Genomic DNA, 72,089 nt, shown 5'->3' on the forward strand with positions numbered 1-72,089 from the left:
TGTCTCAGTGGTTAAGAGCATTTGTGGCTCTTCCGGAGCCCCAGAGTTTTATTCTCGGCACATGACCAAACAACAACAGTCTATGACTCCAGTTCCAAGGGATCGAATTCCATTTTTGCCCTCCATAGGCACTACACTCACACAGTGCACAGACATACAAGTAGGCGAAAAACACCCAAATACATAAGATAGAATAATTACATAAACAAACGAACAAAAACCAAAAGAACAATAGCCATGGCCTGTCAAAGGCTGGAACAGAGGTAGATGCTTTTGCAGTGAAATTTTTTACAAAAGCAATAGTCAGAGAAACAAGCGCAGAGGTAATGAAGCCAGCCATAGAACAGATTGTCAATCCTGACCCTGAGACAGGAAGGCTGCTGGTCTTCAGCCGTTCACTTTGCTGCTCTTTATATAGCACCGCATATGGCTCAGGGCAAACAGGGAACTTGGACAAATCACTTTGGTAAGTCCATTCCATCGTGTGTACAACCAGCTTCACAAGAATTCCTGTCTCGCAGTTGCCAACTATGAAGATCAAATAGAAGAAGTTCTTTGTGAAGGGCTGGGGAAGGTTCTTGTTTATTTTTTCTTTTCATGTGGCTGTAGAAATGCCCCATGTTTCAAGTTCACCTATAATAGGCCATCGATTAAATGCTGCACGTTTTTACTATTACAACTCAGTTAATTCCAGAAACAAACATCTGATCCGGCTTAGCCCCTTAAAGAACTAGTGTTAGGGGGGTGTTGTAACACCAGGTCTCCCCCCCCCTTCTGTCAGAGTGTTTCTCAATATATCAGGACTATTTTAAAGAAAGACATTAAAAGTCACATAGTTGTAACCTAAAATTACATATAAAAACAAGAACTTTTTGTCTAGATAGTAGTTGAGCTCCTTATAAATCAGTGGGACATACTATACTTGGAGCCGTGTTTGGATTGTTTTATTGTTATGTCATTTAGTTCTGAGAGGGTATTCCTCTTTTGTTTCCCTTCCTGGGTGTCTAACATGGCAATGCCCCCATCACAGGTCCTTCCTGAGGGGAAAACTAGGACTCAGAGATCTTTTTTCCCCACACTAGCCTGGATGTACACAGGCCTCCTGTAGGCTTCCACACTCTTCCCTGCTAGGTTGTGTTTTTTCTAACTTGCCACAACTTAATAGCCAGACCTCATATTTAAAATATTATGCCTAAGAAGACAAATCATGTCTAGCATCACCTCACTAAGATGTCATGGCCTTGGCAGCTCGTAATCGCAGACATCAGTTGTGTGAGCTGTCTGCAGTGTAGCTCTGGAGGGGTTTTCCTCAGCAAGGATGGTCTGGAACAGGTCTGTTAAGATTGTGCCATCAAGCCCATTAGGAATTGTGCTAGAAATAGGCCTCCACGGCGCCCTCTTCAGGTGAAGCCTCTGGCGAAGGTGAGGCAGAAGCGCAGGAGCTGTGAGGGTCCTGGGAAGCCCGCTCTATTCACGGGTGTTTACTGATCTTCCCAGAGGGATGCAGAAAAATAGAGTGTTCTCCACCAGAATCAAGCCTTCCAGAAACTTCTGGTAATGCAGCCAGAGTCTCAGTGGTCATATTAGAGGAAAGCAGACATAGGGAGGAGAGCAAAATGGAAATTTTTAAAAGTATACTTTGAGAAAAAACATGTATCAAAACACACACACACACGTGAAGATTGAAAAAAAACAAAAGCAGGTAAATTATGAATAAAATACAAATTCCTTATCTATAGGCTCCTTGCCCTGTTTGATGTATTTTGCTGTGGTGACTGATCTTGCCATTGGTCAGGGATGTCTGTGTATCGTAAGGGTATGTATGAACTGTTCAAGCTGGAAAAAATCATATTCCAAAGTCACGCAGAATGAAACGATTCTTTTTCATCGAGTCACTTTCTTCCCGGCAACCCTCTTGAAACAATTTCCATCTGTGACTTTACCTTTAGAAGTTTTAATTATTTTTAATTTCTCCCCTCGATTTTGGTGAGTGCTGCAGCGATGGGTTCAGCTGGCGAGGGGCCAGGTTTAATCAACTGCATGCGGCTTCCGTAACCTTTGGTTTGAGAAGTAAACAGGAGGAGGGCGGCAACTCAGTGGCACTTTCTCCTCTCTTTCCAACATATGTTCTTGTTTAATACGATCTCGCTCAAATAAAACAAGCCCGCGGTTATTGGTGGTCAGTGTCATGGAATACGAGCTACTATAGTTTTCCCATTAAAAAAAAATAATATAAGGCTGCAGTAAAGCAAACAGTGAGTCACTTTATTGGGTATGAAGTAATAAACCGGTGGTTAGAATGATAGCTTCTATGATGTGCCTCAGAAGAAAACAACCGTGGTTGGTAGGTTTGGTTTGGAGTGAGACTCGGGCTTAGCAGTGCCGAGGGCCAGTGCATGATGGGCGTCTGCTGTTGTGCTCTGGGCTCTTCTAGCAGCGAGAGATGTTAGCGATGCCTTCCTCTGCTGCGAGGGCAAGCACAAGTAACGGATGATAGAATGTGGAAGGTGTTGTGCTCTATCATACCTGTCCATCGTCTGCATCCAGACTCTCCATCCATAGCTGTCTGTCCCCTTCATCCAGATTTTTCAACCCTTAGCTGTCCAACCTCTGCATCCAGACTCTCCGAATGGGCAGGGACTATTCGGTTTGTACAGTTGGATTCTGTTCCGTTGTGTGAACGGCTTCTGGAAGGAAAGGAGGAAGGAAAATTTAAAAGAAACAAAAAGGAAAAGCAGAAAGGAAAAATGAATAAATCAGTAAAGAAAAAAGAAAAGAATATAAAACAGAACCGAAAGGAAGAGAAAAATGTCTGAAAAAAATTGCAGCATTTATTTTTGGGGACCTTACTGTCTCCATCGTATCCGTTATTTACTTTGATACTGTCAAATGCCAGGTGGGTATTTTTAACTTTGCTTATCTTTGTGAGTTAAATATGTGTGCCAGCACTAATAAAGTGCTTCCCAAACACAGCCTCCTCTGCTGAGCCATGCCTCAGCATGAAACACAATATTCTTCCACATCTCCCCGGTACGCAGAGACAGTAAACGAAAGCAAAGGTATTTCAACCGTGAAGGGCTGCTGAGTGCTGGATGTTGAGGAGCCCCCCACCCCCAGACCTTGGCACAATCTCACCACTGCTGGGAAGCCACCGTGGGACACAGCCTGAGTACCAGAGACCCAGAGAGCGAGACTGAACTTCATTACTCCCGGCAGGAGTAATGTTTTACAGATACCAGACGGCTGTTGTTGGATGCGGGTTCTAGTCCCCTGGAAGTGATATTGAACATCCAGGGAATTTTCTCTTAAAGATGTCATAATTCACGGCTGGATATTAACCAGATCTATGACGTGCAGCCTTGCCAAATCATCTTCTCATTCTGCTGGCTTTTACCCACCCACCCTTTCTAATACAGCAGGGGTGTTCAGTGAAATACGACTTTCTGATTGAATGAATGCCTGCAGGTCTCTGTGATAAACAGCAGTTTAAGCTCACTGTGGCTTACAATGAGAGACATGGGCCAAAATCTCCAGATGAGTTCTCTCTCTCTCTCTCTCTCTCTCTCTCTCTCTCTCTCTCTCTCTCTCTCCTTATCATAGCTGACTCTGACAAATCATTTTTATAGGGAAAAGATCAGTTTTCCTTTCGGCGCTATATAAATGTCCTTCCTTTTCTCTTTGCTCTAGATATGCCAGGCTATATTTGACATAAAGCGTTTTAATGGAAGGAAATTTTTAAAGAAAAATTGACAGAGTCATAGAATTGGTATAACCCCATTGGCCCATATTGAAGTCTGTGCGCCTTATTTCTTCCACTGCCCATCTTTGGTCCTTTTTGGGTACCAATGGTTGCCCACCCTTTTGTTACCTATTTGGGGACCTGTGGCTGACATATTTCATTTTCTACCCGTGTATTTTTACAGGCCTAAATCTGTGCTTTTTTTAGGTCTACCTAGAAAATTTTGAGTTACATCATTTGCACAAATATGTTGATGTTAACATTGAAAAACCTCTTTGCTTGAACTTGTATATTTTATTTGGCTAAAAATGGCTCATGTCTAATACATTACATGTCCTCTGGTGATACTATTTAAGCCAGGAATTCCAAAACTCACAAATACCGAATAGCCAAAAGTTCCAAAGTTGTGCACGAACACTAAACACGCAATATATCTCTTTCTTTTCCAAACAGAAATAGATTTCTCTCTGATTCGTTTGATAAATTTGACCCAAGATTTCCATTTGGAGTGACTGGAGTTCCTACTGTTTTTCTGCGTGTTGGTGGGCCAAGGCCTAATCACCTCGAGGCCCCATAGAGGCCATAAATTACCACGATGAGGTGAGCTCTGTACTCCTGTGCCTGCAGAAGAAGGCCATTTCCCTGCAGCCTATTTTGACAGGCATGAATTTAATTCATTGTTTTATGACAGATGGGGAAAGTGTACACGCTCGTAGTCTTGATTTATGGTCATTTGGGTCTGGAGGATTCTATAATTTGCAGCTAATGTGAAAACAGATGGATAGGCAGACACCAAAGGTTAGGGTGACCGCGCGTCCTGAGCTGCTTACAAATGGCGTCCATATGCGATGAGTCGCTGGGTGAGGTCTACGCTGGGTTGCCAGAGGGCCCGCCAGGCGAGCCTAGTCCTTTCTGTCCATAGTAAGTCAGTGCAAATGAGATGACATTTCTAAACCTTTGGTGTTTTGAGAGACATTCTGACCGTGTGGGGTTCTACTTTCCATTTTAGAAAAAAGAGAGAAAGAAAGAGAGAAAGAGAGAAAGAGAGAAGGAGAGGAGGAGAGAAAGAGAGAAAGAGAAAGAGGGAGGAAGGAAGGAAGGAGAGGTAGGAAGGAAAGAGGGAAGGAATAAAGAAGGGAAAGAGAAAAGAAAGAAAAGAAACCAAAACAACTTTATAAAAGGTGTATGCATATTCATTATGAAACAAACGTGATTTCACCTCAGGGCATCGGAGCTGTTTTCATTTCAATTGACAAATTTATTTTAATAAAATGATTGATTGAAAATCAGCAGTTAGGGAATTTCAAAGGAAATTCCTTGACTGGAGATGACTTTTTTTTTTTTTTTTTTTTTTTTTTGGTAGAAATGTGTTTGCGCTTAAATAATCGAGTTTCTACTTTCCAAATCATTTTGGTTTCGGGGCAGAGATAAATGGATTATCAGGTGAAATTACTTAGCTCATGCTAAAGTATTTAATACACCTTTGACTATTAAATGACCTTGCCAGAGTAATCAGCAACAGTTCCAACCCCTTTTTTGAAAAAAAAATTAAGCCTCGAGAGCAAGACAAACGAATCCAGTTCATTTCTTTTGAATTAGTTCGGGGATTAGGCAGACGCGTTAGAGACACCTTGGGCCTTGCTATTGATAATCAGGCACCCATATTGATAATCAACTTGGTTTATGTCATTTAAGTCTTACAAGCAAACTTGTCATTAATCTTAGGGCTGGTAGCAAAAGCTGTGCTCTTGCACTTTGAAAATTAGGAAGTATGAATTGCTCTTCCCTAAATAAAGCAAAATGCAGAGTAGCTAAGAGCTTGGTTTCTCTTGATAAGATCAGTATCTTGACAGTAAGAGTCAGAAAGCAATGTTCTGAAAATCAGAACTACTCTATTAGAGATCGACGGTTCACTTTTACCAGTCAAATGGCTTCTTCCGAAGGCTCAAGGGTTCAGGGTTGTGGGCACTGATTTCATCTGGTACTTCCAATTCTGGGCATTTATCTTGGTAAGGGAAAATTTAGACACTGATAATTAATTGTAATTAGCATCTAGAAAAAAATAAACCACCAAAATGCATGTTTTTCTTGTAGTTGTGGTATCCTTAAGCAGGAAACCCTTTCACTGAAAGAAAAATCACAGAATTCATCTTCCTATACAGCACTTCAAGCTGGAGATGCCAGTGTTTGCTGGTCACGTGGGAATAATCTCATCTCAAGGCACCAACAAAGTTATGTGGAAGCCAGTAAGATGAGACATGTTGGTACCTAACCACAGAGACTTCTCTTAGCTTATGAATTTGTTTATCTATTTATTGATTGATTGATAATCTTCACACCAGTGATTACAGATCACAGTATTACAGTATGTGGGTTAATAAATTGTTTCCAAATGGGGTGCTTGTTCTGTTCTAGCATGTGACCCCAGGATCCTGATCAGGAAGAAAGACTCTGCCGGAAACCAGTACACTCAGACTTCTATGACTGTTAATGAAATAAGATCCTTGTCTTTCTAAATACTTACCTAGTCTCTACTGATTAGCTGTAGAAAAAGGAAACAGAGCAAAGGCACAATGATATTTGGCATAGAAGTAAGTAGCACGGACTTTATAGTTTTTGACCTGGCTATGGTGGATATCAGTAATCTACTCAGATCCATCATAAATGTGGGGTCATAGTTCAATGCCGCGGACATTGAAAATGCAGAGGGAAGCCTCTGGGCCACTTGGCTCAGGCATCCCCTGTTTGGCTCTCAACCATTTTGCACCTTCCATGGCTCTGCCTCACTTCCATTCCTGCCAGAACTCTGTGTCCTCCTCAGACTCTAATAAAGTTTGCCTTGCCCCGTGCTAGAGGTTGGCAGTGAAATGAAGTCCTTGCATCCCCCATTCACTCCTTGGTAAATACCTTTTCCCTCTATAGCATTACCAAATGGTTTGGTTTTGATGTGATTTTTACCCTATTACTAAGAGGCTGGCTTGACTCTATTAATACTTGTTAAATTCCATTATCTACTCAAATGTCTAGGATATAACACCTGATCAATAATAATTAATTAAAAATAGGAGCCTGGAATGAAACTTGGTGATAAAGAGCTGGTCCAGCATGGGCAAGGCCCTGTGTTCAATCCCCATCATCACAAAATATGAAAGAAAATTGACCCTCAAGTCTATATAATGATGAGATTACTCTTGTTGTATTGTGAAGAAATGAAAGGCACATTTCTAACTATATCTAGTAATAAAGTTGCTTCTTAGGGACAATAACTATTAAGGGATCAGTTTCATAAACTTCTATTTTATGTCCTTTTCGCACAAATATTCAGAAAATTCCTCACTGACAGCATTTCTGACAGTTCACATAAAGTCAAAATCAACCTCCCTGGCTTTCTGTCCTGCCAACTTTTTTGTTCTGAAGGTACCCAGTGTTGACAGTTTATGAATAACCTTAAATCCTTTTTTTCTACCTATCAAAACTATGTTGCATGTAAATAAATAAATCTTTCCTAGTTTGTGTTTATGTGTGTGTTGGGTGTGTTTATGTTTAAAGAGTGGTAGCCCTGATTTTCTTGAAGCATTTTTCCCTAAGTTGACTGATTACATGTTTGGCACTCTTGGTACATTAATCTTGGGCATGAGAACACTAGGGCCAAGGACTCACTGTAGGCAGTGAGCTGCACTTGAGGCAGGACCCCAGCCAAATCCAGACCCACACTCAACTGTGCTAGACTTGGAAGGACTAGATACCTAATGGATCAGTTTCAGCAGCATTTATGCTACAACTGAAACAGCTCAGAGAAGATTAGCCTCTGAGCCTGCATGAACTACTGTACCATGTCCCCTGTTACTGAGATAACTCTCTTTGTCTTTTTGTAAATTGCATTTGTTTGTTTGTGTATTTGTCTGTGTGGGCTTGAAGGAGTAGGTGTTTGTGTGGAGGTCAGAGGACAATTTTCAGGGGTTGGTTTTCTTCTCCAACCATGTGGGTCTCCAGGTTCAAAAATAGATCATGAAACATAGATCATAGAAACATGAAAGGGATCATTCTTGATCACTGACCCATCTCTCTGGCCCTCCAGGTCTTTGAGAAATAAACTCATTATTTGTAGTTATTAAGTGATATTCCAAACCATGGACACATCTTAATTTATTTTGTCATTGTCATTTTTAGGTTGATTCCCCACTTTATCATTGTAAACTCACAAATGCCCTGGCATGTCTAAGTGCAATGACCAGTTGCTACAGTAGATTAATCTGTTTTATAATGTTTAGATCATTCTTCTTCCCCATAGGGTTATTTTGTGTGGCTGTTACTTACATAGTCTCTTCCAACCATATAATAAGCATTTTAATTTATTTACTGCTTCAGTAACAACAATGGGATGCTATGGATGATATCAAACTTATAAAATAAACCTAGGCCCGGCTTGTGGTTGGGATGTGCACACATTGTTCCTTGTGTCAACATTTACTTGTGAAAATATGAAATATTTTAAGACTATTATAATATCTAGATCCTTCAATATTGTATGTTGCAGGATATTTGATCACACCGTAAGCCCCAAGATTGTGTTATTTACTGAACAAATGTGTTTCTAGCTGTGGTGTGACTCAGCCTTAGCACACACCTTGAATTCCTCTGACTGGAATACAGATACACTCTTAGTATACACCTTTAATCCCAAACAATGAAGTTAAAGTTAGTTTGTGGAAGGAAGCACTCCTGTTTGAAAGTGATATCTAATTGAGTGGCAGAAAAAGTGATGAATCAGAAAAAGATTTGAAAAAATTGGAGATGCTCAGCTCTCATAAGAACAGAGAAGAAAGAGAGATGACTTAAGAGAGCAGTGCAGAGGAGAGAGGTCAGTTTTACTATGACGGTGGCACAGAGACAGGTCTCAGAGATAGAGAGAAAAAGATAGACACAGGTAAAGACAGAACAAGCCAGAGAATGAGAAGGATCCAGAAGATTAGACCAAATTGCCAAAGTTAGTAATGAGGAGGCTGAGAGAAAGGCCAGATTGAATCAGTCAGCTTGGAGAAGAGTTTAAGTCAGAACAGCTGAGTTGAACCAGCCAGCTGGAGTTCCGAAAGAACTAGGGAGGGGTGAGCATATTCAGCAGCAAGTCTCAGAGGCTGAAAATATTTTAGGTCTAGATAAAATTGTACAGAGGCTAGAAGCTTCCAGGACTAGGCCTACGTTTGCAGACGAGGCAAAAAGCCTAGGCAATGACAATTACATCAGAAGAAAAAGAGATACTCTTAGAATTATAGTTTCTTTTGACAACTATATCCAAAAGCAAAAACCAGAAGCAGAACCAAAGACAGTAAATGGATTTGTTTTATAGTTCTCAAAATAATAGAAAACCAGAATTTCCAAAAACTATGGATAACTGAGTACATTTAAGATCTATTTCTAGATGGAAATATTTTCATTTAGTGCCATGTTGTTTGCTCTGTAGAGCTAGTGATGAAGCCACCTGTGTTCCTTGCTAAGTGTCAATGGCTCCCTGCCTTCTGAGAATCGGGGAGGCTCATTCTTCTTGGCCACCTTGTGCTTAGGTGGCAGTGAGAGACATGCTTTGCAGTGAGTTATGTGCACGAGTGTCATGTTTCATTCTTAGGCCAGGCCATGTAATAGCTAGCAGGGAGATTAATAGCATTTGGAATAATATGGCTCACTGCAAATATAAGCTGAACACTTCTGCTGACCAGAGGTAGAAATTTGGAAGAGAGAGGAACAGTCTCACATCATGTGAAGCCACCACACACAGCCAGTAGCTGTTGATTAATGCAAAAAAAGAGAAAAGACTCACAACATAAAAGCAGGTTGACATGTGTGGAGATGCATGGGGTTATGAAGTCAGGTTTTCATGGGGGAAAATAATATACCAAGTAATATAAAAATACTGGAAGTAAAAGAGAAAGACACTCTGGTTTTGTTTTTATCTCTGGTGTTGGGATTATAAAGATATTTCTTCTTTTTTTCCCCTCAGTTTTCTGAAATAAATAAATCCCGTTACATAACATGTACCTTTAATGTCTTTGTAAACATACTTTACAGTGTCCATCTGATGTTTCAACCTGTGACTCAGAAAAGTTGATCTCCACTGTTATGAGTTTGAGTAGGACATCGTTTTTCACTCGTTTCAAAAAATGGGGAATGCCGTTATGCATAATTGAGGTCCTGGGGAATGAGTTTCATGAATGCCATACAAGTATGCTCTGGGGACCCCTATGCAACCTACTCAGTCATTCAGGATCAGGTAATGGTGCTAACTACACAGTGGCTCTGGGTAGCTTACACCGACCAATTAAGCTGCATTCATTAATGATACTTATCGGTTGCACAATTATGAGTAAGAGTGACTGATTTTCTACAAAAATAATAGTATTAGGTGTATTATTTCTTTTATAATTTGGCAACTTGGCAAGAAAAACATCTTCTATTAGTGTGCCTTTAGCCATGTATAGTAAAGGAGCTGTATTATATTGGTTTCCTTCCTCTTGTGGCCATCTTTATGGGCCTATTCACGTGAAGAACACTTCGGGTCACTTGGCATCAGCCAACAGTGTGATTTCGTCTAAACTCACTACACCTTCCTCAAGACATGCTCAGCCTGGATATCTGATTCCAAGGCAACGATAAATTAGTCTTAAAGTTGTCAGTGTTTAGATTTAGTTTCTGTATTTTTGTGCATTGATGACTGCGTAGTTTGAGAATCATGCCATGATACAGCTCACTCTTGAGAGGAATTGGTTTGTACATTTGATGTTCAGTTAAGTAGTTAGAATACTAACAACTTCGAACACATGGGCACTGGAGAAAATTTCCTGAACAAAGCACCAATGGCTTATGCTCTAAGATCAAGAATCAACAAATGGGATCTCATAAAACTGCAAAGCTTCTGTAAGGCAAAGGACACTGTGGTTAGGACAAAACGGCAACCAACAGATTGGGAAAAGATCTTTACCAATCCTACAACAGATAGAGGCCTTATATCCAAAATATATAAAGAACTCAAGAAGTTAGACCGCAGGGAGACAAATAACCCTATTAAAAATTGGAGTTCAGAGCTAAACAAAGAATTCACAGCTGAGGAATGCCGAATGGCTGAGAAACACCTAAAGAAATGTTCAACATCTTTAGTCATAAGGGAAATGCAAATCAAAACAACCCTGAGATTTCACCTCACACCAGTGCGATTGGCTAAGATCAAAAACTCAGGTGACAGCAGATGCTGGCGAGGATGTGGAGAATGAGGAACACTCCTCCATTGTTGGTGGGATTGCAGACTGGTACAACCATTCTGGAAATCAGTCTGGAGGTTCCTCAGAAAATTGGACATTGAACTACCTGAGGACCCAGCTATACCTCTCTTAGGCATATACCCAAAAGATGCCTCAACATATAAAAGAGACACGTGCTCCACTATGTTCATAGCAGCCTTATTTATAATAGCCAGAAGCTGGAAAGAACCCAGATGCCCTTCAACAGAGGAATGGATACAGAAAATGTGGTACATCTACACAATGGAATACTACTGCGCTATCAAAAACAATGCCTTTATGAAATTCGTAGGCAAATGGATGGAACTGGAAAATATCATCCTGAGTGAGGTAACCCAATCACAGAAGAACACACATGGTATGCACTCATTGATAAGTGGCTATTAGCCCAAATGCTTGAATTGCCCTAGATGCACAGAACACATGAAACTCAAGACGGATGATCAAAATGCGAATGCTTCACTCCTTCTTTAAAAGGGGAACAAGAATACCCTTGGCAGGGAAGAGAGAGGCAAAGATTAAAACAGAGGCAGAAGGAATACCCATTCAGGACCTGTCCCACATGTGGCCCATACATATGCAGCCACCCAATTAGACAAGATGGATGAAGCAAAGAAGTGCAGGCCAACAGAAACCGGATGTAGATCTCTCCTGAGAGACACAGCCAGAATACAGCAAATACAGAGGCGAATGCCAGCAGCAAACCACTGAACTGAGAACAGGACCCCCGTTGAAGGAATCAGAGAAAGGACTGAAAGAGCTTGAAGGGGCATGAGAGCCCATATGTACAACAATGCCAACCAACCAGAGCTTCCAGGGACTAAGCCACTACCCAAAGACTATACATGGACTGACCCTGGACTCTGACCTCATAGGTAGCAATAAATGGCCTAGTAAGAGCACCAATGGAATGGGAAGCCCTTGGTCCTGCCAAGACTGAATCCCCAGTGAACGTGATTGTTGGGGGGAGGATGGTAATGGGGGGGGGAGGATGGGGAGGGGAACACCCATTTAGAGGGGAGGGGAGGGGTTAGGGGGATGTTGGCCTGGAAACCGGGAAAGGGAATAACATTCTAAATGTAAATAAGAAATACTCAAGTTAATAAAAAAAAAGAAAAAGAAAAAAAAGAATACTAGCAACTTTAATTTTTCTTTCTCTCCCTCTCTCTATCTCTCATTCCCTTGATTTTTTGATTTGTAGCTCCTGCTCTCTGTAGGCATCTAAATCACTAAGAGCATCATCTCCTTTTCGACTGTTAGATGACTTAATGCATTTGTGGATTATATTTTTTGTGTGTGTCTCGTCTTAGTATGGGAAGCATCTGAGTGCCAGTGCTGTGATGTTAGCGATAAACTTGTGGGAATTATGTACAGCACAAACAGAAAGCAAGAGACCCACAGTGGAAGTATTGTTATTAGACAATACAGACTTGGAGTGAAGAGTTGCTGTCAGAGGACTGGCTTCAGCAAAACAGAATAAAAAGGCCTGCTTCATCCCTGTCTGCTTCTGCCTGGGAGGGAAAGAGCGGGCTGAGGTTCCCACATTCTCTGTAGCTAGCCTGGTGGGTAAGTGCCTTTCACAGGATACCAGCCCATGAAGCCTGGGGAAAATGCCTGCTTGTCTAATGGACAAATGCATACAGGAAGAAAGAAAAATGAGGATTCAGGGAAAGATTCTCCAATGGAAATAAGATAAATTCCAGAAATGGACTCTTTAAATGTGACTATTTACCTAGTAGAGAATTAAAAATAGTCCCTCAGGTCAAAGAAGAATATATAAGTATAGTGAGAATCTCAACAGAGAAATAAAATATTTTTAAATGCTAAACAAATATTAGGGTTGTTAAATACAGTCACTACATTAAAAATTCTCACAAGAGGGTTCTCTTAACAGGATTAATGGAGTCTATGGACCTAAGGATAAGAAAAGGAAGTAAATCATTTAAAATAGCAAACATAACAACAAGAAGCAATTTTTTATACATTATAAAAGACAACCTATCGTGAAGAAATAATAATCATAGATATATGTGCACCTAACAAAAGATTTCTGAAATACCTGAGGCAAAGCTCGAATATCCAGACATAAGTAGGCCTAGGACACATGGAGGGGTCCATGTGGAGAGTGGCTGAATGCCTCAAGAAAGCCCCAAATCTGAATTTTTCAAGTAATATCCCTGACTTTTAAATAATTACCAATTCGAACTTTTAAATATTTCCCATGGAGTTTACATAAAACATCTTCCTGATGTTTTCATCCTGCTGCTAACAATATATAATTCAACACTTCAATAATGCAGTCATACTTGCAGATAATTGCATCTTCGAGATAATCTCCCAATCTAAACAAACCAATCCACAGACACCCAAGCAGTAAGAAGCACAGTTATCGAGTCAGCTCAGGATGTCTGCTTTCTCCTACACACCATGCTTGGGGCTGAATACGGATGATAGATTATTTCATGCTTCATTAAACTTCCTGTTTCTGCCTTAAGTGGCTTCAAGATGATTTTTCTTCTAGCAGTTCTCTGTTCTGTCCTTGCTGTTCCCTTTTTCAAACTTTGTTTCTCTTAACCCCCCACCCCCTCCACCTCCAACTTTTATCTATTTCCTTAGGTTACAAAACAGAAAACGACTAAATGAAAGCCATTAGCAAAGATTCTTACCCAGCACTGCTGTGACATACACAGTGCCAAAGCCAGGAGGGCACGCGACCCCAACAGTCCCCAAGTGGGAAGTTCTTATCCTGCCTTTAAAGTTTTTAACAGTGCTTTTTTACAGCATGATTTCATATCTTATTTATTCTTTGTAACTAATCACCATCTCCTCAGATCCTCTTGCTACCAAACCTCAGTGAGAATGATACCCACAGAGTTAATATTTAGAAATATGTGCATATTTTGGCCTTAGGTGGGAAGATGGACATAGACGCTTTTTGGTTCACTATGAATGAGAAAATAGTAACAGTCACCACTATTTGTTATGTAACTATAAACCTTTGTGGAATAAAAGCTCAGTGTTATTAATTAGACAACAGTCAGATCCTGGAGACAAATCAAACAGGATTTCTTTGTTCCTAGTACAAGCTGAAAATACCAAATCCAAAATTTCCAAGTTTAAAACTTTTTGATCACTGATGGTATGAAGATGAGAAATTCCACCCCTGACCTCATGTGACAGGTTTAATTCAAACATAAACACACCAGCAGTACTATGTGCAAAAAAATTATCTTCAGGCTCCTCAAATAAGATGCGTGTGACACATAAATGGATTTTGTGCTTAGACTTGGTAAAATTACTAAGATACTTCATCATGCCTCTCCAAATATTCTAAAATCTGAAGCTTTTCAAGTAAGATTGGCTCAACAATACAATTTAATGAATGTTTTCAAAGTAACAGTCCTTACATTTGTATTCATTCAGTAATCTTTGCCTTTTCTTTACTGAGTCCTATCTCTGTTTGGTATAGAGTTGAAGGACTTTTAAAATCAAATGTGGAACAGTGCTGGGTTTATGCATTTTAAACTGACTAGAAGTACAGGTGACTTCATTATGGCTAAACTGTGTGCACATGACTGTGAGTCATGGTTTATTGAAGGGATAGAGGGTTGGATCCAGGGCTTTGAACTCTATTCCTCTGCTCTACCATGGAAAACATCACCACTAAACAATATTTACGAGATTTAGATTTCAGTCAATGGCTGATCCAAGTTATTTTGAGAATAGATATAAAAAATAGATATTAGAAGATATAAACGTTGGTCAATAATTCAGTAATTTTTTCATCGAGCTTTTCTGGGCTCAATATCATTGAGTTTTTATGATATTTCCTGAACAAGGCACATCAGAGGTTGTTATACTTTTCTATTAATTAAGCCATAGTCACTACCTTACAAGTCGGAGATTGTATTACAGCATTTAGGCAATACCATCTCTAATTATATTCAGGGAATTATTGCATATTGGGCAGTAAGAGGTTTGGAGAAAGCAAACTAATCTTGTAAATGTGGAAGGACGTTGTAGAGTTAGCGAAGTATCCAACCTTGAGCCACTGCTGTTGAATGTAAACATTCGCTCTCTTGTTTTCCTGGGTAAGAGGAGCCATTTTCCAACTCTAGTGTGAGATTTCGTCATGTGTTTTGCTGTGTCCACTGGAAGGAGTGGACACATACATAGTAGGCTTAGATTCAAGCCTCAGATGTAGCACGCTGAGCCTCCTGCACCTTTCCCTCACCACTGCAAGAAAAGCCTTCTCAAGGGATGCAGGGCTTCTTCCACATGGACCCCAGAGAAGACAAACACCCATGAGGTGTAAGGATCCCTATGGTTTCCAGGTGAACCAGTGCAGCTGACTGTGACAAATACATGTAGTCACCGTCTTCAGACACTAAGATCTGGGTGGGGCGGGGGCAGTACAGCAGGATTATCATAGTAAAAGCTGATTTATTCATACATGGACACCCTCTCAGCCACAAGGTTTGTAAGGACATTTAATACGCTATTGACCACTGCAAAACCCCAGATTAACTGACTGTAGACTTAGGAATTCTCTGAAACACTTCTAGTAAAAGATGGTGTTAATACTAATTTTCTTTCTTTTTTTAAAGATTTATTTATTTTACTTATATGAGTACACTGCAGCTGTCTTCAGAAACACCAGAAGAGTGCATGGGATCCTGTTACAGATGGTTGTGAGCCACCAGGGGGTTGCTGGGGATTGAACTCAGGACCTCTGGAAGAGCAGTCAGTGCTCTTAGTCACTGAGCCATCTTCATTTAAATCCCATTTTGTCGCTTTAAGCCAGAGAGTGGTAAAGTTACAAATATAAGGGTCTTCACAATCCCTAGTAACGGCTGTGCATTTATTATTATGTATGAATATTAACTGGTGATGGAGCTTGACCAAAAAATTTCTTTGAGGATCTGACAAACCTGAATCTAAATCCTTGTCCACCACCTAAGAGACACGAGGCTCTGGGAAATTCTTGTACATTCTTAGGCACTTAACTTCCTGTTGCTACACCGGCGTCATATTCACAGCATTGTTACAAAATAGTTATGGGGGTGGATTGAGATACAAAACAGACTTAACACAGTGCCTGACCCAAACATGAGCCAGATAATGCAAACAGATGTAGTTAGCTTTGGAAAGGTCATTTCCATAAGCTCATCTTAGTGAAACTGGAAGTTGGACAATAGGGTAAGGAAGAGAGGATACGTTGATTTTTAACCAATGAACAGATTTCAGGAAAGACCGCCTTCCCCTCCCACCACCACCACCCCCATCTTGGGTTGAATGCAGCTGTGCAGTTTCTAAATAACTGTTTTGTATTACTGAATTCAAATTTTCCTAATCCCCACCCTACCCCAAAAAACCTGCCTCAGCCGGGAGCAGAAACGTGGAAAGGCTGACAGCTGGTGCACAGTCTGTGTTTACTTATGCGAGCGGTGCCACCCTGCTTTGGTGACCCCTTGTTTGCCACGGTACCTCTCAACACCTGCTCAGCCTAAACCAGCATCCACAGGACAGAGCTGGGCTTTCATAGTCCATGGGAAGTTTCTGTATTTCAAAGCATGAAGTGAAGCTTCTGAAGCCCTCACTATGACCCTGGGGGAAAAATGGTGTTTAATAGGTGGTATGAGGGAAAAATCTCCTCTAGTCTTTTCTTAGGGTAGAGGCAGGGACAGAGCATTTCCCTAAAGATCCCTGCAAGCTCTGACCTTCCAAGGTTCCGTCACTATGCCAAAGAAGGAAATGGACCCGCAATTGCTCATTGGGGTAAAATTTAAGTCAAGTCTGGATTTCAAGTTCAACTTCAATGCCCCGTTTTAACGTATGTAACAAGAAAAAATTGCCTGTGAAAATACTGCTTTTCTTACAAAGGGAACCATAAACATATTTTTGACAACTTTGAAATGGATTAAATGGTGGGGGAGCTGTTCCTAAGTGTGTGTGCTTTGAGTCAGGGTGAGTAAGCTGGCAGTTCCATTCATCTTCAATATATTTATTTATACTCTCCCTAAAATGCACTGAGAGTTTCTGTAATTTCTAGTGATTCTTTGTTTGTATTTTGGTGTATTTTGCTCCCACATTCCCACCCTCTAAAACAAAAAACAAAAACACAACAACAGCAACAACAAACCAAAAAAGAAAAAGGAAAGAAGGAAAAAAAGGAAGAAAACCAAAGGCAGACTAAAGTGCACAGGCAGAGGCGCAAGGGGGTTATAAATATTTCACACATCACCCAGGGCTTACAAAGCAGACAGTTCTAAAGGCAGATCTATTAACCCACAAAACCGTGACGCATGAAGACCAAACTGGATGATTTCAGCTCTCGTGGAGCTCTCTGCTATTAACGTATTTCTCAGCATCACCCTCCAACGCCTAATATTTTTCTCTCCAGCAGGACATTTGTCATATCAAGTCCCACAGGAAGACAGAGGGACATTTACCAGAAAGTCAGCCAGGCAGGTGGCAGCTGGGATGTGTCAGAAGACAGAACTTATTTTCTTAGTGTGGTCAAATAGACCTAACACAGATTTAAGGGTTTTCCCCGTGTTTGAATGCGCACAGTTGAGTAGGGTTAGGCACAGTCAGAGGTTTGTGCCGCCGTTGCCCACGCTCAGAACATTTTCATCTTCCTAAATAGGCCAGGATGAGTGACAATAGCTCTCCAGTCCTCCATTCATGCTCTCTGGCAAGCACCATTTTGCTTTCTGTTTCTCTGCATTTGGCTGGGCAAGGTACCACACAGGAGTGGAATCATTCGGTATTCTTTTGCGACTGGCTTATTTCACTTGGCATACGTTTGCAGTGTTCAGCCACGCCGTTCCATGTGTCAGAGTTCCCTTCCTTCTTCAGGCCAAACAATACCCCATTGTTTTTATTCTGCTTAATCAGTCATCTGTCAATAGAAACTCGGATTGCTTCCACCTCTGGGGCCATAATGAATAAGCCTGTTGTGAACATGGCTGTAATAGACACATGGTTCAGTCAGCCCATGCTTTGGATTGTCTTAGGCACACACCAAAAGTAGAATTGCTGGCTTAGATGATGATTCTCTGACCTTTTGAGGAATCACTATAATTGACACAGAAGCCTCACGGGTTTACATTCCTACCAATAATGCAAGGAGATTCTACTTCCTCCACATCCTTACTCAACACTTTTTAGTTCTTCTGTGTTCAAAGTTTTAATTTATTTTACATGTATGGGTGTTTTGCCTGTATGCACGTTTGTGAGCCTCGTGTGTGTCTGGTTCCCACAGAGGCCAGAAAGGGGTGGATGATCCCCTGTAACTAGATTTTTAAACATCTAGATTACCAGCGCCCATGTGCATACTGGGAATTGAACCCAGATACTCTGGAATAGCAGACACAGAGCCATCTCTCCAGCACCCCCTTTTCTAAAATAGGACCCATTTTAATGGGAACTCTCACAGTGACATTGATTTGTGTCCTCTCAGCAATTACTGATCCATAATGAGCTTGTGACCATTTAGACACATCTCTGGATATATAACTACTCAAAACCCTGACTGATTTTTAAATTTTATTTTTAAATTTTAACTTGTTACCAAGTTAAACTCAGAGTCGTGGTTTAATTGTGATGTATGCAATTGCCACTTCAAAATGTGTGTGGGGAAGACAGATACATATTTTTAAAAGCCACATTAGAGTTGAAATAGTTACTTAATAAAATATATATTTTTATCCAGTAGAGAGTTTTATTTTATGTAGAACACTTTATATGAACCATATTATTTCATATTTAATGAAATTCATTCCTTTTCGAGATATTTCTTTTGGACTTTCACAATTAGCAGAGAAAGTAAAGAAGAACAGACTTTAAAATGCTACAGAAATTCATTGCACAAGGGTGTGGCTCCACTGTGCCATCTTCTTACAAATATATCATGTTCCTTGACCACGTTCTCTCCTATTACCCTATCCTGTTCCCCCAGGCAGTCTTCTTCCTTTACCCAACAGTCCCTCTATTTCTAGATTTTATATATATCATTGTGTTAAGGAGGTATAAGGTTAAGGAATATATATATATATATATATATATATATATATATATATTCCATATATATATTCCATATGTGTGTGTGTGTATATACATATATGATCCAAGTTCCATCAATTTTCCTGTAGGTGACATAATTTTGTCCTGGATGGCTAAACAAAACTCCAGTGTGTTTATATGCCACATGTCCTTTTTCCATTCTGTTGATGGACACTTAGGCTGAGTCCATAAAGTGAGTGCTGTGAGCAGTGACACAGCAAACACAGATGTGCAGGGATCTAAGGAAAACTGTCCCAAGTGTTTATCTCTTTCCTACATTGTCCATTCATTTCTCCTTGCTGTGGAAAAGTACAGCTAGCGAGGAGGTCTATTTGCAGTATCCACCTGCTAGCCTCGTTTGCTTAAGGCAGCGGGTCATGTAGGTTTCTCTTCCCCCTCTAATTTCTCTACTCTGACTCATCACCATTCCAGTCTCTCGGCATTCAGTGACCTCACCAGAAAGTTTGGGCTGCACTTCCACAGTTCTGATGCTCTATTCTCGGGTTTTATGCACATTAACTCATTTTTACTCTTTCAGTATGTCCTGTGTGACCTGTGGGTGTTTCCATTCTGCAAAGGTGGATATGGAAGCATAGATAAAAGAATCTTTTCCTGGGATCATGCAGTTAGCACAAGTGGAAGCTAGGCAGATCAGCTGCCCCTGCTTCCTGACTATGCTGTGTCTCTGGGACGAGGACCAGGTTTCCTTATGTAGCACTGGTAACCTATAGGTCTTTCTCACTGCTTAGCCTCAACATTTGCCAATTGTGCCTAATTTTAAAACAAGTCACCTGGAAATAATAATAAATATTATTGTCCCCTGGTAAGGAATTTAAGATGTCTTATGTAAGCACGGTATCATCATTCTTCAGAAAATTAGACACAGAATTACCACGTGACCCAGCAACCCCCCTTCTTGGCATACTCCTAAGCGAACTGAAAGAAAAGACTCCAACAGATACTTGCATATTTACTCGGGGCACTGTTATCCCTAGTAATGAGAACAGTACATCTTTTCATTCAAGAATGTACTTCTAGTCTCAAACATAAAGTTTGGTCCTAAGGGTATTGTTAGATCTGTCTCTCAGCTCCACCCAATGAGCTGTCATTTCTGTCTTATAATCTTGATGGACACACTGTCAATAACTGAAGAGAGATCTAAGTCTCTCTGCAGACGGCCGCATAATTCGTTCTTCCATGAAATGAGGGTATTAGTAGAAAACCATGAGGATGCCTGTATATGTCCTCAGACCAAGACCGCAAAGCTCAAATATGTTTTTGCTCATCTTGTTTCCAGAGAGAATTAGTAGGAATGAGGACGAGGAGTCTCTAAATAACAGAGTAGTCTACCATTGGCATTGTCTGGATTCTACAGTCTAGAATATTCAGCTGTGGCCATACTATGAATGCAAAATTTTGCCAACCAATTCATCATAGCTTATACACCAGACTTTTTTAAATCTCCGTGTTCAAATATTTCACCCCAAAAATTTCCTGCACTGAGTACCTTCAAAAAATGACAAAATTCTCGATTCTCTAAACTATAACAGAATCTCAAGTCTTTCTTGAAGTCCTTGATTTTGACCTGAATTCTTCAGAGGGAGTTTCTAGCTCCAATGTGCAGACAGCTACTTAGTCTTCTAGGAGACAGACAAAAGGCAAGCAGTTTCAGCCAGGTGATGAAAACCTGGTCCAAATAAATTATGGACAGAGAAGAAACTCCTGATCCACAGGAGATGTCACATGAATAAAGCAGGAGGGGTGGGAGGTGACTGCTGGTGCAGTGGTGAATTACAGGAAGACCTGCTCAGTGGCTGAGAAACTGAGGCACCAGGCAGAAGATGGAGATTAGTCAGCTTTGTGGCAGAAAGAGAATGTGAAGGAAGGGTTATAACAACACCCACTGTCCAGGGTGGCTTCCGACATTTCTCCTTCCGGTGTATTTCTTTATCATGTAGTCAATGCATAAAGGGCTTCAGTCATTGCCATCTACAGGGGTAGAAGTTAGTGTTTACTGAGGTCACCTGGGAAATCAGTTAAAACTTCAGAATTAACGCTAGTCCTCGACCTTTTCAAGCACATGTAATAATTTATTCAAAAATATGAGAAAAGCCAGAATAAAGAAAAAGAAAAGATAAAAACTCCCTAACCACACAAACCCCTCATATGACAAAAAAAAAATGTACTTTCGAGGATAAAACCAAAATATTTTTAAAAAACTAACATTTCCCAAATGAACACAATAGTCTAACACCTGGGGTCAGAACCCTAATGAAACTTTGTTTATAAGTATCAAAGAGAATGTTCTGGAAAGTTCCTAGTAAAATAGTCAGGGATTTAAAAAGCTCACACTGCGTGTATGTAGCTCTTAGCAGATTGGAAATAGAATGGGATCAGAGGTGGGAACAGGAGTCGGTCTTTGTAACTGATCTACAGTCACCAGTGTCCGGTGACGAGTATCCTGGTTTTCCCTTGAAAATCTTGCATGGGGCCTCCATAAATCTGCCAGCCTCAGGCAGAGCCAGAGAGTGTATCACCTCATCGAACAGTCAGCCAACTCATCACACAGTCAGCCAACTCGAAGACACTGCACTAACCCCAGACCTCATCAGGTTATGCATTGTGCCAAAAGCTACAACAAGTACAACAGTCTTATGTTGGTGTGCGATCAACGCTGGGTGAACGGTCAGGAGTGGGGACCTGCACTGTGTGCCTTGAAGGACCCACTGTTAGCACAATACATAATATTGTTTAAATTTTACTTACTGACTTTTAAAAACCAAAACAAACAAATAAAAACAACGAAACAAAAAAAGAAATGAAAACACAAAACAAAACAAAACAAACAAGAGACTCAAGAGACCACCAAAACAAAACAATCCTTCCTGTGTAAAATTTACTACATTAGATTTTTATCTGGATCTGGCTTGTGTGGTTAAATGAAAAGAGTTAGAACTAACATTTTTTAATCAAAATATCACTGAATTAATTTTTAATTACTCTTTAATCAGACATATCACTGAAATCATTACTGTACCCATGCTGGTGGAAGGCTTTCTCAACATGAAAGGAGTTTCAAGAACAAAAGTCATAGGGAGCTTAGTCAGCCGATTAGAAAGGTGTGCACTTTAACTAAAGCTAGATGTCTTACCTTAATAGCTAACGTGGAAATAAAGTGTGTGTGATCAGCAGAGACAGTGCTTGTATTCTGTGTTAGAAAACTTATCGAGTTGATTCCCTACCTGTCCTTCAAGAATTATTTCAAGGAAAATCCTCAGCAATGAGGTGAGAGAAGGAAACAGAAAAGAAAACCAACTCAACATGGAAAGGGTTTTACAAGCCTCCTGGCTCCTTGATTCACAGGGCCACCGCTAACCGTGTTTCCAAAGAGCTTCTGAGACTGACGCTCCAGAGTGGGTAATCACTGTCAGATTGTGCACCAAACTTTCAGCACAGCTTCTGGGGGCAGTGGGAATCGCGGGACAGACTTTCATGCATTTGATTCCTACAGTGTTTGAGCTCCTCCACCATCAAGATAAATCACATTTATAATCAGAACAGGAAGGATAAAATGAAACCAAAACGACGTTCAAAATGCCCCGCGTAGCCTGAGTCTGTGTACATCTGTCTACATAGATCAAGGGCTACGTATCAAGGGCTACGGTAGGTATTTGAGGGGAGTATTGTCAGTAATGCACCCTATTTCTTTGTTTTAACTACTTTTCATACTTTCCAGACTCTAATGTGTCATTTCAGTTTTCTAATAAAAATGAAAACAAACAGCATGCTAATGTAAATACAGAAGTTTAAAATCGTTCAGCTTCCCGGCTGCCTGCGAGCACATTCTCTGTTTGATTTTGCTGCACTGCTGCACGTGTGGACAGCTTTTCAGAGACTCGCATCTCTGGTTTAAATTATACAGAAGCTGTTTTACTTCCCTTTGTAAGTGTCTCATTTAAATTCCCAGGTGTAGGTAGGTGCGGTGTGAATTGGGAGGAGGGGACCCTTTTCATTTCCTGGTGCCCTTGCCGCGGTGAGAGGTAAGTAGGCTGGCTCTGGACAGCCCAAGCCTGGCCAGTACTGCCAGCTTCTCTTTACTTTCTGGTTTTGAACCTTCCCAGAGGAGTGAGTGAGTGAGTGAGTGTCTGCTTGGGTCTGGATGTTGTGACCTTGATCCAGCATTGATGTTCATTGTCCAAAGTTTATAATGTTTATAAAAAGCAAACAAGTAGGGGAAAAAAGCAGCAAAAAGCTTATAGAAATTTGCATCCATCTCCCACAAGCCAGTGTTTATAAAACTGTCACAGCTAACAGAAATTCTAAACACAGGCTAATTTTTCTCTGAGGAATTCACATTCCGATGCTTTCTTTTTAAGTATGTTATAATAACTTTTTAATGTAACGGTCATTTTCCTGAGAACCTATTTGGTTTGTCAGCAAAGTAAACTATAAAAATTAGTTATAAAGCATGCACAGACCGGTATGCACGACATTGAAAGGTACATTTATTTTGACGTTCCTATTAAAATCAAAGTCTCCTCTGTACTACTCCAGTGCTCACCAAAGGAAAGCCGGTATGGTATGCCATTTGCTTCTTTACAGATACGATAAGGAAAACAAGGAGGCAAAGCTAAGAGAAGCGGTGCTTCCCACAGGGCAGCCTGCCTCTTGGTAATCCCCTCTTCCAATGCTCGAGACAGGTGAAGTTTCTTCCTGCTACTTGGTTTGGGCAGGAAGAAGGGATGTGGGCATAGACACGTTGGAACGCTTTTCTGAAGTTTCTAATGTTGATGTTTGCATTTGAAAAACATCATCTTTCGGCACTTCCTGTGATAGTGTCCTGATCTCAGCTGAAGACCGTCAGAACCAAAAAAAAAGGGGGGGGGGCTTGTGGAGTTCTATGAACAGCAAACGGCAATGAAGATCGAAGGTTGTCTCCTCTCAGTTCCCTAGCACTTGTCTCTCAGCATATTAAAAATCCTTCCCCCCACTTGTTTTACAGGCCATATTTTCTTCTGCCCTTACACTCTGAGCTCTTTTTATGAACGTTTCTTTTCACACCCTGCTAACTCATGCCTTACGTGCCTTTTTTTATCCAGCTGTGTGGCTGAGAAACCTCAGAGTCAGTAGGTGGTCATGGACCTGTGCCCCGAATCCTGTAAGGCAAGTAGATGTGGAGTTGACAGGTCTCAGGACAGGATCTTTCAGCACCAGACACGGGAGCTTCCAGCTCGCAGAACACACGTCATATCTTCCTCGTGGAGTCCTCCTAGGGCAGACAGCACCTGTGAACCATAAGGTAGGCTTGCTCCCTGCCCTGCTGGACTGAGCCATGTCAACCAATGCAGGGCAAAAATATTTCCAAACGTAACCTTCCACTGAACAAATCAGTTATTTTCTGTCTACACGGTGGTAGGATTGGCAGCCTGTCTTCCTAGACCTCACTGATATACCACTGTGGCTGGCAGCCAGGCCTGGTTCAGCTAAATCACAAGTCTGGCTGAAGTTCCCAACATCTGTGTATGCTCACTCGGCCCTTGGTGAGCACCAAGAGGAAGGCACTTCTCATTCGGGGCTGCTCATTAGCTGACAAAGCAAATGTTTTGTTTTCTACTGTGAGCTGGGTGCCAGCTCACAGCTAAAGATTTATATTTTGACACCCACTTGTACACATCTGTATATTCTCTTTACAAGTGTTCTGAAGAGTAGTTAGAAATGTTGTCCATAAGTCAGGCTCCAGGAAGGGAGAGGTCAGGGTTCCAGTTTGGGGTGATAAAAGATAATGCAGTAAATTATTTGAGCAGAATGCCCTCTTCAGTGTAGAAAACATCTAAAGTGCCTAGGTCGATCCTTTCAGTACACCTATAAAAAGCATAGAAAGTAGAAGTCTTTCTTTTTCTCTCCCTCCCATAGAAAATGCAAGAAAAATATCAGTGGAGGTGGGTAAATAGTCATTGGTTTTGGGCACTGCTAAAAAATATGTCTTTCTCCTAAGGTGTGGTCTCAAATCTTCCTGTGTGTTAGGCTAGAGAGAGCTTGCAAATATCCTGATGTTCAGGCTATACCCAAGATCTGGCCATCACTAACATGGTCATTTGAAGCTTCATAGAGAGCACCAGTGGGCATGATCCAGTTTGAGTTGCAGGGTTCTGTTACCCTCTCACGTGTCCCTGATGCCTAAAGCAGAAGCTTGTGTCTGAGCGTAGGGGGCTGCTCTCCTTGTTCCAACAAGTGTTCAATGCTCCCTGTCCATCTTCCTGTGGGAGCCCTCAGAGCTCATCTCTCACTGCCTTCAGCATGAAGCCAAGACTGTTCCGGATGCCCTGGACGGCCATAGTAGTTGGTCATTCTCTTTCTCTTCCATCATTCTCATCTTCTAGAAGGTCCCTTTGGGAACAAAGACTGTGCGTCTTATTTCCATGTTCTGCTATATACTGTATGTTTTTAAGAAGTGAATCCAGGCCAAGTTTTTAGTCTTAAGTGAATGGGTACATGAATTCATAAACCTCCATGAGTGTAAACCCAGTCAGGGCACAGTAGGGTGGCTATAGCTATTAGTAGTGTTCTGTAGTGTTCTGTATAGTCTCAAAGGCTAGGGGAGATTATTCTGAGTGCTTTTTACCACAAAGAAATAAATAATTGAGGGGATGCGTATGCTCTCCCTGATTTGAATGTGTGTGTGTGTGTGTGTGTGTATGACTCAGATGGGACTCCATAACTACAAGCTTTATGTTTTCAAGTATTTGTTCAAATTTACATTTGATTTAAAAATATTTATTTGCTAGCATCAAGTTGTTTCAGTTCAGTGCCTATTTTATTAAGTGCTTGTTTGGGGTCTACCTGTCTGCAGGTATCGGTTCTAAGGACTGAGTTCTGAACCTGCAGATAGATAACTCTGTTTTCCTTGTGGGTGCCTTCATGGCGGGTTCCTCATCTTTCTTAGAACAAACCTACTTCTTGATTTCCCCTTTTTCTGTCTTTCTAACACAGTGCCTTCGCCTTCCACTCCCCTGACAGAGAGTGTGTATGAGACTGAACCTGGTCCAGCGAATTTGGGGCTGGAAGGGACTGCTTGGTTTTAGCACGCACCTTGTGTACCTTCAGGGGTCTCCCTCCAACTGGGCTGGCTTCTGAGCAGAGAGCACAGAGTTAATCAGAAGGGGCTCAAACTTAATACAAACATTCCTTGATCCACAGAAAAAAAATTAACTGACACGAGGGCAAAAGCCTGGTCTCTAACTAAATGTAAAGCTGGCTGTTGCAATTTCTGAACTCAGAATTCTCTCCCTCTTCTCAACCTATGATTAATTTAGAGCTAGGGTTTAAAACATGTTCAAACTTCTGCTCTAAATCAGTCAACAGGCAAGTATTTCTTTACCTAGCACCACGAATTCAAATTGTATTTTCGAGGAGGGGGGAAAAAAACTCTATGCATAGAGCTGATTGAGGGTCATAGGAAACACCCAGACTAGTGTTGGGCTCCTTCCTGGTCCTGTCTTCCTCCAGGAGCTCCAGGACTTTGCCCCAATTCTAACAGTACTTTGTTTGACAATACATACTTGTCTGAGCAGAGACATTTAACTAAAATGTTAATTTAGACAAAATATTTTCCAAAGTTCTTCATGTGAAGCTCAAAGTAGAGCAAAGGTTTCCTTTTAGCACAGGTTTGAAAGAAATGCCTGTATTTCAAATTCTAGAATGTTCTTTCTGAGCTGACCTGATGCCAATGGGGATTTCCCAAAAGCAGACAGATATTGGTTCTAAGATGCACGGAGAAGAACTTTGTTAGCAAAGCCTCCTGTTTCTTTTGTTTTATATTATTTATTTGCCATCCATTTGTTCATTTATGCTACTGGGGGTGTGAGTGTGGGTGGGATTGAACCTGGCACATGCCAAGTAAGAGTCCCACCTATACTAATGCCCTAAGCAGCTTCTGTTTAATTGAAACATGAAAGTCACCCAGTGTTGTATTATCCCAGCTCTATGACCCTTTCTAAAATCATTCAGGAAAATTCCACGTCTGGATAGAATACTTTTTGCTCTCACATTATGGTAGAAACATGGGTACTGAGGGCAACAATTCTATCTCGGTTTGGCTCTGGCTTTGAGCATGGTCTGTGGTCCTCCTGAGCTTCACCCTACCTCCTGATGTCCTTGCAGACTTGACTACAGAATGCACTTCATTAAATCTTCCAGGAGAGAAGGTTGTAGAACTGAATCATCTTGAAATAGTAAATAGAACGTGTTTAATATCAAAGAAAATCCATGAATTAAAACTGTAGTTAGGTCACTCAGAAGAAAACCCAAGTTCGCTTCCCAGAGCCCATGTCTGGTGGCTCACAATTGCATTTAACTCCAAATTCAAGGCTTCTGACCTCCAAGGCTACCTGTATTTAGAGGTATGAACCCACACAGAGACACACATACATAATTACAAAAAAACAAAAAAATCTAAAAAATATCATAGCACTTGAAGATTAAATGATTCTCTATGGTCCATGATATATGCAATTTTCACAATTTTTTTTTAGCTGGGGGGATTATCTTTATTGAACAGATGAAGAAGTGATTATCCTCATTGTTGTCACAACAATGTCATATTGAAGGCAAGTCCATTACCACTATATAGCAGATTATAAATAATCTAGAAATGATTTGAAGTATGTAGAAGAATGTATTCATGTAAGTCTATGCTACTTCATACCAGAGTCTTGTACAGCCTCAGAGCTTTGGTATCTTAAGAGAGAAGAGGGATTTTGGAACCAATCTAGCATATATAGCAAAGGAGCTCTGTCTAGCTGCTCCTGACAGTTGACTGTGTCGTGTATGGAAACCTGAGGAAAGAAGCTATGCACGTGGCACCTGAGTTGACCTATGGTAACTCATGGTTTCTGTCAATGAACTTGTATATCATACTAGTATACCTTTTAAATTCTAAGGATGTGAAGCGGGTTTAAATAAATGGTTTATTAAGATTTCCAGATTGTTCCAATATGAAATGTTATCCTGCGTCTTCGGCTTAAGTATTAATAGTTCAGAGTGAGATGGAGCACTATGTCCGTCTATAGCTCAGGTATACGGGACCTAGAAGAAGCGGAATAGGTAGAATCTTAGTGGGAGTATAAAATGATGCAAGCTTCCCAAATTGAAAACCATTTTCTGTCATAGCTTTGGATGCTTATAGCAAGTCACTACAGACCACTATTGGAATCTAGAACACTGGCAGACAAAGTTTTCTTGGAGGAATAAAATTAATAGCACATCAGTGCACGAAGTATTTGCTCCACACAGCAGAGTTAAATGGTTGAAAGCAGTTTAAGAGGCATTTGTATTCTTTCTCGAGTCAGTGGTCTATCAGGCAACACCATTTGCATTTTATACCTTCTGCACTTTTCACGAATTTTACATGGGAAAGATGGTTTTAGAATAAACCTATGAACCATAATGCTCATTCACAATTTCAGTGCTCCAAAGGTGGGGGCGTGGGGAGGCTCGTAATAATTTTGCCTTAATGAACGTCTGATGGTGATAATTAAAAAAGGCAGTAAGACTCAGTTTAGGGAATAGTGCCTTTAAATGCATGTTTGTGTTACTGCTTTTTGTTCCCCTCTATTTTCTTTCTTGGCTGTTTTTCTCTTCCTTTCTTGCTTTTCTCGGCCCTGAATCTAGGGCTTTGAACACAGTGGGGAAATGCTGTACCCCTGAGCTGCATGCCCAGTGCCAAGGCTTTGGCTGCGTTTGTGCCAGTCTCAACAGAACCACCACAACACGACACACTGCACAGAATACTGTTTGGATAGCTGCTGTAATTCTCGGTAATCCTTTTCAGAAGGTGGTGGTCAAAACCATTCCTGTGCCACTTCTGTGGCAGTGCTGAGCCCTGTGTCTCTGTGTAATAAATAGGAAACGCACAATCACATACCCAACAGTGCTGAATTGAAAGTTTCTCCTAAAACACACATATGTGCATATGTGTATGTGCATGTGTGTGCGTGTACATGTCTGTGTATGTGTGTGTATATTTCATGATACATATTACATAGCTTGTAGCTACCCAGGCAATTCATTCTTTAAAAATACTCTTAGATACTTTCTGAATTGAAAGAATATACTTTTACTTTGTGTAATGGAAGAAATATTTAATAATCTTTAAAATCTCTCTAACATTGTGCATTTTGAAAAACAAACTTCTAGATTCTTATATTTATGCAGGTTCCAAAATGCACTGTATCAAAAGACATATACATATACATGTAGACAATGTAGACATATTATGAGACTTAAAGACTTTTATTGTTCTAAGCAATATACGTTTTTGAAAATTTCCACCCACTGTGAAGAAAACACTTTCAAATTTTCATCTGCTTGATAAGTCTTCAACATGCATTGGATCTGGGGTTAATGTAATTTTAGGAGCCAAGCAATATTACAGATTTGGCTCCTAAAGCCATAATTTAGTCTGCATCCTCCAGACCTGGAGTCCCACTTTCTATTCTGCTGCAAATTCACCCTAGGGAAGCAGCCTCCCTGTGCTCAAGAGCAAGGCTGAAAGGTCAGCAACCTCTAAGAAGCTTGAGAATACAGTCCCACCTGAGTTGTGCCCCCTGGGTGAGAGTTCTCTAGGAGGAGAATGCCAGAAAAATGAAAGTGGATTGGAGATTCTGAATCATGAGTGTTTCCGCTGAAATCCAAACTGCTTGCTGCTTGAGGCTTTTCTTTTCCTCTGCTCTCTCAGACATGCTCTTGACAATTAAAAATTTTGTTTTTAAATGATGTTGAAAGGTGGAGTGACAGCTGTTTACAGAGATCCGTACAAAATACATCTGTCTGTTTCCTCCATAAAGAAAAGGCAGGTTGAACATGTAATTTAACATCAACAGCGTTTACAAACAAGAATTTTAAAATAAAATAGACCCTTTTCAGTGTGTGTGTTTGTGTGTGTGTATTCATGTACATGTGTGTATATGCATGTAAGCATGCATGTCTGGGAGGCTGAGAGGTCTCCATTCCCACTGCCAACTTTCAATAAGCTAATATAAAGCAGAAGCCGGGATGGAGGAGGCAAATCTGCCACACAGACAGGAACAGGTCTCCTGTGCCCTACTTACAGACAGATAGCATCGTCTGAAAACACATGGATCAGAAAAATAGACAGGTGGCTGGCTCTCCTGGTCGTAATGCTTGGGTTGTCCTGAAGAAATTCAGAGGCACACCCATCCTTCCGCTTTTGTTATATTTCTTACATTTCTAAGTAAATGAAGACCCAACTTAGAATCTCATTTGTTTTAAGGGAAAGGATTAAAGGTATGGGGAGTGGATGGAAAGAATCCCAGTCCGGCTACCTCCACCTGCCTGGTCTGAGGAAGCCATTGCGGATGGCTGAGCTGTTGTTCTTCACGCCATTGTTCATGGGAAGCGGGGTACCTCCGCGTGTGCGGAGTGACTAACCACTGAGTTATTTTTCTTGTAGTTACTTTAGTGTTTTATGAGTCTCTCCACCTTATGTCTCATGAATTAACCTCACCCCACCATCTGAAATAGCACAGTTTGATCAAAGAAGTAAATTAATAAAGTTGAAATCGCTTCCACCGAGGCCGACACCTTTCTCTATGCTATGCTTTTATTGCTCTTCCCAGCTGATATTTATAATCCCGCCATATGTGGTTATAAAGATTTATTACGAGCCTGTGGAATAAGTCCTGCAAATGTGTACAGTAAATGTCCAAGTTTGACTCTGTAAGCCTTGGAGATTTCTAACACGATGAAGCCATTTTGATCGCGAGCCAAGCAGCGCACAGTTGGAGCGAAGCCTCGTATTGACAAAGGGTTTAGATCTGTGCCTTAGACTATACTAAGCCCGTGTGTGGGTTCCCTGTGAATATTTGCGAAGCTCGGGTAGGTATGTTTCTTCTTCCTCCCTCTCCTCATCTGAGGAGAGCTGAAGTTGGAGAATCTGTTGAACAAGAAGTCCAATAGGAAAATTTAAGAGTACAATAAAGGTCTTTAAAGGCAGGACAGAGCCAGACCAGGGCTACAGTGAGTGCGCCATCTGTATGTCCACCCTAGCCAGGCACAACTAATTGCTGAGCAGTCTTCTGAGCCCATGGCGGGAGAGAAACCTGTAGGCACCAACTAGTATGAGCCCCTCCCGCCTCCATAGCAGTAACCCCAGACAGAACTCTGCTTGTTTCCTTCCACACCGTCCTCCATGTGTGCAGCTTCTCTTCCCTTGATCCACATGTATTATTTTCTCTTTTTAAAAATGTATATGTTACTCAAGTCAAAAGTTGCTATCGGAAAAATAAAGGTCTCTTACTCTAGTCTGAGCGACTGGGACAAAGTACTGTAAATTGGGTAGTTTATAAACAACGGAAGAACATTTTTCCCAAGTCTGAAGGCTAGAAATCCAGATTCAGACATAGCTTCCTGTGCCTGGTGTTGCTCCCAACCTGCTCAATAATGGCGCCTTTGCTGTGGCTTCACACAACGGAAGCAAAACATTAGTTTTCTCAAAGATGTATATCTCAGTCATAAGGGCTCCATGCCCATGATGTAACTGTTGCCCTGAAACCTTACTTCTGTTATTACCTTGGGGGTTTAGATTTCAACATATCGATCTTGGTGGGAAGTGGGTAGCACACATCCAACCACAGTAATTTTCAAATAAAACAACAGAGTGGGCTATCACCCAAATTTTTAAATGAGGTTTCTCAACACCCAAAGAGCTAGAAAACTTCTAAAAATATTAGAAATTTTATGTGTCCTCTCCATCCAGGGGCATGGGACAACTTGGGCATGAATTATCTTTTTAACAGAAGATCTTAAAGGATTTTTATAGGTAGCCTGGGTTACAAACTGGCTAAGCCAGTGAACTTTGCTCCATTCTCCATCTTCTGTGATGGTGAGAAATCAGAGCGACGTCTCCTGCTGCAGCTTTGATATTTTTCTTTGGGTGGTGTTAATAACATGACACTCTGTCTTAAGTCTCTTGGCCATCTGAATAAATGTCTATTTGAGGCAAATTATGAAAATAAACATGTTGGTTGGTGGGAAGAGAAAATTCAGAGCCAAGAGAAGTGCAAAATCTATGTGTTCTCACATGTCCAGAAGTGATGTCATTCACACCACGGTCAGTCACCTATCCTTCATGACTAAGAATCGTGAAAATGGAGACATGGCCCATCGCACTTTCTAAACCCTTACAGATCTTATTACTTGCACGAGACCATCAGCACTTAGAAGCCTATCTCATTTGCAATAAATAACTTGTCACTGATTCATATTTACTAAGACTTAGCTAAGTCAAGATAGTAAGTGTTGATGAACAGGGAACACGGGGTTTAAGGAAGAAGCTGGTTAATGAACCAAAGATATATGAGGCGAGTGGTAGAAGTCCAAACTGGAAAACAGGTTGGATCTGGTTAGAGGATGGCATGGTATATAATGGTGCATAGGCAAAGGGGGCCAAGAGACCAGGGAAAGAGGGACCAGAGAGCAGACAGGAACTAGGCTGAGGGGAAGGAGAAGCTAAGGCTAAGGAAGACAACACAACAGCTTTAGTACTTGCTTGGGTGATGCCTGTGTTTCTCCGACAATACATGCTCCTTTCTACAGGAGTCCAGTTCTGGTGCATTTCTAGTAGAAACTGTACAAATGTTCACTAAAGGATATGCCAGAATGTTTGTGGCGCTCCCAGATCTGCACTTAATTGATGGTTTGCTAGGAATATTGCAAAAACGCACCATGGGCTGGGCACCTTAGTCCGTACACATTTATTTTCTCACAGAATGAGACTGGAAATTTAAGATCAAGGTATCAGCAAAGTTACTTTCTTCTAAGATCCCTCTTCTAGGGTTGGAAATGGTTGTTTCTTCCCTGTCATCACATAAACCCATCCCCTCTGTGTGTGTGTCTCTCTGTCTCTGTCTCTGTCTCTATCTCTGTGTCTCTGTTTCTCTGTGTCTGTGTCTGTCTGTGTCTGTTTGTGTGTCTGTGTATCTGTGGGTCTGTGTGTCTGTCTGTCTGTCTGTCTCTCTCTCTCTCTCTCTCTCTCTCTGTGTGTGTTCCTTAATATACCCTTTTTTAAAATCTAGTTAGTGTGCATCTAAATTTCTTCATTTTACTTTATTAACCTTTCTTTAAAAAACCTATCTCCAAATACTGGTCCATTCTGTGTAGAGGGAGCTAGCTTTTCAACATGAAGAATGACGCTGCACCTTTATAAAATAGGGTACTTGCTTGACAATGAGACTACAATAACAGGAAGCAGTGTGGGCGAACCTCACGAGAGTCAAATTGAACGATATGTCAGACCAAATCAAGTGTGGGCAACTCTTATGAGATAGAAGCACTTCGCTGTGTCCATGGAGGTCTTGAGAACAGAAGTAGTCTACAATGAGGTAAGTAGAAACCAGAATAGTGGTCCTTCTGGAGACAGCTCAGTTCCATCATTTCCGGGCGCTGATAATCCTTAGATGGGCATTCCACTCAGGTGTCATCACTTGGGGCAGAAATCCCAACCTCTGTGCTTAACAAGGCAGGGAATGTTTTCAGTGGGAATATTACTACATTTTATGGAGGCAGAATGAAAATTCTGATTGCTGTGTTTTAAGTGGTAGCTCAAACTATCAGCAGATGATGGAAGATTTGCCGGATTCATATTAGCACCTTCGTAGGTAAATTAAAAGAGCTGCTAGAGGCTTTGAGAAGGAAGTAAAGTGGGAAGACGGAGGGAGCAGGTGTGCATTAAGATGCTGGTGAAATGGCTAATGGCTGAATTGACTAAAAATAAGGATAAAAGTACACCGTAGCTTTCTGGGTTTGTTTCTGTTTACTGGGTGTGTGCAAGGGATTGAATCCAGACCCTTGCTTGCACTGGACAAATGTGCTACACTGAGCTGCACTCCTGACCCTGTAAAGGGATGTTTTCAAAAGGTACAATGGTAAATAAAAGTAAAATAAGTAAACAAAATTAATAGCACCGGAACCAAGCACTGCGAGGACGAAACAATAAAAAGGAACATGTTTCTTCCATGGGAAAGAATCAGTGGAATTCTGTCCAACTCCATTAAATATTCCAGGATGGAGAAGTCAGCTGCTAAATCATGGGAAGCTTGAAGTAAGCCATGATGAGAACGTTCACATCACAGGAAGTGACAGAAATTAACTAAGAAACCACCAACCAACTGAGACAAGAACTAAACCGGCTGGTCACGAGGGTGGCCCCTGGAAGTGTGTTTCTATCTCAAACATCTGTCTCAGCAAGTCTGAAAACTCACTGACTAGAAAATAATCATTTGGAGAAGTAAGAAATGACCGTATCAAATTTGGTTAATAATGTTTTCCTTTCGATGATTCTAGTAATTGATGGTGTTTTGTAAATATCAACAACAAAAAATTAAAAAATAGAAGTTTACATTCATCTGAGATTTTTTTGTCCCCACTCTCTTATCTCTCTACTCTGGTAGCAGCTATTCTTCAAGGTGAGACAAAGTAGATAAGCCGTTGCTGTCCCCTTACCTCTTTGTCCCTGGCTACTGTGTACTGGATGTACTCTTCTGCTTGTGAACCCATCCCAGATATTTTTTGAAACTTTTTATCCCAATCCTAAACTGAGCCGGTCCCAGCAACCCCCTTCTCTCCAGGCTTCTTTGTTTCTGAGTTGCCTGGAGGGTCAGAGAGCTGTCCCCTGCTGTGCTCCTGAAGTTTATATGCTGAATCTGTGAGCTTGTCTGAGAAACTCCCGCCCACATGGAGTCTGTTCCCAGAGAGTCTATTCTAAACCTCAAGTATATTAGTTGTGTGAGACACATTAGAAAAATAAATGATTCTGGGTGCCCTGGCCATGGAATTTCCTTTAAGATATTTGTTTTTGAAAGGCAAAGGGTAGCAGTAAGCAGAGTGGTTAGAAAGACAGGGCCTGGGCTTCATTTTCATCTGCCTTTTGCACTATTTAAAGGGTATGGTTTACCTTCTCAGAGCCTCGGTTTCTCTGTTTGGAGTTGGGGAACCATGTTTCTTCAGCAGGTCAACACTGGACAAGAGGTCAGTCCTGGGAGATGTGTGCTACAGAGCTCTGTGTGGGTCAGTCTCCACCAGTGGCTTCTGCAGTCAGTGCAGGAAGTCAGGAAGCAGAGAGCAGTAGACAAACTTATACTCTCGAAATTGGAAAAGACATTTAAAACTGACCCAGTCTGTCCATTTCCTCATCCTACACATGAAAAACGGTCACTGCTACCTAGGCAGAGGCTTTCATCAGAACAAAAGAAAAAAATGTTGTCTTTCATTTCGTGTGTGTGTGTGTGTGTGTGTGTGTGTGTGTGTGAGAGAGAGAGAGAGAGAGAGAGAGACAGAGACAGAGACAGAGACAGAGACAGTGACAGAGAGACAGACAGAGACAGACAGAGACAGAGACAGAGACAGAGACAGAGGCAGATAGACTGAACCAGAGTTGAAGAAAGACAGAACAGACAGACACAAAGAGAGAGAAGCAGACAGAAGCATAGAGGAAGAAAGAGAGAGATAGAAAGAGACAGAGAGAGGTGGGGGGTTAGAGTGAGGCATGTATCTGCTACTATGTGTATCTGTATGGAGGTCAGAGGACAACTTTTAGATTCTCTTCTTTGTGTCCACGTTTATGCTTGTGCACGAATGAAGCCCAAGGGCTTTACCCAACCAGACCATCTCATCTGCTCAAAGAAAAAGGAATTGGAATGGGGGTGTGGGGGATCATGCTTTTATTTGTTTGGCAAAACCAAATTAAAGCTTGACATGGCAGCTCTGATCTGAGTTGGAGAAAGTTGAGGCAGGAGGACTGCTGCCAGGTCAAGTACAACCTGGTTTACAAAAATCCAAAAGGAAGCAAACCGTCTGAGTTGAACATAGCCCATGATATCCGATGTCAAGTGTTCCTGGTTTAATCTAGAGACTTCTTCAAACAAACATAGCTAGCAAACATAAACAGATTTTGCCCAGGTGGACTTTTTTTCTAAATGTCACAGGCCAAGGAAAAGTCGCTCAATTCCTAAATGGTTCTGAGAAGACCAGTTTGATCCAAGTCAGTTATTTCAAACCTCAAATTTTCTGTCTATTTTAAATTCCAATTTTAATTGTAAAGCTGAGGTGAAGTATAGGTGGGCATTTGAATTTAAAAGGCGAATAGAAAAGACACTAAAGAATTGAAAGATAAACATTTGGGTTCTCAAAGGAAAAGAAGTCTTCATTCTATTTTACAGCCGACCATAACTGGAAGATGAATGACACTTTTTGTTAGTGTCATGCTTTTCAAATGACATAAAAACCTGGTTTTGCATGAGAGGCTCTAGTAAAGCAGCCATTGTCAACATCTGTGCCTGATTTTGCAGCACATTGTGTCCTCAAACTTTCACTGACTTCCTCTAGAACCCAGCCCGGGTGCCCAGCGTACCCAGAGGTCTATACGCAGTCTGACTCTGAACTATTAAGTTGCCATCACCCCAGAAAGTGACACTTCTTACCCCACACTCCCCACACAGACTGCCCCCAGCACAGGCTGAGTCACTGCTATTGCACAGGGTGGAGAACTCATCAGTCCCAAGAGTTCATTTCATTCCAACTTCCATAACTTAAAAAAATTAAACTTAATTGTTTTTGTTTTGTATTATGTGTATGGATGTTTTGTCTGTCTGTATGTCTGTGTACTATATCTGATGCCTGGAGAGACCAGAAGAGGGTGCCAGAATCCCTGGAAATGGTCAACTCCCCAAAATTTTTTCTATCTTTCATAAATTATTGTTGGAAATCTATTTTCTAATTAAATACTAACTTTGTTAGGGTCTTAAATGATATGATCAATTAAATGTTCCCTAAGATAGATAAAATTGATAAAGGGAAAAATAAATGCTTACCCGAGAGAAGTGTGGTGGTGAGCAGTCTACAGGTATCCCCATATGCATTACACACACACACACACACACACACACACACACACACACACACACAATGGTTTTACCGTCTATTAATCTGAGAAGAAAAGCTATCAAATCCTCTCACGCTAGGAAATTTCAGAATTAAAACACCTTTTTCTAGAAGTTGTTATATGGAATTCGTGAAAGCTACCTTTATCATATAAGACCCAGGCAGATTCTAACATGAAAACTACAGATCAGGTCAATGCCCTGTAGGAGATGAGTCTCTGTGACTGCTTGGGCAGCGTAGATGGCAGCATAGTTGCTTCAGGGTCACATGGTCCTAGGGCCTTCAAGGGGACTGCCACCCTTAGAGGGCAGCCTCTGAGGGAGCCTGTATACTTAGGCAGGTTTCCATGTAGCCTTTCCATATAGCTGATGTCTCTTTGTGAGGAACTTCTTTCTGAGATCTTGGTTTTAAGAACGTGAAAAGTATGTAATTTGATCACATTCAAGAGAGAAAATTACTTCCTGGACTCAAGGTTAAAATGGAGTTGTTTTCTTTTAGTTCTAAGGCTAGAATGACAAATCTGATGAGTAAAAAGAAAAACTAAATAAAATAAATAAAAGGCTACAGATGAAGACAATGCAAAGAACGGATGACTGGTCCTGGGAGTGCTATTCTACCCTCACTGTCTGTTCAGTCTACCAAGGGAGGATACTTTGTCCTTGGCATTACCCTTTCTGTGTGCCTAGGAAACATTTGAGCCACACAGCACGAGATATTCACAAGAACCGGGCAGCAAATGGTTTCTCCTGTGCACTTGCTTCTGAAGGCTACAGGTGGAGAACTACCAGCAACCGGCGTCTCCTGTTGACAGCTTCCTTCTTGCTCATAAGACCAGTCAGAAGCAATGACGGACAGGAAGTCATGGATGGTTTTATTTTGTTTTTTTTTTCTTGTGGAGCCTCTGTTCCACTCACAGTTCCACACAGAAACAGAGCTCCCATGGCCCCGCAGTGCTTTGTGGCAGATCCTTTTCACTTTCCTGGTTGTCTGTCAGGATCTCTTTCCAGGGGGGTCAGGGGGTCATGTCCATCTTAACTACTTGAACTTGAATACTAGCTTCCAGGTACATGTCCTGAGGAACACAGTCCAACGTATAGGTATAGTTTTGTATGAGATTCACACATACTTAGGCACATGTATATTTTTGTGCATGCACATGTATGCATATCAATAAAAGTGTGCTCTGTCTGTGTGAATCTCTCTCTCTCTCACACACACACACAAACACACACACATACACACACACACACACACACACACACACGCACACACACACACACACACACACACACACACACACACACACACACACAGTCTTCCTGCTTGCCCATTCCCACAGGTCTTAGAACTTGCCTCAGAAATGGTCTCCAATGCTATTATCCATCTCTCAAGCACATAGGTCTGGGACTGGGCTTCTTTTCTTCCCTCTTTGAAAGCATGGTGCCAGCAATAACGGCAGAAATCAGCTTTTGCAGTTAGAAGATCTAAGTGTTGGTGTCTGTTAGAGTAATCTGTAAGTGGGTCTGGTTTTCCTTCTAGAATATCTGACCTTTTGCTTCCTATATAATGATAACCAGCTTTGAATGTAGAATATTTGCATCTTGCAGACCGTGTCATACAGCAGCCAGGGAGCATCCCTTTCTGCAGGCTGCCGAAAGATGGGTGCTGAGATAAAAGCCTGGGAGAAGGAAGGGAACAAAGGAGAGCCAACAGATTGCACACAATACCATAAGAGTCTCCTCTAGGAGAGTTCTTAGAGGGGAAGAATGGCAGGTGGAAGGACACACCCCCTGACTGGCTCTCCTTTGAACTGGGGCAGCAAAGATGAAGTTGTTAATCAGAAACATGGCCAGGGGTGTTGATTTATACCATCCTGCTGTGCCTGCCTTGTGGCATAATGAACCACATCGGGATTTAAAAGAGCTCATGGCACTCTCCCTGACACACACACACACACACACACACACACACACACACACACACACACACCAATGTTTTAAAGTGCTAGGAATCTGTTGAAGGGTTTCTACATAAAAGGCAGAGTGATAAAATTCACTAAGGACAGATGACTCATGGATTCCTCCCGAGACACATGCAGGGCATCTGCACTGTCCACTCCCTTTCCCCTGCTCACCTTCAAGACCATATGGAATGCATCCACTCTAGTGTCCATCAGAAGAGGGTACAGTGGCCAGCATGTGCAAAGCTGGAGAAGACAAGTCCTGAGTTCCAGAGGAGTCAGAGTCACTTCATAGTTGAAATGTGGCAAATACTCCATGGCTGCCAGTACTCCAACTCAGGTCTTGTGATGTCAAGTTTAGTGTCATCTCCATTCCCCATATCACTAGTGGGAAGCTCATTTTCTATTTCCTACACTCCTGTATCTGCTTTCCCTTCTCAGTCTCTCCCTACCTCACTCCCTGGTGTCATACCCAGAAGCCCACACACATTTGTTATTCTGAAAGATGCTCTATGGAGAGTTCTGAAAAGAATTTCCATCCTATGACACCCAGAAGAAGACCACACCTACCTGTTGTCCTTTTAGACCATTAATTAATTAAGACCCATTGTGTTCTAAGCACTCAACTGGCCATGCAGGTCTTCAGAAACAAATGGGAGGTATATTTCCTGAGACAAGGACCCCATAGCAAAGATAGATATTAAACAAACAAACAAAACTGACATTGGTCAGTGAATAACTTCAATTACAGTGCCATGAGAAGGGACACAAAGGAAAGGACTCCGAATTGATTTGCTCTGGGAGACCTGAAAAGCTACCAAGGGTAACTAAGATGAAACAAGACCCCATTAGTTTGATTGGGAAAAAGATATGCCAATCAAAGAGAGGATGTGTATGTGTGTAACCAGCAATCATCACCTGTGGCCCATCCCCACCAGGAGAGGAAGAGTCTAGGAGCATGTTCCTGCCCAGACTAAGACCTATTTCCATAGGGTTACTGGGGCAGACTTCAACATGCCTATTTTCCATCCTTCCCATGGACTTCTTGTCCATTAGGGCAATCCAGTATCAAGGCAGGCTAAGAACAGCACTGGTGCCAAAGCTAACAAGATATCAACAGTGAAGAAAACCCCAAGACATGACAAAGGTCAAGATCCAGAATGAGTCGGGCAAGGAGGCGATGGGAAGATGGAGTGATCAGAACTAAGCCTGAGGACAAGGCGTGATTTGTGTTGTGTTTGTAAATTTAATTAACATCCTATGTTATAAAAACCAAGTGGGTTCTTGGAAGATGCTCACTGGACGCTATGATAAATAGCCCTCCTCAAGGTGGCCAGCACTGCCAGCCCTGCACCCTGGGAACAGGACTTGACTCTAATTACCGCCAAAGTGGAAAGAAAAAAGAGCTCTCACATCCTGACGCTAAAATTCTCTCTTCACCCTGTGAGTCAGTACATAAACTTTAATTCAGACATTGGCAGGACTGTCAGCAGCTCATATGTCATGAACGGAGAGTCTCTGTGGTTCTGTGTACCCAAGAGTGGGCTGTGGCTGCTGCTGTTGGTGGAAGTCAAGGTTTCCTTTAGTTCTAGAAATCCCAGAGATAAGGTCTTGCTCCAGGCTGGGAGGAAAACTGAGGCCCATTACTCGGCTTCAGTTTCTACTTGGGGATTGAGCAGTCTAAGCCAAATTCTTTATTCTTGTTCTTGCTCTTAGAATCACACAGATGTCTTCACATACTTACTGAGTAATGTAAAACCAGGCCATTCGATGCCCTAGATGGATCTTGCAGAATAGCATCCATGCTGCCAGCCCCAGGTTCAATGGTCAGGCTCGATGAAACTACAGAATATTAGACTGAATTATTGTGAACTCAACAGCTAACGGCAATAACATTACAAACTTGTCTTCCTCTGCTCCTTAGTCTGTTTCTCCATGGGACTCGTGTCTGGATGAATTAGACTGTGATAAAATGGAGGATGCCAGGTAAGATGGGCAACTTGAATGGCAGGAAGTGAAGTGGAGGGTTTGAGCTTAAGGTAACACAGAATGGCAGGAGATGGAACAAAAGCTTGGTAGATATCCCCGTGAAGAACACAGCCTTTTCCATGGAACTCAAACCTCCATCTTTTTTCGTTTCTAAGTGTTGTTCTGTGTAAGAGAGGAACTCAAGTGAAGAATGCTCTGTCTGTTAAAGTAAAGCTCAGCCCACACTGTTAGTGAACTGATTTCAGGCCATACAACACAACACTAAAAACTCAAAACAGACTGTCAAACGCCAGAGATGAAAAACGTGAACCCCAGGTTGTGCGCACCAAGGTATTATAACTTGGTCTCCACATGGCAGTGCTATTTGAGGAAGTTGAGGAAACTTTAGCTGAAGGATGTAGGTCACTAGGGGCAGGGCTTTTAAAAACTATACCTGATCCTCATCCTTATCCCCACATTGTACTTTCTATCTGCCCTCTGCCATATTCTCCAACCACCAAGAGGTTGTGTGTTACCATGAGTCTAGAATCAACAGAGCCAAACACTGTGAATAGAAACTTCTGAAACTGTATATAAATCTTTCCACCCTCAAGTTATTTATATCAGGTATTTGTCATAATGACAAAACCTAGCACACTAGCTGAAGAAATCACTCAAATAAAACCACCCCAAAATATTCTTAAATGTGAAATGGGATTGCTGTTGTAAAATGATACTGAAGAAAAACATAATCATTTTTAAGATTTTGAAACATCCCATTATATCTGAAATGCCTTTAGTTTGGTGCTATATAGTTTATGAGTCTGAAAATAAAATTACAGGACATAAAAATTTTTTAAAAATCCTAGTATCATATAACCAGGAAACTTGGAACATGAAGGGATTTTTCATGTGTTACATTTAAGGCTACAAACACCAGATTATGGTTGTGGGAGGGAAGTCAGTTCATATTTGTTCCTGACACCTTGTCCAAGTGTAACAGCCCCTGTGGCAGTTGATGGCCAGTCCAACTTCTACAATGTGGGTTTCTCCCTGTTCCTTCCTCTTACTCTTCTTGACTGAGGATGAAGGCTGTATAGTGAGTGGTTTCTTTTCTTCTTTGGAATTGTGAGAGTTTCTTGATGGTATTGAAGCACTAGCATAATGCTCCCTGTCATTAAAGACAATGCTTTCTGCTCTCTTCATTGTAAGAAATAAAATGTGAACATCTACCTGTCTATCCCTCCACACCCAACAGGAAATAAAAGCATCTTCATCTTGAGGCTTCAGTGAAAAGTTTAGTAACAAATGCCAGATATTATGATGGCCTGGATATTTGACCTTAGACAAGTACTTCCCTAAACCAGTTTCCTGTGCTAAAAGTGGAAATAGAGTTCTATTCAGATGATAGAAAAGCCCAGAGACCCCTACCCTCACTACTTTATGGCTCCTGTTTCTCGTTTTTCCTTCTCATATGACTCCCTTAATTTCTGTTATCTTAATCATTGACATTATACAGCATGTCAAAGCTAAGCCACAGGAGTTTCTCCTGGAGCAAGGCTTAACAGGTCCAAGAGAGCCAGGCTGTGGACTGGCTAGATGGCTCTATCACTAAGAGTACTCATAGCTCTTGAAGAAGATCCAGGTTCAATTTCCAGAATCCATATGGCAACTAACAACCATCGGGAACTCCAGTTCCAGGGGATCTAATGCTTTCTTCTGGTATTAGTGTGCACTGTATGCATGGAGTGCCCATATATTACATGAATTTAAAACACACACATGGATAAAAATAAATGTTTTTGTTTTAAAGAGGCAGTTTGATGCAAGTTGAGTACCTCACCAAACTGTCTTGGACCAGCAATGTTTCAAGTTTTATAGTTTTTCATATTTTTACAATATTTTCATTAATTTTATTGGCTTGGCACTGCCAGTCTAAATAGCTGAAACCTGAGTGTTCCAGAAACAATTGTTTAGGGAGCAGGAATGAGAGGGTTGAGGGTGGCATCAGAAATGAGAGGAATGAGGAAAGATGAGCCTCGAAGCAGAACCTGACCTATATTGTGGGAGTGAAGGAGCTGTGTAGACACAATGAAGACGGTGTCATGTATTAAGGGTCTGCACTTAAGGGAGGGAGATAAGGAGGGAAGAAGGCAAGAGATGGAGGGAGATGGAGAGAGAGGAAGAAGGAGAGAAGACTTGGGTAGTTGGAGGTAAAATTTTGATGGTTCCATGCACTGGTGCTGTACTGACTGATTTTGTGTGTCAACTTGACACAAGCTTGAGTTATCAAAGAGAAAGGAGCCTCCCTTGAGGAAATGCCTCCATGAGATTCAGATGTAAGGAATTTTCTCAACTAGTGATCATGGCGGGAGGGCCCAGCCCATTGTGGATGGTGCCATCCCTGGGCTGATAGTCCTGGGTTCTGCAAGAAAGCAGGCTGAGGGGCTGAAGAGATGGCTCAGTGGTTAAGAGCACTGACTGCTGTTCCAGAGGTCCTGAGTTCAAATCCCAGCAACCACATGGTGGCTCATAATCATGTGTAATGAGATCTGATGCCCTCCTCTGGTGTGTCTGAAGACAGCTACAGCATACTTATATATAATAAATATGTCTTTAAAAAATTTAAAAGAAAGCAAGCTGAGCAAGCCAGGGGAAGCAAGCCAGTAAGCAGTAGCCCTCCATGGCCTCTGCATCAGCTCCTGCGTCCAAGTTCCTGCTTGTGTGAGTTCCTGTCCTGACTTCCTTTGGTCATGAACAGCTATGTAAAAGTTTAAGCTAAATAAATCCTTTTCTCCCCAACTCGCTTCTTGGTCATGGTGTTTAGTGCAGGAATACAAATACTAACTAAGAGAAACTGGTACTGGTAGTGGGTAATTCCTGTGACAACCTGACTGTGTTTTAGGGAGGACTGCGGAAGGATTTTGGAACTTTAAGCCAGAAGAGCCATTGGGATGTTATGTAGGAGCTTGGAAGATAATGTTGAGAACAGTGCAGAAGATGGAGGCCTGGGTTGTGACATTTCAGAGGGAAGATTAAAGACCCTTATCAGGGCCATTGCTGTTTTGATTATGAAGATTCTGTGATTTTTGTTAGGTGGGGCTGAAGAATCAGCTGTGATTAACAAGATACCAGAACTACTGAAGTGAAACTTTTGCAATACTGGGATGACCGATGCTGGTTATCTGGAGCTAAGAAATTAGCAGTGATTAAGAAGAGACCAGCACCACTAAGGTGAAATCTTCTGGGAAATATTTCCTGAGAGCACAGAGAAGCTGTGTTCCAGAGGAAGTCATGGTTGTACCTCATGTTTGAAGCCAGACTTGGTAATGTGGAAGAGTCACCCAGGTGGTACTGGTTTTGAAACATGAAGGGGTAGCAGCTGATGCTTGGCACTGTGAGAGGTCAGGAGAGCACATTGGTGAAGGTGCAGCCTCAGTGGCAGTTTAAGGCCCAGGACTGAAGGGGTCAGGCAGAGAAGTTGAGGCTTAGCATCGTGAAAAGAGCCTGTGAGAGGCTATTGGTGAAGCCCAGTTGCAGCAGAAGACAGCAGAGTTTTGGAGATGCCAGTATCATGAGATGACCACCAAGAACGGCAGCAGCAGCGGAGTATAGGCAGCTGGAGCCTAGGAGACAAAGTGTGGGTGCTACAAAGGGCAGAGCTGGAGAAGTGATCCAGGCCTTTGGAGGAGCCCAGAAAATCATGAGTGGATCCCAGACATTGGACAGTTAGAGTTTGATTTTGCTTTTGATTGTGATTGTGCCCTGGTATTTTTCCCTCTTAAAGTAATAAAGTGTTTTAGTGGAGCCCACAGTTAAGAGATTTTTGAATTGTAAAAAGACTTTTTGAATTTCAAAGCAGATTGGATATTTTAAAGGGATTGAAATTTTAATATGTAAGAATTTGTAAAGACTGTGGGATTTTCAGTTATTTAGATCTTGAAGATGAATAAGAAAATCAGGGTTGAGGCTCAATAATGATGGGTTTGTGTGTCAAGTTGACAAGGGGTCAGTTGTACTGGCTAGTTTTGTGTGTCAAGGGTATACACCTTCTGATTGCCACACCCCTGAGTGGGAGTGGGACTGTAAAGGGCTATGTCTCCTGTGATTGACTTTCATTCTTTAAGGCTGCACTGTGTCGCACTGCTAAGAAAGTTTTCCTATAGCCTAGGATAGAGAAGCTCCATGTGGCGACCCCTAGCTAATGAGAGTGGTCCCTGCCTACAGCAAGAAAACCATTCACGGTGGTAATAGTATTTCCATGCTCCTGCTCCCTAGATATCTCAGCTTCTCTCCTCACTCCTCCTATCGTATGTGACCACGGTGAGTCACATGATTAAGTTCTCTTTGATTAAGATATCCAGAGTAGATGTCAGTGTCCCACACAGACCTATGCTGACACAACGTCTAGTCACACCTAGGTGTAAGATAAGCAAGGGCCACAATTCACAAACTTAGGGAAAAAAAATCAAGTCTTGTAATTGGATCCTCATTTCACTTTTAAGTCTGACTACCAAGAGCCCGGGATTAGCTGGCAGGAGACACAGCATCAGTTATTACTGGGCTAGCTTTGGATTCTAAGGTCTGTTAAAGAATGTGGGGTGAGGGTCTCAGATGAGTTCAGCAAAATACTTTGAAGAACCTCTCCACCACCAGGCAGCACTGGTTACTTCGTGGAGATACACTGTCAATTCACATATTCCCACAAAGCCTGCAGGATATGAATGATCTGGGAGTTCTGATACCTTGAACCCCATACCTTACCACCACCCCTTGAACTGCCCCCACAATCATCCTCTGGCTACCTGTCACAGTTTTTATTATGATTATCCCTCAAGAGCTCTTGCATTAAAGGCTTCATTCCAGGCACAAAATATTATGGGAAACGGTGGAATATTTAAGAGATGAGGTTAAGATTGGCTTGCAGATCAGCATCAAGCTGAAATCAACTGTGTGGACGGACACTCACACTTCCTTGACAATGTTGGGTAGAACCCTGTCTCCCTTTCTTTAATGAGGACAAGAGCAGATGATCAAAAATAAAACACCAGTCCCCCCCAAGGGTAGCCCCCACCCCGGAAAACCCCAACTTGTTTCGCAGGAAAAGCCCAGGAGAGGTCATGAATTAGCCACAAATAGCCTCTTGCTCTCTGTCTTCAAGAATGGGACAATTCACGACTTGCTGTGAAGATCATTTAGTGAAACCTACTGGAGATAATGCTTAGTTTATGTAAGTTGGTACTTTTTGGCCGTATGGTTTATTTAATGTTCTTTCGAGTGGAAGAAAAGAAACAAATGACATTGCAAAAGATGATTTCCTTGTTTTAAAGTTGTTTGATGGTTTAAAAGTTTCTTTTCTCAGTTCAAGAGGGTAAGCAACAGCCCCATCACATAAGAACCTTCCTTCAACACAACCAGAGAAGGCTTGACAGCACAGCCCTGTGTACTTGCCATTCATGAGATTTCGTTACTCCTTTCTGAGGTACGGGGGATTGGGAACAATCTCTCTTCTACCTTGAGGTTTACAGATCAGCCTTACCTTTTGCTATAATTCATCTCCAATCCTACCTCTTAAGCTTTATTTTATTATTTATTTATTCATTTTTATTTCTCTCTCTTCTCTCCTCCTCTCTGTCTCTCTCTCTCTCTCTCTCTCTCTCTCTCTCTCTCTCTCTCTCTCTCTCTCTCTCTCTCTCTCTCTCTCTCTCTCTTTCTGTGTGTGTTTCAGACAAGTGCCCTTAGAGAGGTTCTGCGAACTGAATTGATCTCTGAAAGAGCAACAAGTACTCTTAACCACCGTGCCTTCTGACAAGCTCCCTAACCCCATGCCTTAATCAGCTCCAACCATGTTTGAAGTAACATTGGCCCTGCAGAACTTCCTGTAATTCTTTCTTTGTCAACTTGACAGGCAGTCATGCTTGCACACCTGGACACTCCTAGCTTCCCTGAGAGACACTGTTCCCTACTGGTTCTTCTTTGATCCTATCTGAAGACTGACACTGCTTTAATAAAAGAAATTGTCCTTTTTGCTAATTTGGCTTTTCTGTCCTAAGAACCCTGAATAGTTTGGACGATTTAGCCTCTCCCAGCTCCCGGCACTTTATCTTCTGGGGAGAAAGTGTCTGTGTCCAGTACTCTGCCAGGCTAGAAGATGTCTTTCCAGATAGGCTAATTCCCCAGAAATATCATCACACATTTCTCCATCAATTCTTCTCCAAGTTCCACAAGCCACAGAAGTCAAGTGTGAAGAGAAGTCCTATCTGCAGGAACCTCCCAGCTAGATCAGAGGGGGGAGGCAGACCGATGAAGCAGACGGTGATGAGGCTGAGACTGAGCCCAAAGGGCACTGGCAAAGGCTTCATGGTAGACGCTGGCATGTTGTCAGTTGCTCAGCAGGTCACTGGGCCCCATGCACACACTTGTGGCAGAGTCTAACTTTATCACAACTGAGTTTTGCTTTAGGGGCTAGGAGTGGGCTCCATAGCTATCAGAGGTGGTGTCAGGGTACTATTCCCTGCACAGCTAGGGCTTTGGAAATCTGACTGGGACAGTGACAAAATGACAAAGTCACACAGTCACACATACAGAAAAACTGGAGCCAGGTGGGTTGTGCAAAGTCTGATGGAGGGGCAGCAACTATCTCTAATAACCTAGACTCTTAGCATATAACTATTAAGTTCAGCTCAGGGGGTGGGGACAGGGCAATTAGCCAGTATTGATGGAAGGTGCTTGTATGCAAGCAGTCTCGGGCTGCAAACACAGGAGGAGGAAGTTGCTAATTTTTGCATAAAATGGTCAGTTATTCAGAAGAAGGCTTTGCCAACTTGACCCAGGTTGGGGTAGTTAGGGCTCAGCCAATTTCCCATGGGTCTGAGACTGTTCGTTGATATGTCGAGCTCATATCAAACACTGGACATTTTCTCTGGACTCCCACACCAGTTGCCATTTTTGTTCTGATGTATGTCCTTTCTGTTAACTGTAACCCCCGTTATATGTGTATATAAAACAGGGTCTAGTATAAGCAGTCAGAGAAGTTTTGTTTGACTTTGATTTCCAACCTGCTGCTGGTTTGTAAGTTACTAGGACGTCCTCGTCTCCTTTGAAGCTCATGGGTCACATAGAAAATACCAGGTAGATCAAGTATAAGGTAGATGGCTCTCTAATTCCACATTAAATTAGACACAGAACCTGTGGTTCCATGGAAGAAGTGTTAAGTGTTTTTATAGTTTTACATGAGAAAAGTGACCATTGAGAAAAGGGTGTTAACTTGATTTTATGTGACCTATTAAATAGTCACATTCTGAAACTAAATACCCATGCTCTGTGTCCTCCGGAGGTAGAGTCTAAGAGATTAGCTCTCAGTAGGCCACAGTCTGTATACGTGGCTGGAGAAAAGGGAGACTCCCACACAATACATCAATTTCCCTCCAGCGGCATGGCTTAAGCCTGGCTGGTCCTGCTGCAAAGGCTCAAACAGAAAAGCAAGAAATAACTTTATCATTCACTTTTTGTCGAGATGCGAGTCTTATACTGTAACTCAGGCTAGCCTAGAACTCATTATGCAGCCCAAGCTGGCCTTGGATTTGAGTCAATCCTCCTGCCTCAGCTTTCCAAATACAGGTCATTATCATACCTACCTCCCAAACTGCTTAAACATTTACAAAACATGAATAAGCCGAACAATTTTTAGTGAACTGTTTGTCAATATACGCCAGTAAATCACCACCAACACGAGCTATTTGCATCTCGAGCTATTTAGTCACTTTTCTGAGTGTACAGCCTAGAGACCTTTGTTCTTCCCTTCTCCCTACGCTAATTAATTCACAGCAGCAGGAGTGCTTCTAGAACATGGTGATCCCAATATGTACAGAGAGTCGCTCTAGATATATCCGCAACTTCAGAATCCTACGCTGATTCTCTGAGTTAGCATATTGTAGGGTGTTAACAATTTCATGGGTAGTTCTGAACTCCATGTGGGTGGCACCAGCTTTGCCCTGTCAAGGGGATCTCAATACACACAGAGCCTAGTTCACGTTATCAGTGCCCTGTTGACAGGCTTCCACATGATATCTGACTGTTTTTCTCTCAAATATCATATATGTATATGTATGTGTATATGTATATGGTGTATATGTATATGATGTATATGTATATGTACATGTATATGTTCATTGCTTTGCTCTGCAATATCACAAATAAATGACTATAAAGAACAAGCCTTTATGCATTGTTCCCTACAAACAACTCCTAAATGTAGAGTGGCCGATCGTAGATCACTGAGGGAGCTTTTTATTGCCTCTTTACCCATTGTTCTTTGTGTAGAACTAATACACACGACCCCTCTCCCCCAGCAAGCATCACAGGATACCCTAAAGGCTCTGAGAATAACTTGATGAGGGTCCTGACCTGAACAGCGGGTGAACATACGACCACTTTACCCTTTCCATAAAGACACGATAACTTGTGTGTGTGATACAAGAGATAGAACCTAGGACATCAAGCATGCTAGGCGCTAGGCAAGAACTCTGCTATTTAGTTCCACCCTAGGCCCCGGACATGATTAAGGTGGTAGATGTGGTAATTGCCCTGATTTGATCAAAAGTAATGTATACATGTATCAACACATCACAATGGCCCCATAAATACGTACAATTGCTATGTATGTCAGAAGTAATTTATTAAATAATTAGAAGTCAATTCTAGCAATGTGCCACTCCTAGGCTCTGTTGTTCTTCCTTCTGCCACACCCAAAGGCTGCCACACCCAGGTGTATCACTTCCTACATGAATGAATCCCTAATGGAGAGATCTCGGAAGGTTTTCACAGCAGGAAGAGCAAGCTGCCCCCACAGCTGTCTGGTGGGATTGGTTCGTACCAGGCCTGCCCAGCTCCAAGGCTTTCCACTTACTACAATCCATTCCTTTATCCAACCTGTGGTGGCATCTGTCTTGGGCTCTGGGGCCACAGCAGGAGGTCAGAATCAGTTCCTGGACTCTGGTTTTTTGTTCTTCTCCCCTAAAGAGAAAAAAAAAAGTCAGAAGACAAATAGGTAACAAGTCAGTGGAAGTGTAAGGGAAGCACATCATCATTCAGAGAGGCAGGGAAGGAGTAGTGACCATCTGCGGGGTCCAGGAAGTCATCAGAAAGGTGACACTAAAAAGAAATGTTTAATCATGAAAGGACTACACAAGAAACCGGAGACTAAAAGACGTACAGGGCACACCAAAGAGCCTAATGTATCTGGACTCTGAGCATTCATATCAGAGCCAGGCATGTTCATTCCCATCCACAGTCCCAGCACTGGGCAGGTGAAGACTCAAGGTTCCAGGGCTCAGACCAGCCTCCGCCACTTTGTGAGATTCAGGCCAGTCTGGGGCCATGTTCCTGGGACCCTGTTATCAAAGATAAACACAAAAGCAAAAACCAGTCAATCAATCAATCAATCAGTAAAAATGCAATAGAAAAGACAGATATACGTGTGCACAATGGGATCATAATTGACATGCTTGCCTTCCTTTGATCTGGTTTTCCAGTTCGACAATATATCATGGACGTCTTCAGGTTTATACACTTATATCCTCTTTTAAAAGATATTTAAAGGCAGCAGTTGCCTATATTACAGGTAATATATAAGGCGTTTTGAAAGTTATAATGATTAAGTTATGGCTTTTAGGCCAGACTATCCTCTCTCACCCTTTCAGATCCTCCACTTTGAGACTTTGGAGGGAGTTCCTTTCTCTTGTAATGATATTCTGGTATTTGAACAGAACATTGGCTTTCTGAATACGCTGTCATAAAATCAAATCTGAAATCTAGCTCAGAGAATCTCGAGTTTCCTCTGGGGGACCATAGTTTACCATAACTAATGTTATGGGTAAGTCCACTATGAGGAAAGATACAGTTTCCTGCAGAATGTTCTAGATTTCAAAACACTGCACCAGGAGACCTTCGCAGCGGCTTGACTACTGCTGCCCTCTATTGTCCACATAAGGTACTGCACCAAAACCCTTTGAAGGTTGGGAACTGGTTATTTGTGGTTCATCCGATGGCAGCTGGGAATTCCTGAGGCGTTTGAAAAGGTGCTAAATTGTCTCTTGATTAGAGAGTGGCACGGCATAGATCCAGTGTGTTACGCTTCAAATGGAACTGCTTCGTTCTTGGCTAGAGTCAACGCTGATTATTTTCGCAGATGCGTGATATTGAATATAGCATACTGATAGACTTTGAAAGGGCCCCACGAACTCATCGGCCAGTTAGATCAGAGCTTGTATTAATTCTGCGGCTTGAGACCCCCCACTGATTTCCAGCCAGGCATCGACAGCTAAACCCTATACCCAACCCAATGCCAAGCTGATATTGGCCGTCAGAAATCCTTCAAGTTCAAAAGGCCAAGAAGCCCTCTTTCCCACCAGGCAGGGTCTACCTTAGAGAAGTCACACACAAGAGGCTCACAGGTAGACATGGGTGCTGAAGTCATTACCTAAACTTGGAGTATACAGGGTAGCTATTTTAGTAACGAGAAAATGGAGTCCTGAGAAACAGCTGATTTATTTCCATCCACAGTGTGTGTGTGTGTGTGCGTGCGTGCGTGCGTGCGTGCGTGCGTGCGTGCGTGTGCGCACACATACGCACCCACGCAAGATGTATGTTTCTGTGTGTCCCCTCTTTGGGGGTGAACTTGTGGGCTTGTGTGCAGGTTATCAGGAATCTTCCTCAGTTACTCTTCTACCTTATTCTTTGAGGCAAGATCTCTCAATCAAATCAAGAGCTTGCTGACACAACCTCACAACCAGCTTGCTCTAGAGATCCCTGTCCCTGCTCAAATTACGGGCAAAAGGTCATACCCACCCAGAATTTAAAGGGATCATGAGGAGTCCAAACTCCTGGAGATCTGAACTCTGGTACCCATACTTGTGTGGTAATACTCCACTGCTGTGCCATCTCGCCAGGCTCCCAGAGATGGTATTGAGTGTTATGACCACCTTTGCTAAATAGTTAAACCAGTGGTTATGCTAGTTCAGCAACTTGGTCATTCTCACTGTATATATGTATGGAAATGCCACATTGTATCTCACAAACGCAAACAATTGCGTCTTACAATTAGAAATGAAACTATGGAATGTTTAAAATTAAAATGATGTGTAGACGATTAGAATTATGCTAGCGATTCTCTGGATGGGCACAGGCATGATACAAGGTCTCGGGGAGCTGAGCATGTGCAGGATAAGCAAAGCTTGGCACCACATGGAACTCCCTGGTAGGGGAGACTGGGAATTAGAAAGTGGAGCAGAAACCAGACTGAGGTTTCTGGAAACAGTACAGCCGAGAGAACGGGCTTCAGTGGAGACAGGGGCAGACAGTGATACATTTTTACAAAACTCATTTTCATAAAATGTGATGACATTTTAGTGAAGTGAGAACAAGGTTTTTCTCTTCCAAAACTTGAGGATAAGACCACCTGAATTAGTTTTCTCGGGGTTTGGGAGGTTTAAAAAGTCATTAGCACAGAAAAAGGTGGGGAATGGATTTCACTCTTGCAGCAATACATGGCCACCTTTAGACACCAGAAAGACGAAATGAAAGGCACAGTATGGAGTTTAATATCCACCATTTTCTGGTGCTGAAAAGGGCATTGCAGCAGACAAGTAGACCGTGGCCTACACCTCCTGGAGTTTGCTTCACCCTCCAGCTGGTTTTCACTTGGGAGAGAGGAAGGGGCTGCCTACTGTGTGCCTAAACGATTAATCTTGATACTTGAAGATGGACTTTTGGTTCCTTTGTTTGGCTGATTATTGTTTTTGAGACAAGGTCTAGCTGTGTAGCCCAGGTTTGCCTTTACCTCAAAATTCTCCTGCTTCTGCCCCCTGAGTTCTGGGATTACAAGTGTGTGTCATGACATCTGCCTCTTACCTTTCTGGATGCTTCTTCTGTTACTTTGTTTTATTCTTGATTCTGAGGCTTTAACCCAAGGACCTCACACATGCTAGGCAAGCATGCTACAGTCAAACTATATCTCCAGCCCTTACTTGTTTTTTAGACTACCTTCTATTTTCTCAGTAATGGGTATTGAGCCTGAGGCCTTGTGCAGCCTGAACAAACGCTCTACCACTTTGAGCTGCAACCCCAGCACTGAGGTGCATTTAAATGCCAGGTACTTATGAATATATAAATATATGTATGCTATAGTTTTAGTGAGTAGTATGTACCTGTAAAAATGTACATATTTACTGTAGAAGATTTAGGGAATTCTTCAAAATACAAAGGAACAATTAAACCACTCATTTCCACATGATACCATGTAATATTTGGGAGGGAGTCTCCTGATTCTTTTAATTATTTATGTCTATTTCTATACTACTGTCTATATCTAGTGGTAGAAATTGAGTTATCCCTTATGCTTAACAAAAGCAGTGAGTTTTACTTTAAAATGGTAAAGCAATTTCACAGACTCTCATGACTCAAGGTCTTATAATAGCTGTGAATCACTGTAATATGGCTGTTATTTAGGTAAGTTTTATTAATAGTTGACAAAATAACATTATTTCTTTCTTCACTTATTTTTTATAATTTACTAGTAATTAAGAATCACCAGAGAAAGTTGAAAGACACTAGTGATCCCCACCATTAATGAAGAGGTTCAGGATTATCACTTACGGAAGACTGTACAGGGCACATTCACTAATGTCCCAAGACAAGCCGACTGTCCCAGGTTGTGTCTGTTGCTGTTTTGTTTGTTTGCTTGTCTGGTTGGTTGGTTGTTGTTTTGGGGGCCTTTTGCATCTTATTTAGCTGACCAAGCTAGGGAGCACAAGGTTATGTGACTGACAGGTTATAGTCCATCACTGAGGGAAGTCAGGACAGGCACCTAGAGGCAGGAACTGAAGTAGAGCTTACAGAGGAGCCTGCTTACTGACTTGCTTCCAGGACCACTGTCAATTATTTTCCAAGGAATGTTTGCTCAGGAGTGACACCAAGCATGGTGGTACAAGCTCTCTCACATCAATCATCAACGAAGAAAAAGCCGCACAGATAGGGCTACAGGTCAGTCTAGTGGAGGAATTTGCCTAATTGAGATCCCTTCCTCCCAAGTGATTCTAGTTTGTGTCAAGTTGTCAAAACAACAACAAAACCCACTAATCAGTATATGATCTAAAATATTCTCTTCTAAGAGAGTCGATTGGATGTTGAGGAAGAAACTTTCCTCACGTTCAGGGTCTGCACCTGGATATCCCTGCTAGCTCTCAGACTCAGAAAGCCTGTGGTCCTAACACATTGCCATGTAGACTGGAGGAAAAGTTTGCCATATAGGCCATTGTTATTGTTTTTTTTATCAGGAACTATGAGGACCAGGGGCACCAAAAGCCTTCCTAAAAGAGGAGCAAGAGGCTTTCTTGGAAGATGTTAATGGGACAGCCTTACAGTTAACTTTGGAAGGGAAGAGAGGATAACTTCCCTCCACACTGACCTCTCCATGGTCAAGTTTCTGACAAAATCAGTGAGGAAGAAAGCAGCCTGCATTTCCCTCTCTGTGGGCTTCCATTCCCTAAAGGCTTCCACCATCCACCTTTTCATCCCCACCAGAGAGCTGTCTTTATTTGGGTCCTCATTTAAAGCTCAAGCCTCAGGGTTGAGAGTATAGCTCTGTGGATACTTATGTAGCATGCTGGAGGCCCTAGGCTTGATCCTCAGGACCACAAAAATGAATGTATAAAACAAAAGGGTTAAGACCTGGCCTCCTCAGATACTTTAACACAACTCAGCCTCAGTTTCTATTTGCTGCTGTAAAGCATTGTGCACGGAGGAGAGGCATGTGCACACCTGCAGGACAGAGGTTTTCAGCAGGTGGGCAGTCCTCAGCCCTCATCCTCACAGCAAGCCTGAGTGAGAAGCTGCCCAGGAGCCTGGATATCTCGGGCTCACCGATGAATAAGGAAGTAAATGCAGGCTCTCAAAGTTAACTGATAGCCATCACCAGCTACAGATGTTGGAGCACCACTGAGAGTCCTGGGTTGACCCCAATGTGTCAGCTACCATTCTTAGAAATCAAAACAGATCCAATGTTAGTACTTTTGTGAGGACCAAATAAATCTCTGTGGAAAAAGACACTAATTTCCATAAATGCAAACGTTACAGATCAGAGAAATCACATGACTTCCCAAGGCACATCTGTGAGGACATTTCTAGAGAGGATTAACTGAGGGAAGACCAACCCTGAATAAGGGCAACACCATGATGTAGGATAGATGCCTAGACCTAAGAGAAAGGGAGACATAGGATGAAGTCAGCTGATAGCAATGTCACTTTCTCTCTACTTTTCATGATGTGAGTGCCCTTCTCTACGAGATCACATTCTCCCGTTGCCTCCACGTTTTGCCCAAGCACATGAGCAGACTAAGGGTGAATTGAACTCTCTAAAGCCATCAACAACAACAACGACAACATGGATGATATGGGAGAAAAGACACTCAAGGTTGGTCTTTGGTCTTCTCGTGTACTACATGTATACATGCGCATGTACAAAAAAGTACAGATGCATGGGTACACACACACACACACACACACACACACACAATCTCCTCCTTTAAGTTCTTTCTGTCTAGTGTTCCGTCCTGTGTTTTGTTACAGTGTATCTTAGTTAGCTTTTCATTGAAGCAATGAAAAGCCATGACCAAGATAAAAGTGTTTAATTTGGCTCATGGAGTCAGAGGGTTAGAGTCCATGGTGGTGGAATGAAGGCATGGTGCCAAAAATACGTTGAGAGCTCATAGCCGTAAGAGAGAAAGAACACTGGATATGGTGAAAGTCTCTCAAAACCGCAAAGTTTACTTCCTCACACTGTGATACACCTCATCCAACAATGACATACCTCCTAATCTTTCTTAAACACACCTAACAACTGTGAGCCAAACACACACACACACACACACACACACACACACACACACACACACACGCACAATTCTTTTTGAAGTGGAAACTTAAGGGTTCTTTGGATGGTGTTTTGCTGGGGCAAACATGAAGGAACATCTCATTGAAGAGGACACAGGTGTGAAAAGCTAAGGCAGACTCATGAAGGAATGTTTACCTGAAGCAGACACAGGAGAGAAGATGTTCTGCTAAAGCAAGATGTGAAAGGACATGTGATGAAACATTCTTTGCTAATGACACAAATGTATTGGTCTACCTTACATTGCGGAATTGAGCTGCATTTGTTGGGATGCTACAGAGAGAAATGCACCAAAAACTTCTGGTGGTGTACTGCAGTTTGTTGCAGCTTCCAAGGACTCAGTTTAATTGGATGCACACGCTGAGGCAACAACACGTGGAGGTCATGTAGTATTTAGAGGGTATAAATAGGACTCCATGAAGTGATGGAGAAAGAGCTTGGCTTGCTGGCATAGCTAGCTGTACAATGCTTGTGGGTCATTGCTGATCTTTGCTTCTCTGAGATAACTTCTCCTGGTATCCTTGTTGGTCCTTTCTGCTGACTAGAGCCAAGGCTGAAGCCTGGCTATCTCTGCTAGGTCAAGTCACCACTTTTGCTATCTTGACTTTACTGAACTGGATCCATGTGGTGTTTGTGAGTGGATCAAGCTGTTGCTGCTAACCTCTGAAATGAACTGCAGATTTCCAGACAACACAGATGGGAGTTGCTCCAAAGAACCATTTCTAAACAGGCGCAATTCACCCATCTCCTTTCTATATCTAATACCTCTAGTGGGTGGTGGGTTACAAGCAAGGTTAAAGCATTGAAGAACTATCATTAAAAATAGGATTTGAAAAAAATTAAAGTTACACTTCACTTCTCAATTATGTGAGAGAGAGAGAGAGAGAGAGAGAGAGAGAGAAAGAGAGAGAGAGAGAGAGAGAGAGAGAGAGAGAGAGAGAGGACTACATACTTATCTGTCAGACAAAGCATTAGAATTTGGGACAGTTGGGCCCATTGGGTACAAATACCCCTACCCCCCCCCGTGTGTGTGTGTGTGTGTGTGTGTGTGTGTGTGTGTGTGTGTGTGTGTATTGATGTCTATATGCAGGTGAGAGCAGGCACAAAATAAGGCAAGGCCAATGAAAAAGAAAAGAAGCAGGGGCAGTTTTTGAAAGGCAGGAGAAAGAGGAGAAGGGAAAAAAGAGAAGATGGAGGAGGAGAAGGATGACCCACCCCCGTGTGGCTTTCAGGTAACTATGAATATCTTATAGGGGATAGATTATTACAGGACAATTTGTCTTATCTAGGTGAGCAGTTTATATCTATATCAATTGGCTCTGAGTTTATTGTGTGGACGTTTTGGGGAATGAGAATTTACTAATATAAATCTGATCGATAAATTACAAGCCTCTAGAGTTTTTATTTTATCGGGTTTCAGGGACTGTGAGGAGAGTCTGCAGCAAGAAAGCCTTGAGATAAGCGGTCTCTGTATGGGGCTGGTGTGGTAGCGACCCACGATGGAAATAGATGGATGGCCACTGATGGGGTTAGCCATGGAGGCGGAGAGACCTCCAGGGACAGAGAGTGGCAGGAGGTAGTGCGGAGTGGTGCCTGGTGCCCTACTTCATCTGTATGTCACTTACCATTACATCTATCTATCTATCTATCTATCTATCTATCTATCTATCTATCTCTATACATATATATGCCATATGCTTATGACTGATGTGCACTAAAATGTTTTTATTGCAATCGCAGTTTTTTTTAGCTTCCCATGCTGTGACCTGACACAAACAAACAAAGGAAGGAAGGACTCATCATGACTCATGGCTCAGATGTTCCAGTCTATGTTACCTGGCTCCGTTACTTTTAAGTTGGTGACAAGGCAGGAACATCCCTACAGAGGAAAGTTTCTCTCCTCATGAAATCTTGGAAGCAAAAGGAAAAAGAGAAAATGGCCTTCAAAGCCAAGCCCCCAGTAACCCGCTTCCTCTAATGCAGCCCCACACCCTGAGACTCTGGATAGACAAGCCCATAAATGATCACGTTAGCTCTCCCACAACATCGTGAGCTGGGAACCAAGCCGCCATGACAAGAGCCATCTGCAGGGACTCTTCATGTATCCAAGTTTGAATATATAAAATATACAACTAATTTCATTAAAATAAGGAGATAAATTAGGACTAAAAGCACAGACTTTGAATGAAATGGATTCAGTTCTATTGCATGATATTCTGCCTAACAATGTTTGACTTGTTGGTTATATTAGCAAATGATAGAACTTTTCCATGAATTTCAGTTTCAAATTCTGCAATGTGGAAATACTTTTACAACCATTATTAAATATTCTGTGAAAGCATAGAACATATAATTAATGTCAGTGTGGATCCTTGGATACTTAAATGTCATGAATTAGAGGGGAAAAAATGCATTGTTAGATTTGGGAGCCAAATAGATTCGGGTACTCCTTGGAAGGGCTGATGTATCAGTTATTTCATTGATGCTGAGATAGAATACCATGACCAAAAGCAGCTTTAGAAAGAAAGGATCTACTTTGGCTTCTGGCCCTAGAGAGGTAGAGTCCATCATAGTTGGAAGGTATGACACAGCAGTAGGTGCAGGAAACTGATCATGTGTTCATCCTCCTGCAGGAAGCAGAGAGCAAGAAGAGACTGTGGAATGAAGCTATGGGCTTTAAAATCTCATGGCATACTGCCTCCAGGAGATTCCTCCTAAAGCTTCCATAATCTCTCCACATGGTAACACCCAACGGGATCGAACATAAATGAGTCTATGGGTCACATTTATAATTCAAACCGCAACAGTTGGGAACATTTATACGGGCAGTCCAACGCAAGAGGTCTGGATGCAGAGCACTGGTCCACACTATTAGCTGTGGACCATCATCAATCACCCACCATTTATAGCATCTGCCAGACAGTCTCTTTGCGTGTAATATTAGCAGAGTTTTCTTCCGTAATTTTATCATTTTGTAGACACGCTAATGAGGTCTTTATTTAATTCCCTTTTATCCATATTTTATAATTCCCTTTTACCCATTTTGTCCACTTCCAGGGGACAAATAAGAAAATCATTTTGCCTTCCTGTTGTCTGCAGAATCTCTGCCTGGCAGCTCCCCTAAAGGCCTTAGCATTGGTAAATGGTTCTACTGAATGCAGATATTCACACATCCAAATAAGCCACTGAGGACTTGGCATCACTCAGCATTGAGTAGCTAATGCGTATCATTTCTTGATACTGGCTAACACTGTGCTGTTAGTCTCACCTTGGTATCCACCTTTCCAGTGTCACACAAAGCAAGAATCAAAGCAGGGCCCTGGAAAGATACCTTTGTTGGTAAAAGTGCTTCCCTTGAGAACGTGAGAATCTGAATTTGATTACCAGAACCTGCGTTTTAGGAAAGCCAAGTGTGGTGGTATAAATTTGTACTTCTGGCAATGGGGAGGCAGAGACAGGCAGATGCCTGGTGCTTGCCAACCAGCTTGCCTACTCTAATTGGCAAGTTTCAGCTAGTAAAAGATCTTCTCTCAGAAAGACAAAAACAAAAACAAAAAACAAAAAACAAAAAACAAACAAACAAACAAACAAAAGGACCCAACAACTCCAGGTCAGTGAGATAGCACAGCTAGTAGAGACATTTGCCACAAAACCTGACAGAGCTCCAGTCTCAGAATCCTCACTGTGGAAAGAGAGAACTGACTCCTATAAATTGTCCTCTGACCTTCATTTCCACAGTAAGCACAAAATCAACAAAAGAATTAAAGACATGGATGGTATGTGAGAAAAGACACTCAAGGTTAGCCTTTGGCCTTCTCGTGTACTACATGTATGCATGCATATGCACAAAAAAGTACACATGCATGGTACACACATACACACACACACACACACACACACACACACACACACACACACATACATACACACACACACAAAGAGAGAGCGGGGAGCAGAAACCCAAATCCAGAATGTTCTGGTGACTTTCAAGATCACGATATTTAAATATTTACTTTTCCCTGTGGCCCACCATTATGTCAGCTCTGTCCTTAACGAAAGGCTGTATACGCTGTTGTTCATTAGGTACACACACAGATGCGCACTCACACACAAAGGGGACTTGCTATCAACTTAGGGTGCATGATTAAAAGTCAAAAGCCAAAGTAGAGCCCATCTTCTACACAGTTTGCAAATATCACACAATAGGCTATACATATGTAAAATTACTGTGTAGCAACTAAGACTTTTTAAATAAAATGGTCATTTATGCACTGTGGAAAAATAGTGCTTCTTGAGAAAAGTTCATGTTTACTTGGCAGACATTGCCTATAAATAAAAATTTATTTCCGATGCCAATCCAAGTGCAGGATGTTGGAGCAGGCCTACCTGAATTCAGGCCATTAGCCTCATTACTTAAGGATCCCAAACAAGATACATGCATGCTTTCTGATGGATGTAAAATGATTTACTGATCCCACAAGTAGAAAGGATAACCTACTCATACCAAAAAAAAAAATCAACAAAATGTCAAATGAACACTGATTTGTCTTCATGATTGATTTGATAAAGTGCTGTTTCATGAATGCATTTTTTATTTCCCTGGAAATTCTAAAAGTAGTGGTGTAATTCATATATGCTTCCAAGCGGCATTAGGTGTATCTGTTTTGATCATGGCACCAGTTGCCAAAGGTAATTCGTACTGCATGGTCGAACAGACTCTAGGAAAAAACAAGAAAAAGGCTAATGATGTCAGAAGGAGAGTAACGTCAAGTGTGTGGGACTGGACTTTGGTCCTTGCTACCTCAAGCAAGTCAAGGAACCCTTCAGTAATGGAAAAAGTGTAATCTCTAGACTGCTATTGAGTCTCTTTCTTCCCGTGGTTCTAAGTAACGACAGAGGTGAGCTGTGAAGTTTCCATTATCAAAACATAAAGCAAGGAGGACACAGGCCTGCTGGAGCTGACACAGATGACTACACGGTGGGTGGTTGAGGGGTGACTCATGAAAAGCATCCTCTCTTCCTCTCCTTGCTCAGCTTTCAGCAGAACAATGACAGGGCTACCCAGTTGGCAATAATGAAGGGCAGCTAGCTAGGACACCAGACAGGAACACTTTATGTGAAGATTCCTGATTCTCACTCTCTCCGTGTGCTGCTGCCGACCACTCTTGCTTGAGAGATGTTTGCGCTACTTTCTCACTGATGAGTTTCCCAAACCCTGCTGGCAATTCAGTGTTTGGCTTCTACCTTACAGAGCCTGCAAGTTGGAGTGCCTTGATGCTGTTCAGACTTGAATGTTTTTCCTTCCTTGCCTGATACCTAGCAGAGTGAAACATCTGTTACTCGGCTCACACCTGAAGGTGACAGTGTTCTTCCCCACTGAAGACGTAACTAATCCCAATTTGTGTTCTTGCTAAAATCTGGCCTTGTCATTGTGTGACTCGGAGCTTCATAGTAGGAACAAAGAGGGATGTTTGACCTGAACTTTAAAAGGACAAATCACTAGTCATGCTGGACGCAGGAATGTGATTACATGCACACAGTTCTGATAGAAGAAATAAGTGTCAAACTGAATGTCCTCCCACAGTGGAGAAGGGAGAAAAGAGAGACTAAAAGACTCAGAAGGTGATTCACCCTGCAGAGCAGCATAATTCCACAGTCCCATTTGCTTTTCTTCCCTCCTCTCAAGAAACATGCTTTAAATTATTCAATGAAGAAAGGTAGGACTTTGAACTTCAGGAAAATCATAATGTTACAGTTCTGAGAAGCTTGTGCAAAGAGTGGGAGGGGGGCTGGTGTCTGGCGAATAAAAAACAGCTTTAAAACAACGTAGGCAGCCAAGTTGCTCCGTCTTTTATGAAGGTGATCTAACGTGGCAAGAGATAACATAGCTCAGCATTTAGACACTAGATGTCGTTCAAAGCCGTATGTGGTCTGGCCAGGGCTATTCACCTCCACTAAATAACCCAAATATACAAATTGAAATAAAGTGGGATTTTTCCAGAGTTAATGAAAGGTTCCTGTTTGTGAATTTGGTGCTTTGAAGTCTAAGCCTTCTAAACAGAACCGGGAATTCGCTGGTGATTTATGACTATTTGGACAAGTGGTGAACAGAGCGATACTCTATGGAAGACCAACATTCCCTACCTGTCAGGGAGACTTTCCTGAGTCTTTGCATGCTCCATGGCCACAGCTCCTCTAGGGCCTTTCCCCAGACCTGTCCCTATAGGCTGCAGTTGGTTTGTCCTGCAGTTTCATCTGTCCTGGGCAGTTGTCACCTGCCTTCTCCCCTTTCTCTGTCTGCACAGCCCTTCTAATCTATGTTACCCCCACCATTCACTGGAACCCTCACAAAGCTGACTGCATACTCCGCTTCTTTGCTTGTGATTCTCAACTCACCCTGAGAGTCATTGAAAGACCAATATTGTTCCTTGTTTGTACTGGGTCTGAAGAGACTGGCTTGGGCCTTCCCAGCTCTTTCACATTGCTCTAACAAGGCAGCAAATGGTACCCACTCCCTACCAGTTCCCACATACCTACATCTTCCACTGAGAGGAAAGACCCCTCTGTGTCCTCAGTTCTGAGGGCTCTTGAGTTGGCCCTCACAACCCAATTACAAGAGACAATTAGCAAGAGAAGAGCCTGGGTTTGTTGAGAGTATGTTTACTAGGAAACCTGAAGAAATAAAATACACAAATCTTGTATTTGTTTGGATTTCTGATGAAGGACAAAAAGGGGAATCTGTGGAGGAATAGTATGGTTAAAGGCTGTCTGGATTCATAGTCAGTTCAACTCATACTTGAAGTTCAAGGTTAGCTCTTGAGTTTGTTCAGGTTCACTGCAACTTCAGTGTCCAGTCTTCAGAGATCACTACATTTGCATGCCTTGGTATAGGAAAGACAACCCTCTCCCAAAAAATCTGTGTGGCTTGTTGGAACACAGAAAAAAGTGGGGACAAAAGTCTGTGTGATGATTGGTTTTAATTATCAACTTGATATAACCTAGAATTACCCAGGTAGAGTCTCACTAAGTGGATGGTTTTGATTGGCTTATAGTAAGATTGTAGGAGATTGTCTCGATTAAGTGAATTGATGTGGAAAGTCTCAGCCCACTGTGGTTGGCACCATTCCCTAGGCAGGGAGTCATGAACTGTGTAAGAGTGGAGAGATCCAGCTGAGCACAATCAAGCAAACAGGCGAGGGAGTCTGGGTGCCTTTACTTTTTTCTTGACTAAGCAGAGATGTGACTAGCTACCTTAAGGTCATGCCTGACCTAGCAGTGAGCTATAACCTGGACTTGTGAGCTCAATAAATCTTTTCTCCTCTGCTGTCAGGGTATTTTATCACAGCAACAGAAAACTAGGATAATCCTTTTCTGAAATCTCAGCCCCTCAAGTGACTAACTTGAAATAATCAATATACTGGTGCAGCATATTTTTGGGTGGTATATTCTAAACTCTTTCTCTGTCCTAGAGAGACTTTGAGAAACATAGTCAGATGAAGACCTGTTATGCAGTCTTGCTCCACTTCTGGATATAGGCAATCCTTGCTTCCTGACCCCAATTCTACCCTTCACTAAATACTTGGCTAAGATGTTGTCTTTCTCCTGAGCAAGCCTTTCCTTAGTGACCCTAGCACAACTGGGAGATAGCAATTGGGATATCTATTGCATAGGGGCCAGAGTCATGACCTGAAGTGCTCACTGTGACCTCTGAGGTCACATTCACCTTTCTGGTATTTAAATAGACGTTCAGATGTTATTGAATGGGTCTGTGGGTCAAGACCAGACAGTGTTTAGCTAAAAATTCAGAATATGAAGCACAGCTATACCACATTGGTAGAACCCACTCTCAGGCTCTCTTCAGTATTTAGTAATCTGAAGGAACCTGCTCTTGGGTCCTTCAAGTCTATCATCCCAGGTATAGGAATGATAGATGAACAGAACCTCTGTGACACAGAGGAACTTGACTGAGACATATGTGCTCTGAGAGTAGAGTACCCCCACATTACCAGGGGTAAGGCTTGGAGTCAATGCTAGTGGAATGGGAATTTGTTTTGAAGCTCTTTGCCTAGGAGAGTTTGGACAGGCTCCTCCACATCTAACTATGGAGCCATAAATAACACTGATCATCATTCAGTCATGAAAATTGTGTATGTTATTGGATGTCTTGCTTGGGTCATTTTCTGGGAGCTAGGTGGTTTTCACATGCAAATTAAAACAAGCCATGTAATCATTCCTTTTACTTAAAGGCTGGATTATCTGTTTGCATGTATGGCTTCATAGATACCCACTGAAGCTCTCATTTCAATCTGATAGCATTAAAGATACTCTATTACACTTAGGAAAGGTACCTGAAATAACTCTTTGAGGTGCCATTCATCTGCAAAGAATTCCAACACAAAAACGATGAGAAGACTTTCATGGCTAGATGGAGGTAAGAGCATAGGACTTATAAGACCCAAGAGCAGGTTCCTGTGGATTATTAAATAGTGATGAGAGTCTGAGGGCGGGTTCTACCAAGGTAGTGTAGCTGTGGTTTATATTCTGAATTTTCAGCTAAGCACTGTCTGGTCTCGACCTACAAACCCATTCAGTAACATCTGAACTTCTGTTTCCATGAAAATAATGTGACCTCTGAGGTCACAGTGAGCACTTCAGGTCATGACTCTGGCCCCAATGCAGTGAATATCCCAATTACTATCTCCTGGATGTGCTAGGGTCACCAAGGAAAGGCTTGCTCAGGAGAAAGATGACATTTTAGCTAAGTACTTACTGCAGGGTAGGATGGAGGGCAGGAAGGATTGCCTATATCAGGAAGTGGAGAAGGACTGCATAACAGGTCTTCATTTGACTTTGTGTCCAGAACATATATGCCTTGACTTTGAAATTTTATAGAAACACATCACTCATTTGAGGAAGAAAAAGAAAGAAATTGTGTGTCCTGTGTGAGATATTTAACATCACAGATACCAGCCCCAGTTTTGTCTGGTAACTCAAGGAATTGGGGAAAACATAGCTTTTTGACATTGAATGGCAGTAAGAGTGAGAAGCATCTTCAAACAGTGCACGGTCTCATCATTCGGCTGAAAGTCGGCTCTAAGCAATGCTTGCCAGAGCATTTCCCCTGCCTTGCTTCCTTTCCTTCCTGCCTCAGTCAACAACTCCCAGAGCAACCAACCAAACATCAGCTTGCTTGAAGCAGAGGAGACCCAGAGCAGTGTTGAGAAAAAAATTCATAAAACACCCTGTGAATTTGTGTTTATGTACAATCCTCAATTGGAAACATATAAATCCTTGGAGCTGTAATGAAACTCAAAGCCAGAGCAGGTGCTGAGCAGATCAAGTGCTCTATAAATGACATCAGGGCATCGGAATATGAAGTGAAGGGTGTTTTCACCTCCTTTCTGTGTCCACAACACCAAGCATCTAGAAAAAGGGACACAGGGATGTTTTCTTAAGTGAGGTGGCTCAGTGGGTACCTCAAAACCTGAAGATCTGAGTTCAATCCTGGGCAGCAACATGCTGGAAAGAGAGAAGTAGCTCTCATGAGTTTTCCTCTGACTTCCACAAGCACACCATGGTATATGTGATAACATGCACGCACACACACACACACACACACACACACACACACACACACACACAGGCACATACACACAAAACTAAAACAGATAAATGTCTAGCTTGAGCTTTTACAGGTCTTGCTGTCACAAACGTGAGTTCAGATGTGCAACTTCCCTTTGTATCTGGAAAACAATGTTTCCTTGAAGCCATCCAGAATCTCTGGTTCTAATGTTTCTGCTCCCTCTTCCTTTAAGATCCTTAAGCCTTGTGGGGAAGGGTGTGTTCATCCCATTCAGGGCTGAGTCAGATAACATCCTAATTTAGAGATGAGGAGGTGGCCATAAAATCTCTCCACTGGCTGAGGAACTTGTGGCATTTGATAGCTGAAGAGGGGAAGTCAGTTTGCTTTCGTGATGCTATCTCTGGTAGGTGGAGCATACTCCAGGGTATACGCCACATCCAACACTAGCCAGGCAGCACAAATTACAGTGATAAGTTTGAAAGATATTTAAAGAAGAGAACTCAAAGTTTGGTGGTTAGGGAGGTGAGGATAGATTTTCAAGGGAGCAAATGTGATCAAAGTACATTGAATGAAAACCCCCAAAATTAATAAGATGTTATTAAAATAACACTTAAAAAGAAATGATACCCACTTGCATTCTACGCATTGAAATTTTGCAAAATCTTTCTTGAGCTGTTGGTTAAAAAGCAGTAGAACAAACATCGGGGAATCTGTGCATAACAGAATGCATGTACAACCCTGTACTAGACTCTCTCACTCTTCACCAAATATTGTATCTGGCTTCACTCTGAGTGTGAAAGACGAATACTTTTCAAAATCCTTGCTGCTGTCCAAATGACATGTGCTAATACATCCAAGTTACCACTTACCCCAGCTGTGTCCACAAAGTGTACCAGGGTTGCTGGCCAGATTAATTTCTCTCTTTCTGTTTCTATGCACGTACGTTTCTTACCATTTCCACAGATAACACAAACAAAAGAAGCATTGCGAGATTAAGAGATGCCTTAAGATATATACCCTGATCTTTCTATCAGCATCAGCCCCCACCTTGCCTACAGTTATGCCTACACAATTATGACTGTGATATTCATCATCTGTAGCAGGGTCATCCAGAATTTTTTCTAAGGTTCTTCGATTCCTCATTTAGATGAAGCCAAGCTAGGGGGAAGCTATTGAAAAGTTTGCTATAGCTGTAATATAGGTCACTGCTTCTCCATAGGGAACTCTACAGCTGTCCTTGCAAAGAATGTTAGTAAATTTCAGAAGCCTAAGATATTAAGTCAGCACTTAAAATAAATTCAAGAAATGTTCACCTATTAATTGAAGCCATAGTATGAATGAGGTCATGAAGAAAGAGCTAGGACATAGAATTTTCCAGAACTAAGACCAAAAAAGTTGTGTGATTCAGCATGAAATTCAACCTGGAACACTAACTGTCTGATATAGCATCATGTCTGTGATGGCTTGGTGCAGTAGTGACATCAAAATGACCCTAGTGAAACTAGCATCAGATACTGAGAGTGAGAGAGAGTGAGAAGAAAGAGAGAAAGAAATTGTGAACTGGGTGTGTCCAGTGTCCTCACCCCATGGATGCTGAAATGGCTAATGTCCTATCATCCATGGTCATGTCCTTGATGATCATCCTTGGCTCCCTCCAAAAGGCAAACCAAGACCATCAAGCTCTGCTTTACCTCCAGGAGCAGAGCCTTAGAAATCAACAGCAGGACATTTAAACACCATAAAGCTTATTGTATCACCTGCCATTCCCAGCCAGAGTCTATGTTGCCAAGAGCATGAGTTAAAATTTCTTCACCATGGAAATTTCATATATTGGAGTAGTGCTCGGATATTAAATGCCACATGTTCATGAGTCTTACTGGCTTCTGATGCTGGACCCATGTTTTTAAAGAGTGCACAAAGGGACCGAGAAACTACTGCACTCGTCCACACTTCATAGGGTTCCAAAGATACTCTTCCCTTCATTTAGTCACAGTTTAGGCCTGACATTTCCTAGGGCAGTGGCTCTCAGGGCTGCATTGGCTTCTCAGGCTTTATCTCTTCTGGTTCAATTTTATAGTCATACAGGTGAGGTATGACACTGAAGCTGGTGCTTGCAATCACCCAGTGTGGTGAGTCTCTATCAAGTTCTGATAGTATTGTTAGAGATTTTCATAATGTTTCAACTCCTTTATGATGATTAGCTGCATATTATTCTATACATAATCCATGTGATTCCTCATATCTATCATCAACCTACCTACCTATTTACATACCTATATGTGTCTGTATAGATATGTGCAGATGTGTATACTCTCGTGCATATGTAGAAACTATAGAAAGACACAAAGTGTCTGTAAAGAAGGGCACAGAGAAACCACCAAACCAAACTACTTTATGGGTGGAAAAAAAGGTTTATTTGGGGAAGGTCAAAATTGCCATGGCTCTCTCAGGACAAGGAGGGGTAATGGGAGAACAACAAAAAGGAGAAGAAAGTCTTGCAGTTTTAAAGACATAGGTGTTTCAGGGAGGGGATGCTGTGGGTGCTGTAAGGTAGAAGTTAGAGTTGAGGGGCGGGGTTGTGGGCCAGAAGAGGCTGGAAGCTAGTGCTAGACATTGGTATGTGTTTCAGGTCTGAGCAAATGAGGAACCAGATTCCCTTCCCTGGTCAGCCTAGGGTGAGGCAGGAAGTAGTGGCTTTTCCTGACAAACAAAACCTCACTACACATCCTTTTGAGTAAGGCTGAGTACCAGTCTTTGCTTTTCCACCAGCAATCCTTCTGCTTTCCCAGTCAAAGTAGAGCCTGAGCTAAAGCCAGGCTGTTGTTCTGGAGGTTAGGGGTCCATTCTGGACCTAACAGTGTTCTCTTATGTCACTCTTCACCTTATTCCCTTGAGAGAGCACCTCGACGAACTTGGAACTCAGCATTTTGTGACTCAACTGGGGGGCCAGAAAGCCCCAAAGACTCTTTCTATTCCACTTCCCCTGAAGTGCTGGTAGTTCACTACCCAAGGAAATGCATGGCTTTTTACATAGTTTTTGGGGAACTTAACTCAGGTCCTCATACTTGGACAAGTGTTCTTACTGAGTCAGCCTTCTCTCTAATTATACTCTTCTCTTGCGGGAAGCACAGCCAGTGGAGGAATTGCTGGCTGCCTTCAAGTCATGCCTTCACATCAATCAACTGCTTTCAAGGTCTTTAGCCACTGCATTTGGACTACTAAAGCTGATTGTAATATTGTATATTCCTTTTTTATTGGTTATTTTATTTATTTACACTTCAAATGTTATCCCCTTCCCCATTTCCCCCCTGAAAACTCTTCATTCCACCCCTTGCCTCCACAAGGGTGCCCCACCCACCCACTCTAGGCCCAAGACTGGGGCATCAAGACCTCACAGGACCCAAGGTTTCCCCTCCCATTGATGCCGAACGAGGCCAACCTCTGTTACATATGCAGCTGGAGCAATGGTGTCATTCCATGTGTATTCTTTGTTTGATGGTTTAGTCCCTGGGAACTTTGGGGTGTCTGACTGGGGGGTGGGTACCAACAAGGCTGGGTTCTGGCAAAGATTGAGGGAGTGCTTTCCCAGGTTATAGACTGTCAATTTCTCAATGCCTCCATACAGCAGAGTGTTAGATAGCTGGCTCTTATAATATAGACCTTCAGTCACATTCATGAGAGCCCCACCATCAGACACACTCACCTCCTGGGGACCCTACATCCCAAATCATCACATTATAGGTTAGAACTTCCACTAACTAGGAATGGTGGCAAAGTGGGCACAAGCATTTCCTTCGTTGCACCATCCCAGCTCATTTCCCTGTACCCGAGAAAGCACCTGTACACTGAGAACCAGAGTGAATGAGCCCAAGGGCGCTGCTGTAAAGTCGGATGCCTAGCCAGTGCTTGACCCCATCTCGTCTCTGAACTCTCAGCCCGGTCCTGTATGGTTGTGTTATCTTTTCATCCAAACCAGTAACAGAGACCAAGTGCTGTCCTGATTACTCCTCCTTGCTTCATCTGTGAGCAGCCTGGGGCAGCAATGTGAAGTTGGGATGTTTCACAATGCGTTTTGCTATTCTCATGGGGCTACCTCTAGATAATGCGTGACCATCTCTAGCCAGAGTTTCATTCCTGGCCTATTTTTTCTTGCTTCTTGGGGGTTCCACAGTCTGCTTTGCACATGCATGAGCAAGGTCATTGTGTCTTCTCTTCCCATTTAATGGTGTCTTCCTTTAATGTGCCACTGTCCCACTCCAGAGCCTTTCACTGAAGGACATTCTGGAATCTGCTTTTGATCAGGCAAGAGAGCAGTATCAGCTGGCAGGGCCACCTGTCACAGCTGTGCTGAGCAGGAGGGCTGTTTGTTCCAGAAGAAACATGGAGATTTTCCAAAGGTTTACATCTAGGAACATGTTTTCAATCCTGTCATTTTGAGTGGGCCTATGGTGACCAGGGATATATTCCTTTTTCTTTTCAAACACAATTCAAGGCCCTTTCCTGTGGAGTCCTCTGCAGCTTTCCCCAGCAGGCTTAGGAGCTTTAAATGGAATGCCGTCTTCAGTTAAGGAATTTGGGAAAATAGTAAGAGCAACAAAGGAGGGGTGTGAAGGAGCCTGCCCAGAACTCCATCTGCTCTAGTTTGTCCGTGCAAAGATAAGATCTGTTTCATTTTCTCCCTTGTTCCTGGTGTTTGGCTGTGTCTTGACATCCCTGACATGAAATGTGCTTCGTTCTGCCCACAGCAGCTCAGAACCATGCCAAACAAGAAACATGGGCTTGCCTTGGTGCCTGGGGTCCCCGCCTGTGATCTTTACCCACAGGCATCCGCCCTTCTGTGGATCCCCAAGAACAGATGCCCCATTAGCTCAGCAATGAGCCACCAAAGGGCATATCAAATTAGAGAGAAAGATAAAAGGCCCTTGCTTTTCAAAGTGAGAGCCAGAGAATCACAGCAGTGTCGAGCAGGGTGCAGGCTCTGGGTAAGCATTGGCCACACTGTCTCTCCCACTCAGTATCAGGACTGTGCTCCCTGCCAGTCACCCTCACTTGCCTGTGATTCTATGGATAGATGTGCAGTGGTGGGCCTGAGAATCTGTCAATGCTGGTTAGTGATGGTGGGAATGGGATGACACTTCCAGGATTTCTGCCTTGGTTTTCTCTTTCGGACCAGCAGTACCATGCTTAGCTTCTGCTGGAGAGACAACCACAAAGATGCCAAACATCATGCCTGTCTGTCTGTTGAGAGAGAAGACTATGCCGGGCCCTCTTTGTCTTTTACTATCTCCCTACCATACATCTGTCAAACATTTAGTCAGCAGTGGCTATGTATGTGTGCACATGTAACTTTTGAATGTGTGGCTACACACATGTGTGCATTCGTGTACGATGCACTTTTGTACATATGCATGGATATGTGTGAGTTTGTACATGTACAGGGACATATGTGTTCACATCTCCCTTTTCTAGTGATTTGGGCATGTGAGGTTCTTTCGCTCAGGGAAGGCTTCCTAGCCTCAAGTAGGATGTAACTTGAGTGTCAGGGTACCAGATGTTCATGGTCACATAAAGCTCCACTGAGCCAGTAGCCTGGGTTCTTATCTGGTGAACTGGAGGGATAGCGTTTCATTATAGATTTCATAGGTGCGAGGTTGAGAGAGGGAGGAAGAGATGAGACATAGTAAGAATAGCTTCCAGATGATGGATCCCAGAAGGCCTCACCTTGCAGTTAAGAAAGCTTTGCTGGAGCATGGACAAGGATATACTAGTTAGTCAAGTGGATAATCAATGGGCTTTCCATCAGTTTCTATCACAGGCTCACAAGCAGTCCTCAGACAAGGGTGTTCATAGATAGAAACAGATGAGCAGAAGCCATACTTCCCTGGTGTTTTGTTTATTTTTAAAATTATGATATATTAAAAAATTTTTCCACCATGATGGTGATCAAACTTGGGGCTTTAATACATGGTAGGCTAGTGTCTCGATATTCTCAATTAAGTGCTGCAAGCCTGAGGGTCTGGGGGAGGTGCTGGAGAGTCGTGGACTTCGATTCACATTGAAGGGCTGGTGTCAACAAAGAATGGCAGCAGCTGCGAGCAGGGTAGCAATAGGATAGATGAACTCATGAACGGGGGTAGACGAATTCACCAGTGTGTTACAAACGTAAGCAGGCAAACGGCAAAAGCTTTTTCCCACCGACATCCCAGGATCTGGACCACCACCAGAAAGTACCACTCAATTTTAGGATGCTTCCCACATCCTATAAGGATGATGACTTAAGCAAGAAAATCCCTCATAGGTGTTTCTGGCTTCATCCTCAACTTCATTAGATAAGGATACATTTTTAATTATTTTAAGCTTATTAGCAATGTATTCCCAACATACATATAACTAACTAGCATTAGAAATACCAACAGCACACATTGTTAGACCCTCTTGCAGAACTTGCCTGAGGATCTAAGGTAAGGATGCCTCTATGTTTGAACTGCTGTTAAATACCCAAATAACAGGCATATGTTTTCTCATTGTCTGAAGTCTTTCAAAATGATAGGTAATTTGGTGATTAGGAAAGCATAGGTGTG

The 72,089-nt window shown here is 42.2% G+C and overlaps 2 long non-coding RNA genes across 4 annotated transcripts; one reads left to right on the forward strand and one right to left on the reverse strand.

Moving 5' to 3' along the window:
* Nucleotides 1-2,244: 2,244 nt before the first annotated feature.
* On the reverse strand, nt 2,245-39,528 carry LOC147995729 (uncharacterized). 3 transcript variants are annotated; one of them, XR_015684685.1, is made up of 3 exons: nt 39,185-39,528; nt 24,181-24,364; nt 2,245-2,687 (listed from the first exon to the last, which is right to left on the reverse strand). It is a non-coding gene; the product is annotated as an uncharacterized LOC147995729 (long non-coding RNA). The 3 variants fall into 3 exon arrangements; XR_015684684.1 differs by lacking the exon at nt 24,181-24,364 and having other exon boundaries at nt 39,185-39,478; XR_015684683.1 differs by lacking the exons at nt 24,181-24,364; nt 39,185-39,528 and adding an exon at nt 3,136-3,302.
* On the forward strand, nt 2,535-7,254 carry LOC134486462 (uncharacterized). Its single transcript, XR_015684687.1, has 3 exons — nt 2,535-2,896; nt 4,193-4,339; nt 5,902-7,254. It is a non-coding gene; the product is annotated as an uncharacterized LOC134486462 (long non-coding RNA).
* Nucleotides 39,529-72,089: the final 32,561 nt, after the last annotated feature.

The sequence above is a fragment of the Rattus norvegicus genome, chromosome 3, assembly GCF_021556685.1.
Source record: "Rattus norvegicus strain SHRSP/BbbUtx chromosome 3, alternate assembly SHRSP_T2T, whole genome shotgun sequence".
In the NCBI taxonomy this organism is placed as follows: Eukaryota; Metazoa; Chordata; class Mammalia; order Rodentia; family Muridae; genus Rattus; species Rattus norvegicus.